This window comes from Eubalaena glacialis, chromosome 1 (genome assembly GCF_028564815.1).
Source record: "Eubalaena glacialis isolate mEubGla1 chromosome 1, mEubGla1.1.hap2.+ XY, whole genome shotgun sequence".
Classification (NCBI taxonomy): domain Eukaryota; kingdom Metazoa; phylum Chordata; class Mammalia; order Artiodactyla; family Balaenidae; genus Eubalaena; species Eubalaena glacialis.
Window position 1 is genome coordinate 119,584,165 of NC_083716.1, and position 72,089 is coordinate 119,656,253.

A 72,089-nucleotide genomic window follows, 5' to 3' on the forward strand; every position below is an offset into this window, starting at 1 on the left:
CCGGGGGCTCTGGAGGGCTGGGGCTGTCCTGGAAGTGTCTGTCTGAAGCCTGCTGGAGGCTCCTCCCCCAGCCAGCCTATCCCGGGCTGGTGGCCGCTCAGTGACACCTGCTGTGTGCCCGAGCCTACGGAGGACCTGTGCGCCACCTTCGGGAGGCAAGGAAAGAACTCACTCAACCCGAGCACTTGGTGTGTACCAGACCTGTGCTAAGGGCTTTCCATGGATGATGTCGTCTAACGTCCACAACGGCCCTATGAAGCGAGTAACTACTATCTCATTTTCCGGGGCACAGAGAAAATCAGGGCAGAGCAGAGTTCAAATGCACGTCTTTCTTTCTCCTCTCCCACAGAAAGGCCTAAGTCCCAGAGGCTGCTGGAGCTGACGGCCGACCCAGAGGCAGGCCCTGGGTGCTCATGTCACGAATCCCGTCTGGGCTGTAGCTGTCACCCTGAGCCACCAGCAAAGGCAGCCAGCTCAGGGAGAAGCACCGACTGCGAGGAGCTTACACCTGGATGGGTGGAAGACGTTGACAGTTTCAGCCAGGACCACAGAGAAACTACTCTGGGTGGGGGGAGAGTGGGAGGCTGGCGAGTGGGGGATCCCAGGGGATAAGGGCAGGTTGCCTGGTGCTGTCACTCACTCTGTGGGGCTGGGAGAAGGGGTTCTGGTCCAGGCCCTGGGTGGGTGGTCTCTAGTTATGGGACAGCTGCTGGGGGTGCAGATGGGGAGCAGCTTTGCTCTGTAACCTCTATAAAGTGAGGGTGGAACTGGGTCAGTGGAAGGTCTCACCCAGTTCTGGCAGCCGAGGTCCTGGGACGCTGAGCCAGCACAGTCGCAGAGCTGAGCCGGGAGCTCCTTGATGGCCGGGCCAGGCCTGTCCAGCTCACCAATGCCTTCACGGGGCCTGGCATCTCAACAGTCGGGGCTCACGGAGAGAATGAATGACTGAAGGAAGCGAGGGTCACCCCACAGGCTGGAGGCTCCACGCTTGGGACAGGAAGCGGGAGAGGTGAGAAGAGCTGTGGGTCACACGTGGGACCTTGGCATCCCTGCCCAGAGGACCAAGGCCAAAGCCAACGCTTGGGGTGATTGAAAGGGAGGAGGAACTGTTTCACCTCTAAGTCTTAATCCTGTAAATTCAGGCAGGGAGGTTTTATTTTATTTTATTTATTTTTTATTTTAAAAAATATTTTTATTTATTTATTTATTTATTTGGCTGCATCGGGCCTTAGTTGCGGCACGCGGGATCTTCGTTGTGGCATGCAGGATCTTTTTTTTTCTTATAAATTCATTTATTTTATTTATTTTTGGCTGTGTTGGGTCTTTGTTGCTGTGCACGGGCTTTCTCTAGTCGCAGCAAGCGGGGGCTACTCTTCGTTGTGGTGGGCGGGCTTCTCATTGTGGTGGCTTCTCTCGTTGCGGAGCACGGGCTCTAGGTGCGCGGGCTTCCATAGTTGTGGCACGCGGGCTCAGTAGATGTGGCTCGTGGACTCTAGAGCGCAGGCTCAGTAGTTGTGGCACACGGGCTTAGTTGCTCCGCGGCATGTGGGATCTTCCCAGACCAGGGCTCGAACCCGTGACCCCTGCATTGGCAGGTGGATTCTTAACCACTGTGCCACCAGGGAAGTCCCCACGCAGGAACTTTTGTTGCAGTGTGCCGGCTCTTCGTTGCAGCACTCAGGCTTCTCTCTAGTTGTGGCGTGCAGGCTCTAGCGCGTGGGCTTAGTTGCCCCGCGGCATGTGGGATCTTAGTTCCCTGACCAGAGATTGAACCCGCGTCCCCTGCATTGGAAGGCAGATTCTTAACCACCGGACCACCCGGGAAGTCCCAGGGAGGTTTTAATTACTTAGCTTTGAGTGGTTTTACTTTTCAGTTAAAGTCATCAAGTAAACATTCAGAAATTAGTGCCCTTGTTAGGAATTAGCAGCATTGTGGACCCTCCTCAAGATGCTGAATTGGAGCTGGCCAGGAAGGGAGGGTGAGAGGGTGATCTGCACCCAGCCCATCACCTCCACCCATAGACTGAGTTGATGCTCCAAGCCCTGGCAGTGGGACAGGAGTTGGGGGCCTCTGGGAGTAGGGTGGGTGTGCCCCGAAGCATCTACCTCCTCTCACTTCCCCAGGAAGAGAGTCTCTCCAGGCTCAGGTGGGGAGGGACATCAGCTCAGACCACGGCCAGGGACCAGGAATGATGGGGCCCATGGCAGGTCTGTGCATACAGCAGGTGCTCAGCCAGCACTTGTTACAGTGGAATGTGGGTGGAGAGGGGCACCCCAGGACTCAGGACCTGGGTTGAGAGCTGTGGTCTAGGCTGTGACCCAGGCAAGAGTGCTCTGGGGGGGGACTCTGGCTTGTCCCATGCTGGCCTTCAGGGACTAAGCTGGGAGGGAAAGCAGTGGGGTAGAAGGGAACTAGGGATGCCAATCTGCTCTATGGCCATGAGGCAACCACTTCTGGGCAAATCTTAGCCAGAGAACTAGAGAACTCAGGAGGCCACTGGCTACCTCTGGAAAAAGATGCTGTCCTCCTGGAGACTGAGGTGTCAGAGGAGTCCTCAGGGTTCTTTCATCAGTGCTATGGACTGAAATGTGACCCCTCAAGATTCACAAATTGAAGCTCTAACCCCAATGTGACGGTATTTGGAGTAGGGCCCATACAGAGGTAACTGAGATTAAATGAAGTCCTAAGGGTGGGGCCCTGATCCTATAAGATTAGTGTCCTTATAAGAAGAGACACAAGAGAACTCACTGTTTTCCCCCTGCCATGTGAGCACGTGGTAAGAAGGTGGCAGTCAGCAAGCCAGGAGGAGAACTCTCATCAGAAACTCAATCGGCTGGCACCCTCTTCTTGGGCTTCTAGCCTCCAAAACTGTGAGAAATGAATTTCTGTTGTTTAAGCCACCTAGCCTGTGGTATTTTGTTCTGGCAGTCTGAGATGACTAATACAATCACTGACATTTTGTACAGTACTCTAGCTTCCAACAGCCCTGGGAGGAGGCTGAGCGATAATGTGAAAGAGGGGCTTCCCTGGTGGCGCAGTGGTTGAGAATCTGCCTGCCAATGCGGGGGACACGGGTTCGAGCCCTGGTCTGGGAAGATCCCACATGCCACGGAGCAACTGGGCGCGTGAGCCACAATTGCTGAGCCTGTGCGTCTGGAGCCTGTGCTCCGCAGCAAGAGAGGCCGTGATAGTGAGAGGCCCGCGCACCGCGATGAAGAGTGGCTCCCGCTTGCCACAACTAGAGAAAGCCCTCGCGCAGAAACGAAGACCCAACACAGCCAAAAATAAAAATAAATAAATTAAAAAAAAATAATAATAATAATGTGAAAGGGTCAAGGGTACAGTCAGGAAGTGGCAGTCAGGGCCAGAGCCAGGCCAGGCCTTGCAGTTTCTAAGGCCAGTGCCTTTAACGACTGTGCTGCTGCTGAAGATGCTGGTGATGTTGACAATGGCAGCAGAATTCACGGGGAACATAATAGAACAAAAAAAATGGAGCTGGCTATCGAATAAGGAGGTAACCAAGGGTCAAAACCAAAACAGGCTCAAAAGGGTTCAGAGGCATTTGAGGATGGCAGTGTCTCAGAGGTTCCCAGGGGGTTGGTTAGTCCACCCTTTCCAACCAGGACTTACCTGGGGACCCACCCTGCTTCCTTACACTCTCTCCAGGGCCTGATTCCAGAGTTTAGAATCAGTGTTTGTGATTGGATACTGGAGGAAGAGGATCCAAATTCAAAGTGGGTACCCCAGGATGCTACGCATTCTGGACTGTGCTTCAGCCGGGGATCTGAGCTGTCCTGGGGACACTTCATCCTACCAATACGTAAAATATACACCCAAGTGGGCCCTGTCCTCCCAGGCTGGCTGCCTTCTTGTGGACAGAGCAGCCCCATGGACTCTTCCATTATTCTACAGATACCCAGCGTGGCCACAGGGTCCTATCTCTATCCCAGAGACAGGCGTCTCACCCTGGCTATGGGAGGGGTGTTTGAGGAGGCCAAGGTGAACGGAAGTATGTCCACATGGTTCTGGGGTTCATGCCAGCATATAAATAGTGCAATGCTAGGATAATTTTTTCAAAGACATCATCTGAAAAAGTTTATATTAATGCAACATGTCATCTTTTCTGGGAGCCATCTTTGAGATCAGAAGCCTTGGCTGGGCACCCGCTCAACACCATGAGAATGATTAAGCAAAATGTCAAACACTGAAATGATGTTATTAGGCCAGCAGGGACTCCAAACTTGGGCTAATGAGGGGAAATTTGGCCATGGGAAGAGGGGGCCCCCTACGGCTTCCAGGCAGTCTGGTGGTAGGCAAGCATCCCTCAGAGGTCTGGCGGCTTGGCTCCAGTGCTAGGTCTGCTACTTGCTTGCTGTGTGGCTTGAATTAAACAATTGCCCTTTCTGAGTCCAATCGCCTCACCTACAAGGGTGGTGGATGTCTCTTAGGTGTCTCCAAGGTTTGTGCTTCTTTGAATAATATTTAACACAATTATGCTGTATGGAGGTTTGTGGCATGCTTTTTCTTAAATTACGTTTTTTGAAGTACATATCTCTGCTTTCCACACACGCTCATGACCAATTATTCGTTGGTCTCTGGGGAGGATTTGGGACTTTCTTCTTGTTCTTTTAATTATCCTACTGACAGCTGGTGATCCATCTATCGAGGGGGGACAGCCCTTGTCTTCCAGGCTGTGTGTACTGACCAGCTACTAGTTAAGGGTCTCAGAATAATCTTTGTAAAGTGAATGGGCTTTGGCCTCACACAGAGCTGGTCTGAATCCAGGTCCCTCTGTGTGGCCATGGGCAGGATACTCAAACTTACTGAGCCCTGATTTCCTCATGTATAAAATAGAATGAATATCAGTTACCTCGTGGGATTGCAAATGACCTGGAGTAAATGACCTGGCACAGGAGAAGCACCTGTCTGAGAGCACCCTAGGTAAGTGGTGACCAGAGTATCGAAGTGCACTTGTCACTTTCGTCATTCGCAGTCTTCTGTTAGTAATTCTTCCTTCATCTTGCCTTCCTAAATAGACTCTCAGCTCCAAGCAGGCAGGCATGGCACGTGGACCTCTTATAGCCTCCCGGAGCCCATCACAACTTGCAGATAGTGTTTACTGGTTCTTTGTTTTAAAAATGGTGCAAGGGGACCCTCTTGGGATACCTGCCTACCTGTGAGCCATCATTCCCATCATTCCCGATCCACGGGACCCCTTCTCAGCAGCCGCCTTTATATCGACAAATACTATATATCCTGAGTTCTAAGACTCATTAAAAAAAAATTAAACAATGTGTGCCTACTTGTACTTTTTCTCCATTATTTGTTTGTTTCTTTGTTTGTTTACGTAATGAGAGTAACGCCAGGCCAATTAAAATAATTCAGATAGAGATGTATATAGAATAAAAGATAAAAGTCCTTCTTTACCCCTTCCAGTACTTTTCTAGCCCCAGAGGTAACCACAGTCAATACAAAGGCTTTAATTTTACCTGACATTTTCTCTCTATATTACAAACTATCTACATAATGTATGTAAACATACACAACATAAAAGTTTTCTAAAAGCATAAATGGGTCATTCTGAGACTTTGTTTTTTACTTAATGAAATGCTTTCTGTGTCAGGCATCTTGCTCTTTTAAAAATTAACCATATTCTTTAAATGATCACACAGTAAAATTGACTTTTGGGTGTACAGTCTGTGAATTTTAGCATATCCACAGATTTGTGTAACCACCACCATCACAATCAGGATATAAAACAGCTCCATTACACCCTAAAATTTCCTGCTGCTGTCCTTTCATAGTCAGCCCCTACCTCTATCCCTAACCTCTGGAAACCACTGACCTTTTTCTCCATCACACACTTCTGTCTTTTCAAAAATGTTACATAAGTGGACTCATACAGTTTGTAATCTTTTGAGACTGGTTTCTTTCACTTAGCATAATGCCTTTGAGAGCCATCTAAGTTGTTGTATCAGTTTTTATTGTTGAACAGCATTTCATTGTGTGGATGGATCACATTTTATTTATCCATTCATCAGCTGATGGACATTTGGGTTTCCAGTTGCTGGTGATTATAAACAAACATTGAACATTATATGGACATTCGTGTACAGATCTTTGTGTGGACATGTTTTCATTTCTTTGGGATACATTCTTTAGTTTAATCAATATGTATTTTTAGTTTGCTGTTATTAACTGAGGCTGAGTCCAGCACTTTGCAGGAATAAGGAACTGAGGTGCTGTTGATCTGTCTTGGCCCTGGGCTGGTCCTTCTCGCACAGATTTTTGCCTCCAGAGCAGGAACTGACGTTTGGCCAACATGAGGACACCACTAACTGAAAGAGAGAGTCTCATGGTAATTAGTTCTCATTCCCGGTTGGGCATATTACAGGGATTCTTGCATATGCTGAGAATTTCCTGCTGCCAATTGTGGTTTAGTTGGGCCTTCTTACTTTCTCATCAATAAGAAAAGAAACAATAAGATAAAAACACAAAAATATTTTCAGTTGTTTGATGTTTGGAAATGGGCTGACCAACATCCAGACACTTGACTCCATGGCTTTACTCCATGTGTCCAATTTGATGTCACTTAGACACAGCTTCAACCACTCAGATCTTTATTTAAGTATTAAGCATAAATGTCATCACAGATGGATAGATTCCTCAACTTGAAATGAGCTTTCAGGGGTCATTCTCCATCCTGATTCAGAAATTGCTTTTCAACTTCCTCTATGAGAGTCATCTATCTGGTTTAGGTGGTGTCAAAATCAGTACAGTCCATCCCTGGGTGACTTAATTGTTAGAGTTTCTTTTTTCATGAGCTGAAAATTACTTCTCCTGACTTCTTTCCATTGGTCTCTGGTTTGTCCCCAGGAGCCAATAGAGTTTCTAAGTTTCCTCCCTCTTCCTTTTCACAACACTGGATATAGTTTAAAAGAGCTCTCACGTCTTCCTTTTGCTCCCTTAGCTTTCTCATCCCCAAGCCAACAGCCCCAGTGTCCTTCCTCGTGTCCCACAGTTTAGAGTTTCCATCCCTGGTCCTCTCCTCTGGGCATGAGTCACTGACCTGCTTGCAGAAGAAGCTCTTCATCCCTGTCACCCCAGCTTGCTCACTTTCCATATATGAGTTAGGGAATGAGAGCTGCTGATGCTAATGGTGGTTCCCTCCCTGCTCCAGGAAGAAGATGGTGGATGCTGTGAAGCCAGGGCTTGAGTTGGAATCCAGCTTTGACCCTTACTAGTTGTGTGACCTTGGGCAAGTTTTAACCTCTCCATGCCTCAGTTTTTGCATCCATCAAAGGGGTGTAACAAGCTGCTAGGAGGCAAGAGGTGGCCACCTACCCAAAGGCACATGATGGTTTGTAGCCCAGGGTGGGGGGCACGTCCTGTGTATACCCTCTACAGAAGGCAGAACCTTCCCTGGAACCGCTGCTCATCGTAAAGGAGAGCCTCAGAAGGACAAACTCAGGGTGGGGGGACAAAGCACTGGCCTGGGCTATCAGGAGGCATGGGTTCCCACCTCGCCCTGACCCTGGACAACTCACAGTGTCTGTAGGTCTCAGCTTCCTCTCATCAGGAAAGTTAGCACTACCCATAGCCCTCGCCTCATTTTTCAGGATGGCCCTGAGTCTCAAATGCTGTGTCATCCTGGTGTGGAGGTCAGAGCCCCTGCTTTGGGGCCATGCAGACCTTGACTTGAATTCTGTCTCTGGCACGTACAAGCTGAGGGACACGGGCAAGTGTCTGACCTCTTTGAGGCTCTGGGTTTTCTCTTGGACAATGGACATGGTATTATGTACCTTGAAGGGCTGTGGGAAGATTAGACATGCCACATGCAAAGTGCTTAGCATGGCACCTGACACACGGTGGGACTTAACATACGGTCGACATCACTGTGAAATCTGAGCAGAGCGTTTGGTGCACAGCAAAAGTTCTTGAAAGAGTAACAACATTGGATAGAGTGGAGGTAGCTGGAGTCCCCGTACAACCTGAGTCCCAGGGATTCTGGGGGCAGAGCCCTGACCAGTGTTTCCCGGAAGCCCCTGCATTCGGCCTCATCCAGTGAGCTCAAGCATGGACCTGAGGCCGAGACCTACAACAGCTGGAGCCAAGGGACCTGGATTGCAGAGACCTTGGTGTCTCTCCTTCTCACCCCCAGGCCATCACCAGGCAGTGTCCCAGGGCTCCGATACGGAAATATGAGGCAACCAGGGCTTTCTGATCACAGCTGACTGCACCCTCTGAGCCAGTCGAGCGGCTGACTTGTTCCGCCTTCTGAGCATCTGGTTGCCTGGATTTGGGGCATGGTGGCAGGTGTCGCCCTCTTAAATATTGAATCGCCCCTCCCTGGCCCCATTCCTACTGATTTTACTGAGGGTTCCAAGCCTTAAGTTTGTTTAATAACCTCCTGACACTAAACAAACAAACTTGCAAAAGGAGTAATTTGCGAGGCAGAAAGAAAACAAATAAGTTGCAAGGACACAGCACAGCCATGGCCAGGCTGATTATATTCCAGGGGCCACCTAAGTCCGACATCAACTGAGAGCATATAGATCTTGGCTCTTTTCCACTCTGGGAAGTCTTCAAAAACATGGGCAGGGGAAACTTTGCATTAGGCCTCTGGTGACGGTGCATCATTAGAATTCTGGGGGCATATTAAATGCCATCTAGTTGCTAACACGATGCATCATTTTCTGTTAAATAATTGATCACGGTGCAGAGATTGTGTTTGTGGAGTTTAAAAAAGTGATTAGAGCAGGGAACATTTCTGGGAGGCAAGTTGCATCTGTAACTCGGAGCCTGCTCTGTATACCTTCCCCGGGGGCCATTGGGCTTTGGGGATTCTTGCCACACGGGAGCTGGGAGCTGGGGTGTAGCATAGGAGCGCTGACACAGCAGGACTAGAGGTGACGGTTGGTGGTGCGGGTGGTGTTATATAAGACTGACAAGGAGGGGGGTGGTAGCAGAGTCCTTGCAAGGGCCTCAGAGACTGTGCCAACCTCTGACCCTGCCCAGGGACAAAGCAATTGCTGCACCCCCTTCCCCCAGATCCACACCCAAATGGCATCGCCCAAGGCCATGAAGGCAGGTGTGGTCCTGAAAAGAGCTTGTCCCAGGACTCCCCAGTGTTTCTTTCCTTTTTCTGCCCTACTCCTCCTCAAAGATAATCTCTTTCTCCTTCCCCTCCTCCTAGGAAAGAGTTTGAGACCCTCCAGTTTCACCTCTGAGTAAGGGGTGAGTTGTCGGACTGAGGATGTGCATGGAAGACTTTGGTCTGGGTAGAGGGGAAGGCATTTCAGAGCCTGTTGGGGGAGAGAGACTGTGGGCTTGTGGGTGTATTTGGGAGGTGAGGTGGTAAGGTTTCAGCGGGTATTAAAATAGCTGGAAAGTAGAAAGATCTGGTACACAGAAAACCACAATGGTATTTTTCAAATGAATGACACAGACCTGAACAAGGAGTCGAGATTTGCACATTCCTGACTGGCTGTGTGCCCTTGGGCAAACCACTGAGCCTCAGTTTCCACATCTGAAAAACACACGTGTGTGGATGTTTGTGTGTGGTGATTTTGAAGGGCCCTCTGACCCTGACATTCTGTGCTTTGAAATCAGCTGTTTTTATCCCTGGCTTCACACTAGAATCTCCTGGGGACCTTTAAAAAAGGCAGACACTGGGGCACAACCCCCAGAGGTTCTGACACAATTGATCCAGGGCAGAATCTGGGCATTTGGACTCTTGGGATCTTCCCCAGTGGCTCTGACGTGCAGCCAGGAATAAGAACTCTTACCTCGGGAGGGGTGGGTGGAATGGGAAAAGTAGGCACAGATCTGGGCCAGCTCACTCTGGCCATGTGTGAAAGTCCCCAACTCTGGAGCAAGAAGGAAAGAGGCCTGGTCGAGGCTCTGGGAAGAAACCATTTTTGTGCCTCAGTCCTGCATGTTCTTAGAATGAGTCTTTCTCTTTCTTAATGGCCTGGGACAGATGCAGAGGCTTTGAGATGGTCCCACAGTCAGGTGTTTGCCCCTGGCTCTGCTCCCTCCTCTCTAGTGACCCCTCCTCTCCCAAGCGGCCCCAGATTGCTCCAGCCCTCCGGTCCCAAATACCCACTGAGCTGAGTCCTCAGTCCAGGGGAGGTGGAGCTGTCCGCAGGTCCCCTCCCCAGCAGCTGGAAAGCTAGTTCCCTGAGAGTCCAGACCAGTTATCCCATCTTCCTGGCAAAGTAAAGTGTTAGATGCTCTTGTTGGTTCATTCAGACTTACATTGCACTGCACAGGCCACCTTCCCTGCTATGTATCCCGGCCGGGTCCACTTTCCTGTTTCCAACCCCCGTTTCCTCACCTGAAAAGAGTGGGTCAGGCCCCTACAGACTGATGGCAGTGGGTTCTGTGGCTCTGAGGGGTAGACAGAGATGACCACTACTCCTTCCATTTTACAGATGGAATAACTGAGGCTCAGAGATGACCTGACTTTACCAAAGTCATTCAGGCAGAAGGAGGGAGAGCCAGAAGCAGAACCCAGTGTCCCTGGTTCCCAGTCCAAGACAGCCGGCCACTGAAGAACACAGTCCAAGGTCATGGGGACTTTCTCAAACCCCCAGTCTGAGGAGAAAACCAGTTTCTCTTAGGAGTCAAGCATCTACTTTGAAATAAACCTTCTCACTTTCTCTCTCTCTCTGGGAAGGACCTCATTCATTTTCTGCCGCCATGTGGATATCTCTGGGCCTTCAGCCTGTCTGCTACCTCGTCCCCCTGAGGGGCGATGGCCTGAGCCACATCTCCAGGCCCGCTTTGCCTTGTCATCTGCTGCCCTTGTCAGCCTGGCTGGGCCACCCACGTAGTGTCTGAGGGAGATTGGTTTTAGCTAAAGGTCACAGGCATATTGCCCAGGGATCCCTGGGGAGGCTTCCTGTGGATGCTCACGCCAGCCCTGGCCAGCAGGGGGCGTGCAAGGTCCTGAGTCCTGGGCCACAAGGTCAGGATGGGAAGCAGAGATTGCAGGCTGGGGGTTGCGGGGGGGAGTCGGGTAGGGGGGAGGCAGGGTCAGAGCTCGAGCCCAGGCTGCCCGCTGAGTGTGCTTCTGATGACTCCCAGCTGCTGTCCTAATTTGCTCCCGTAGGATGGGGTGTTGGATAACCATCAAACACCAGGCCCTCAAGTCCTGCAGAGCACAGCTGGGTGACTTTGGAAATTATCCTCTGAGTTGCTTCAGTTTGAGATGTCGAATTTGGAACTGAATTTCCTCCCTTCTGCCCACAGGAGCTGAAGTGATCTAAACTGGTCTTTTCTATATCTCTTATATTCTAGTCTCTTCCGCAAAGACAATGTGGTCCTGCCCAGCACTCCTCCAACTTCAGGGAGCACCAGAATCATTGGGGACTCGCCGAAACACGGATTCTTGGGTCCCACCCCCAGGGTTTTGGTTCAGGAGCTCGGGGACCACACTTTAAGAACCACGGGTCTAGTCTCCCACCTCAGTTCCCAGACTAGCTGGAGGGTTTCCTGGAAGTAAGGGCATCAGCTATAGATTCAGACAGACTTAGATTCTCGGCTCTGCTGTGGTCTAGCTGTGACCCCGGACAAGTCTCTCACCCTCGCTGAGCCAAGATTTCCAGAAATGTAGGGAAGGCAGTGCCCACCTCACAGGCTCCAGGTGAGCTTGGAACAGGATGACTAAACATTTGTGAGGTCTCTTGTGTATTGCAGGCAGGCACTCTAAAATATTCCTTTCTAGAAGGGGCACTGTGGCAGAGGTGGGGAGGGCAGAGGCCATCCGGTCAACCTTCATCCTTGTGCAAATAGAGAAAGTGAGGGCAGGAGCCCGGCCCAGGTCCTACTTGGGGGGCTGGCAGAGCTGGGCAATTCTTGTTAGCCCTCCCTCCAGCTGAGAGACTGTAGCCCACAGCCCAGAGGGCAGCACTTCTCCTCAGCTGTCTGAGCAAACGTGGGTGTTGAAAGCAGCCCCAGAACCTGTGCAGGCTGTCACTCAGCGAGGCTGCTGAGTCACTACCTCACTGAAAGGCCGCCTCCTCCCCCTGCCTCCAGCCACCTCCCAGCCTCCATGGGCTCTGCCAGCGCCGGGAGCAGGTGAGTGAGCGGGGCTCACTCTCACTTCCTTCAGGGCCACAGGAGCCAGGCAGGGGAGCTCAGCCAGGGTGGGCCACCCCGTGACTCTGCTGCCACAGCTCTACAGCGCTCTCTGGCCCGTGTTGCATTTCCCGCATGTATTAGACCTGGGTCTTTCCCTCCTGCCGCCCTCATCCTCCAACATCTAAAGGAACCCTGTCTGGGATCATCTCAGGGCGCCCCAGGACCAGCCCACCAGCGGCTTCTCTGTCTCTATTTCCCACAGCTCCCCATCAGGCCCTGGGCTCAAGCTGAGTTCTGGTCCCTTGGAGAAGCCATTGTCTGTCTCCTAACCTCAATTTGCTCCTCTGTGAAATGGGAGCCCAGGGCAGCACTTACCTACCTCTCTTCCGCAGAAATCTTGTCCTGATGCTTCCCGCATACGCAGGGACGGGGCTTGGAGCCTAGGACCCCCCCCACTTGGAGAGAAGGGAAGTGGCTTCTTGAAGGGCCATTTTTACATCTCTGGTGCCAGGGCAGGTGCCCTGAACAGGCAGGTAGTGAGTCTGGAGCTGCCTTTTCTCCTTCTAGGGCTGCCGATCTCAAAGATGTGTCAGTGGGGTGTCTATGTATGCTCAGTGGAGTGGGGTCTCTGTCCCAGTGTCCTCTTGCATTTTTACCTCTTGTGTCATTTATTAAGGTGGAGAGAGGTTGGGGGGTCCACAGACCCACAAATCTAACTTTGAGAAATAGGGGCTCCAAGCCAAGGCTGAGAGATGACCTCACCACCCATCCACCCTCCTTCTGCTCCCCCATCCACACACTATATGAGGAGGACTTACTGAGCCCCAGGGCGTCCTCCATTTGTCCCCTTGGGGAAGGAGGCCTCAGGGCCCCGCGTGTGTCTTTGCCAGTCACTGCCATCTCTATTCCAGGCATGCAGGCCTCCTCCAGCTCTTTGAATCCTCCGAAGACCCTCTGGTGTTTAGCTCAAAGGAACCTTTTGATGTCCTAAATGACAAAGCCAGGCATCACGGAGGCTGTGTGGAGACAGCTCCCTGCAGACACGCTGGGAGGGGCGGCTGCCTCGCTGTCAGCACTTTTGGCCGTCTGAAGTATTCTGTTTCAGCTCCATGCGGGCATCTTTGTTGTCAGAGCTGCCCCTGCTTGGCTTCTCTTGGGTTTCCTTGGGGAAGTACAGAGCCACTGGGCCAGCCTAGCCCCGCCGTTCATATGGCGGGACAGGGCCTGGGTCCTCCCCAGGAAGTGGGACCCCTGCTTTGCCCAAGGCTGCCCAGGGCTCCCTGTCACCCCGCCTGAGTCCTTTGCTCCAACCAGGCTACTCAACCTCTGGACACCGAGGGGGTGGGGCTTTTGCGTCCAGGACCTTTACACACTCCGGTTCTAATCCCAGTCTTTGGGCAAGTGTCAGTTTCCTCATCTGTAAAATGGGGATGATAATGATAATACCTACCCCAGAAGATGGGCTGGTACAACATACACACTGGAAAGCCCCTGGCACATACCAGCTCTCAATAGTGCCAGCTCCCATCCCCTTTTCTTTTCCCTCTTCTTCATAACTTAATACTTCACAATCCTGCCTGTTCATTAAAATCCCCTACGGGGCATTTACAATGTACCAGCACCCAGACTCCAGCCAGACTAATCACAGAGGAGCTCAGAGGGTGTGGTTTACTTCTGTGCTATTTTAAAGCTTCCCAGATGATTCTAAGATGCAGCCAAGGGACAGAACTCCTGATCCCACTTGAACTGGGTCCCACCACTCGTAACCTGTGCTGTCCAAAACAGATGCCACTAGCCACGGTGACTATTTAAGATTAAATTCATTTTAAATGACGTAAATTAAAACTTCATTTCTGGGATCACAGTACCACTTTTCAAGTGCTCAATAGCCACATGTGGCTAGTGGCTGCCATATTGGACAGCGCAGGTCTCGAACATTTCCAGTATTTCAGAATGTTCTTTTGGAGAGCACTGCAAAGCCAGAGCTGTGCATTGGAAATATGATGCAAGCCATGTGTGTAATTCATGTAATTAAAATTTTTGTAGGAGCCACGTTAAGTAAAAGGAAACAGGTGAAAGTAATTTGAATAATATATTTTATTTAATCCTATGCAACCAAAACATGTCATTACAGCATGTGATCAGTATGACAGAAAGTAATGAACTATCTTGCACCTTTTGTGTATTTAGTTTTCAAAGTGTGCATTTTACACCTTCAGCACATCTCAGTTCGGACAGGGGCCTTTTAAGGGCTCAGCACAGCGTGCCCTGCACGGTGTGGGAACCGGCAAGTGCCTGGCAATGTGTGAAACTATTTCCCACGGACATCCTCTTCGTGACAGGACGACATTGCTCTAGCGCTTTAGGACTTATGAAGTGCTTTGATACACACATCTTCTGCTGCCCCCAAGAGCCCCCTGCCCGAGTACTGTAATCCTCAGGCTGGCTAGGAGCGCTGCCCAGGGCCACACGGCTGGTACGGCAAGGAGACGACACTAGAATGCAGGTGTGCAGCTTGTGTGCTTCTGTTGTCGTCCCCGCTTTACTGAGTGTCCAGTTCTGGGCAAGTGCCATTTGTGTTGGCCAAATAGACTGGTCCTCCCTTGGGGAGAGAGAGCCTGTCCCCTATTCCGGTTTTGCCCATCCTACCTCTGGTGTTCCCTCTACCAGCCCACGTATCGTTGAGGAAAATGTTACTGGAGTAACTTGAGTAGTGCTGGAAGGTCTCTCTTGCTAGGAGACATGGGGCTCGTGGTTCCCATCATCATTCACTCCTTATTGCTGGAGTATCTATGGTACCACTGCCCATAGAACCCTCCAGGGAGGGTTCATGCAGCCACCTAACAGCATACATTGATAAGTCGTATTGGTTCATAGTAGAGGGTGGCCAGGCACGAATGGGATGCTGTGATAAAAGAATATGGAATGAAAGACCAAAGTACAGAGATTTCCTAGGATAAGAGAAAGAGTCAATGGCACAGCAGGCAAGGAAGTCAGGGGCCATGGGAGGATGTGGGCCCCAAGGCTGGGCTGGAGAAAAGAGGTCTGGCAGTGGCTGAAGGGTAGGGGCAGAAAGCCTTGCCCACCAGAAAGTCACCCCACCTCCTCCTTGGCACGTGGGACCCTGGTGGCTGCTGCTGGAAGGGGATGAATATATGTGATATCAGAGGCTTGAGGAGGAGTCCTGCTCTTTTTAGATTTGATCCCATCGCTTCCTTTAGAAGCCCAGCTGACAATGCAGCCTTCAGGGACTAAGAGTTCAGCTCCTGGCCTTGGGGGCTGGCAGGCTTTCTGGGGCATCTCCTCTTGCCGGGCTCCCGTATGCCATAAGATCACCCCCTTAGGTATACTGTTGGCATCACATATGAGCAGTTCCCTGATACCCTCACACCTGTCCCTATCTTTATTCTGACTTGCTTTCTTGACCACTCTCCCCAGTCTGTCCCTGATCGTTCTAGGCTCTGCGTAACTTATTTCCAAATTACCACCACAGCCAGGGACCCATGGAGAGGTATAGCCTGATATCTCTTTGGTCTCTAGCCTTTGCTCCCTTTGTGACTTACACTCAGTTCTCCCTCCTTCTAAGTACCCCCCCCCCCATCCTGGTGCAGACCTTGGCTCAGCCCACATGGGTGTCAGCCCCTCCAGGTCCTCCCAGACTCCACCTGTGGGACAAGAAGACCTGACTCCAGGTCTCCTCCCTAATTACTTTAGCCAGAGTAATACTGGCAGTGAAAGTGATGTATTGCAGGCATACGACAGCTATTCAAATCCAGAGACTGCTGGCCTGGGCTGAACTGTTCTTTCTTATCCCTCTGACAAATGCTCGCTGAGCACCAAATCTGGACCCCGTCCCACCCCAGGGCCTCTGATCCAACTGGCCGTGCCTGCACGGATTGGTTTTGGATAATAGGCTAATGAATCAGGATCATCCAAATGGCTTTCTCTTGCACTGAAGTGTCCAAATGCCAGGCAGTTCTCTTCATGGGCTTGGCGTATAATGATCCCTCCCAGAAAATCATAATCCTTCAATCTCCCCTTTCAAGACCATCAATCAGTGTTCCAGGATCCACAGCTGCGTTCTCATTCCAGGAGTTTTCAATCTCTTCCCTTTTCCCTCGTGCTTGCCGAACAAAGCAGTGACACTAGGAAATTGTGTTTTGACATGAAATCATTATGTGTTTTAAAACCTCTCCTTCGATGTTGGTCTTCTCCTGCCTTCCGCTCTCCGCTGGCACATCTCCTGCTATGAACTGCGGTGTGAGCCCCACTCCTTTGTGAAACTCTCAGGCACAGGTGAGGGATGCACGGTCCGAAAGGAAGAAATATAGAAAAAATAAGCTGCCCGTTTTATTCCGGTACTATAACCCTCTAATTAATTTGTCTCCTCTAATCGGAGCCCTCCTAGTATACTTCCTGCAGGGATGTTTGAGGGATTGGTGTGTGTGTGGGGTTGGGGAGAGGCGGTGTGCTGGGGCAGGTGTGTACAGTGAAGGAACATCATCATCGGGTGCGTTTAACGTGAAATGTAACTGTACGCCTTCAGCAGTCAATTGGTAGGAAGGTTCAGGGGAAGATTAAGCTAGGTATTCACGGTATGGTGATTATGCCTGTGGGCCCCCTCACACGAGCCCAGAGTGAGGGTGAGATGGGAGGTCAGTGCTGGCTGCTCTCTAGCTATGTCCTGGTCCCTGCACACCTCCGCCGGTTGGAGCATCTCTCTTTGCTGATGCTGATTTTAATGTTTAGAGACAAGTCTTTTGGACACAGTGAGCCCCTAAAGGCACCCCAATTACTGATCCGGTCCTCAGCCAAAGAGGAGTGCTGGGGGAGAAATGGACAGAGTTGGACTTCCAGGAAGGTATGCCGGGTCTATCCTGTGTCTTTCCCAAGGCCTTTTCATGGGAAACTTTGGTTCTAAGCAATTCTCAATAGACCCGCTCCTTCTAGAACTTAAGCCCCCTGAGGATGGGCCTGAGCCATATTTGGGAGGCTCAGCACAGCAGAATCATGGCAGCCTGTCGGGAGGCAGGCTCGGTGTGGGTCCTCCTAGTGGCGTCTTCTTGGGCAAGTCACTTAAACTCTCTGAGCCTCAGTTTCTTCATCTAGAAATGGGGGTAGAAACCCTACCTTCCTTGTAGGGTTTGATGTGAGGGCTAAAGATAAAACATGCTTCTGTGGGCCTTAGTGGGCGTGCAGCAAATGGTGGGTCTTGTTATCATTACGGATAAATGAGTTCTTGCGGAGGAGTGCCGAGCGGCCAATGTCACCGAGGTGCTTCATTTAAAAAAGAAAAGATGCTGTTAAGTTAGTTTCTGCCGAACAACAATAACTTACACTGTAAATAATTGATGCTGTGAGCAGACGCCCAGTGTTCACGTCCAGGTAAGGTTTAGGAATGATGGCTCTACATTCTAAATTGCCTCATCTTTCCTTTCTTGAATAAATGGAGTCTGTGCTGGAGGTCACAGTGAAAGTCACACAAGAGTGACTTCCAAAGAAAGTGCCACTGGGAAGACTGCAGTCCGCTCCCTGGCTGCTGAGGCAGGGGAAGCACCCTCGCTACCCCTCTGTGCAATGAGGAGGCAGGCCCAACTGGCGTCCAGCACCCAAAGCCTCTCCTTTCAGGGACCCTCCCCTCCTTTTGGCATCCATTATTTCAAGGGTGTTCAAACTGCTTCTCAGTTTCACTAAGAGGATCTGTTTTAGCCTGTTATTCCTTGGCAGTGCCCTCCCTTAACTCCTACATGTCCTGTGTTCCAGTGCCATGGGACCTGACTTTGGCTAGGACAATCACAATGGCCTTTCACCAGTCTTTGGAGTAGTTAGTAGTGCATTCCGTTAGAGCTGGAAGGCACCTTCCTGTAGGCTACCTCACCCCCATTTTCCAGCTGAGCAAGATGGGACTCCCCGGTAGGGAAGTGGCTGGCCAGGGCCGTAAAGCAACTTTGACCCTAATTCATGCATACTCAGCTCTGAGACACGCAGGACTTGGTGCCAGGTGGGTGAGCAGCTGGGACTCAGGAACTGGCTATGGGAGTGGCCTATGGATGAACGTGACATAAACCAAGATTCAAATATCTACCGAAAGGGGAGAATGTGGCCTGGTTTCTCCATCCTGGGTGCTGATCTCTCTCTGTAGGGGTCTGATCTGGAGTGCAGGGTGGCAGCAGGAGCCTATGGGTGGAGGTGACAGGTGAAGTCAGATAGGAGGTCTGCCCATGAGCTGGTCACTCAGTGACAAAATAGGTAGGGGTAGGGCTGGTCCCGGCAGGAGCTGGCTGGCTCGAGGGGGAGTTTTAGGGCTTCCCCCTCTACTTACTGAACACCTACGATGTGCCAGGCACTGTTCTAAGGATTTCCCTGCGTTACCTCCTTAGATCCCACCACAGCCCGTGGAGGCTGGTGTTGATGCATATAGATGAGCAACCTGGAGGTGCACTCACTCGTCCAGGATCTCTCATCTAGAAGGGGAGCCAGGACTCCAAGCCGGCCCTGATGCTCTCAAAGCCTGTGTTCTTTGCCCCACTCCTCACAGCCCCCTCAGTGCTCACTGCATGGCTCCAGGTCAACAGGAAGAGAGAGGATGAAGAAACTGAGGCAGAAGCCCCACTGCGAAGATCAGGCCAAGGCTGGGGGGAGGCAGGAGTTGGCCACAGCCCGGCACGGCCCAGGGATCCTGGGTGCAGCCCTCAGGCAGGTGGCAGAGGCTAGCACGCTCCCTCCTGGCCAGGTGAACTCAAGGGCGCTTCCCAGGCCCGGCCCTGGCTTCCCAGCCTGCACTTAAACAGGGGACCTCCTGGAGCACGGGGAGGAGGGTCCCGGAGGTGGGCTTCGGGTGGAGGGAGCGTTTTCCCTGCGGGGTGCCATGAATTGCCCCTCCGAGGTGAACCCTCCCTCTGGCCTTCATGAAAGACCTGCCTGCGGGTGCCTGAAGGAGGCCCTGCCGACTCTGGTATAGGAACTTGCCTGCCCCAGCGTTTTTTGAGTCAAACTGCCAGTAGGGCCACAAGCTTTTTAGTTCAATGAGGCTCCCTGGGGAAGGAACTTTAAAAAGATTTCTGATCATAACAATTCTCTCCTCTGCTCAAATCGACAAATGTTTTCTTCCCCTCCATCACAACAAGGGCACGCACAGAGGAGGGTAGCATTGAGAAAAGGCCATTTCTGGCTGTCAGACCAAGCAGGGACAATTAACCCTTACTCAGTCAATTTCTTCCTGCCAGAGGAGGTGTCTTTTGATAAGAGAGCATTTCTTCCTCCCCAGCAACATCAGGTTCACCATCACAGGGGCCTGTTAATTTTCCACCCAACGTTTCTGTTATATCCATCCCTTGCTTTGTAGTCCGAAGACCATGACCTCGTCTGCCCTCATCTTCCCTGCTGGATTTCCGCAGTGGCCTTGTAACAGTATTTCCCTTCTCCCCTCCACTTCCATGCTTCCGTCCTGTGCGGCCCACTCCGCCACAGAGTGATCTTTCTGACACAGTGCTAGGAAGGCTGTAGGCCTCTGCTGGGCACCCTTTTCACCTGGCAGGGCTGTTAATGACCATGCCCTCCCTTCAGGGTAGGCACTAGGGCCCACCCAGTCATAGCACCCCATTCTTCTAGCCCTGGTGCGGGCTGGTGGGCTGGTCAGAGCCTTCCTTTGGTCATTGCAGCCATGTGCAGGGAGAATCTTCTGAGAAACAGGGTGGCAAAGACATCTGCTCTTTTGGGTGGCTATGGCAGTGCTTCTGGCCTCCTGTCCCAGTGTCATAGGTGCTGAATGATAAGCAGCCACAGGGGTGTGTCCCCAGAACAGTCTTGTGGTGTGGCTGGGTGTTTGCCTGACCCCTCTGTTCTTGCCTGATCAGCATCTAAGTTCCACTCTGAGACTCTCTTGAAGATGCTGAGAGCTACCCGATGGGTTTCAGCGAACTCCTTTACACCTAATCCAGCGAAGGGGGGTCTGTTCACCGCAGCTTAGCATCCTGACCGACCCAGAAGGTGACAAAGAGGAACCCCGATGGCAGCACTTGGTCTCTGGATGCAACTGTGTTTGACACAAGATGTCCCACCATCCTTCCCAGCTATGTGAGCTGATAAGTCCCTTCACTTTCTTCTGTGGTGGAGTAAGGTGTGTTTTTGAAATTTGTAATCAAATGAATCCTGAATAATAATCACAGTTCGGAATTATATCATGTCACATCTCGGCTCATGCATCTTCCATGACTCCCATGGCACCAGGTTCAAGGGCCTTACATAGGCTGCTGTCTTCCTAACTGCCCCCTCCGAGTCCTCACCTGTTCCCACGATGGTCCATCGTCTCCTCACTAACCCCCAACCTCTCATTTCATTCCCTCCTCTTGCTTTGGCTCTCACAGTGCCCCCTGCTGGAAGGCACTTCCTCTTTACTCAGCTCATAGCCAGCTTGCAGGTTATTCCATGTGACTGCAGGGACATCTCTGGTCTCCAAAATCCTAAAGTTTATGCAAGTCAGGTTTGTTCATTCATTTCCTTCTCAGCATTCAGGGAAATATTATGGACAAATTATAAGGGTAGGGGTGGGTATATCATGGGTCCTTCATGCCCGGCACCTCCAAGCTGAGTGCTTTATGTACCTCTTCTCATTGAATTCATACAAATCATGAGGAGGGAGGTAAGTATTGCCATTTGGTGACTGTGGGAACGGGGGTTTTGGACTTTAAGTAACTTCCCCAAGGTCACAGAGCTCTGTAGTATAGAATCAGCTCCTTCAGGGGTTCCTAGATGGCTCTGTCCCTGAGGTGTGGTCCTCATTCTTAAAGGGGCAACATTCACAACTGGGACCCAGGATATTCTCCTAAACAGGGAAACGGCTATCATAGTCAATTTAGCAACATCATTGGGTGTCTATTACATGCAAATTGTTGGGCTACTGTCTCAGGAGCAAAATAATATGATTCAGTCCCTGACCTTAGTGCAGAAGGGACAAAGGGAAGGCATTCAAGGTAACTCAGGTTGGAGAGAGCAAACAAGAGCCAGCGGAGGGAAAGACAATGACTTTGAACTGGAGAGCCCTTGAGCTGGGCCCTGAGACCAAGCAAGGTCAGATAAGTAGTGAAGACAATCCAAGTTACAGGGGCTTAGATGGCAGCTACAATAGCCATGGTCTCAGTAGTCAGGGGGAGCTTCCTGAGGGAGGTGGGCCTTACCCTGAGCCTCCAAGACTGGGGAGGATGGCAGTAATTATGTATGTTGCCTATTTCTTCTCCCTAAGGAGTATAAAAACATCTTAATACGAAATTGATAAACTTGAAAAAATTCTGTATGAAAACTCGCTCGCATTCAGTGAGTTCTTTCCATATGCCAAACACTGTGCCTGGTATTTCTTTCCAAGCCCAAATTTTCTTGTCTGTAAAATGAGAGTGATTATAAGAGCTAGATTGTTGTGGGAGATTAGCAATAAGGTATAGAAACCATTTGGCATCTAAGCAATGCTCAGTAGATGGGAGATGCTGTGTTGATCATTACAATGACCCCATGTGGAGGGAAGGGGGGACTTTTAACTACAAGTGAAAAACCTGGGGATCTAGGAGATTACATGAATTCATGGGGGCCTTTGGCTTCTCACAAGCAGAGAGGGTCATAGGGCCAGAACTCCTCACACTTCTCTCTCCAGACCAGACTTTCTGGCCTCTATAGTCTCTGAGTCAAGAGGGTGTCTGCTGAGGTCAGGGTCCTGGTAATGGACAACATACCTTATTGGCCCTTTCCAGTAAGGTTCTCAGCCCAGCAGCCTGGCAGCCTTGACATGGGCCTAGCTGGCTGTGACTTTGTGGGTGTCATTCATCCAGAAACTCAAGCCTTGAGTCTGATGTCTGAGGCTGGCGCTCTAAGGGTGCAGATGTGGACGGCAGAGATACTGGTATGGGGGGTGAGGAGGCCGGGGACAGTAGTCCTTCATCTCGTCCCTGGACTCATGTTTGACTCCTGTAAGCAGAACGACATGGGCTGGTCTCCACGCTAAAGTCCCACGACAGGAGGGGCGATGGTTGCCCAAAGGTGGCAGTGTTCTTATTAACTCAGAAGTGTCACTTCCCCCTGGGGAGCACGGCATGGCGCCCCAGGGGGCAGGAAACGCCAGCAACAATAAAGGTGACACCAGCAGCAGGGGTGATAGAGCAGAGCTTTCTTTGCCCTTCTTTTTGGACCTCTTGTCCAAAGGAAGCCAGATTGGGAGGAATCTCTGTGACCAGCGATGGGCCACAGGGCAGCTAAGAGGACTTGCTGTGGGGAGAGTCTTGCAAACCCTCTGGTGACTTCCAGAAATAATCAGCGAGATGTGAGGTCCTGGAGTAGTGGCTGAAATCAGTCCAAGAAAAGCCTTATCACAAAGCCTGTGCCAAGCATGACGCTGGGCACACAGCATGTCCCCAACAGCACTTTGCAGTTAAGGCGTTAATTGAGGTTGTCTCATTAGCTGGGATGCACATGCTGACTGCTCTCTGCATCCCGGTCAAATGGAAACCTGCATGGAATGACAATCCTGGTTTCCGAGGAGGCGATGCAGGCGGCGATGGCTCTGAGCTCCTTGGGGAGCCGCACTGCCTGCTTCCCCACCTACCTCGGGGGCCGGGGCAGTTCCCTCCAGTGGCCCCTGGCTTTCTTTGCACTGGGAAGGCTCAGCTTCAGGTGGCTCCTGACTCCTAGAAAGAATGCTTGGGACTCATGGGAAAACCAAGGCTTCTGCAGTGTCTGAGGGCTCTTTTGAGTGAGTCTCTTGTTCGGTCTCCCGGAACAAAAATATAGAGCCATCCTAGCCCAGACTTCCCTTCCCACGCACCTGGTCCATCCGTGGCCTGGAGGCAGAGGAGGGGAGCAGGGCAAGGGACACGGAGGGGCAGTGGGCAGTGACGGGTGGGTGGGCCCTTTCTCCTTGGCTGGGCAGGACTGCCTTTCTATCACTCAATTCCAGTACATTTGATTCTGAGCCACAAGTGGCTCGTTCCTCTCCAAAGAAGCATTTGAATTTTGAAAGAGGACCCTGGAGAGGAAACACTTAACCCAAAGGAATGAATATTTAATGCTGGCATTTCAGGTTCTGTCGGGGAGAGGTCTTAGAGGGGCCTTTCCCAGTGTTCCGCAGAGTACCCCCGGCTGCTTGCCTCTTCGGCTCAGGAGGAAGGCCAGCCTGGCAGGAGACCCTCGGGGAAGGCCGTGGGGAAGAATGAGACACTGGCTGGTCTTGGCTTCCCGCTAACTCTGTGCGTCCCTAAGCAGGCTGCGGGGTGATCGCTGGGCCCCAGTTGGTTCCAGCGTTAGGGCTCTCAAAGAGGCGGCCCAAGGCTCAAATCGGGCCTTGATTTTTTTTTTTTAATTGGGCCTGCAAGGCCCTTGAGGTGAGGCTGCAGTGTGGGTACTACCCTGGGATGTGTGGCATGGCCGGATATGAGCTCCCCAGGGGACAGAGAAGGGAAAGATGGGGGCTCGATTTTTCTTCATCCTCAGTAGAGGATTCCAAGCCCAGCGATGTGTGCTCCAAGGGTTTCTGAGAATTGGGGCTGCCATTCAACGTGCTCCTGGGCTCCTTCCTAATGAGGGGCTTGGAAGAGAAATTCAAGATTATTTGTGCCTCTTTCTGTCTTCTGGGGTGACAGGACCCCTTTACAAATGTCCAGCTTGCTCATACATTGCGGCAGTGGCTGTGGCTACATCAGGATTCCCCCGCTGGCAGGACTGCCCCTCAGGTATAAGCCCACGATCCACCCCCCTACCTCAAGGAAGTGGCAGCCACAAGATCAGTGAGCAGTGGTCCCATGAGGTCTGTTCCTTCTCTCTGTCTGGCCTCAGTTCCCTTGCCCTTCCCTCGGAATCCTGACTCTGGCCTTCAAGCCGACTCCCCCTGCCTCATGCCCTGTTGCCCACAACCCCACCTACTCCCCAGATGGTCTAATCAGATAGAGCTCGTGACCAGCCTGGGCTGAAGAACCGTTGCAGGCGTTGCCACCAGACCTGTGTGGGGTTGAATCCTGGTTCTCTGGTTTACATTGTGAAATCGGGCAGGTTACTTCGTCTTTCTGAGGTGTTTCCTTATCTGTAAAATGGGATAATGATGCTTCACAGGGTGTTTAGGCAGATTAAGTATATATAGAAATATAATTAATTTTTTCCTTGCCTTTCTTTTTTATTGAGATACAATTGACATAACTCCATATTAGCTTCAGATGTACAACATAATGATTTGATGTTTGTATATATAAAGAGATTTTAAATTATTGCTCTACAATTGGCAATTGTTCTGCACCTTGTTTTTTCCTACCTTAATACTGTATCTTGGACTATTCTGTATTAGTACATAAAGAGCCTCATCAACATTTTTATGTTTGCCTGGTGTTCCTTTGTGAGAATGGACCATAATTTATTTAGCAGTCCTTTTCTGATGGACATTTAGGTTGTTTACAGTATTTTGCTATTATAAATACTGCTGGGATAACAGCTTTGTATATTCATCATTTTGTACATATGCCTCTGTGGTTATGAATAAGCTGTCCCTTTTGTTAGGAATTTCCTCTCCTTGTTCTATCTACCTGGTGAGGGCATCCTACTTATTCTTTAGGTGCAGCTTCAATGCTGTGTTCCCAGGAAGTCCTTCCTGACTTTCCTGGGAGAATCACACTGTCCTCTTCCAGTGTCTGGCTGTCCTCTCTTCATATCTCTGATAGATTTCCGTCCTCACACTTCAGTCATTTATTTGCATGTCTTCCCTTCTAAAATGTGAACTTCTGGACGACAAGAACTGTATCTCTCCAACAGCAGAAGCTGCAAACATATCTCCAGTGCCCAGCCCAGTACTTTTCACATAGTAGGAGTTTAATAACTTTTTCTTGCATAAATGAATTAATGAACCACAGTCTATGCATTCAGGGAACTTATGGTCCAATGGAGGAGATAAAGATATGCACAAAGATAATTATAATTACAATACAATGCAAGTCAGAAAGTATTAAATGCCACCAGAGGTACAGATTAACTATTCTATTTAGTGGTTCTCAGCCATGACTGCAATGAGAGCCACCTGGGAGTTTTTAAAAGTACTACTATGCCTGGGCCTGATCCTCAGAGAGACTGATTTATTTAGTCTCATGTGGAGCCCAGCAATTGGTTATTTAGAAAGTTCTCCAAAGGATTCAACTGGCAGCTGGGATGGAGAGCCACTGCCATACTGCTCTAGTCAGTGAATCTGTGGGGAATCTTGTTAAGATGCAAATTCTGATTCAGCAGGTGTGGGTGGGGCCCGAGGCTCTACATTTCTATCAAGAGCCTGGATGATGTCCGTGCTGCTGGTCCTATGACCATACTTTGAGCAACGGTGCTCTAGAGCCGTTGTTGTCAACCCTGGCTGTGCATCAGCATCCTAATTCCCAAGCTGACCCCAGACTAATTAAGTCGAGGTCTCAGTCAGATCTGGATGCTATAACAGCATAGCAGAGACTGCATAGCTTCAACAAACACTTAGTTCTCACAGTTCTGGAGGCTGGAAGTTGGAGATCAGGGTGCCAGCATGGTCAGGTTCTTGTTGAGGACCCTATTCCTGGTTATGTCCTCAGATGGCCTTCCTTGATGCATGCAGAAGTAAAGAGAGAGAGAGAGAGAGAGAGAGAGAGAGGGAGTTCTGGTGTCTCTTCTTATAAAGGCACTAATCCCATCATCAGGGCCTCACCCTTATGACCTCATTTAAACCTAGTTGCCTCCCAAAGGCTCCATCTTCAAATACCATCACTTTCGTGGCCTAGCTGATCAGATAGATGGATACAATGAGGTCTTTCCTTTCTACTTCACAAAGTGTGATGAAAGTCACATGGGACAACGGGTTTGGGGAAGCCATGCAACACTGTATAAGGTCTGAAGGAATGTGACACATGGACGCTCAGAGTGTGTGTTTAATAGGACAAAATGGATCTACTTGACAGTCAGACATACCTACAAGGCCTCAGCCACCAGCACGTGTTTTTCTGGATGGCTTTGGCTTTTTGTCAGAAGACTTGAATTTAACCCCAGTGCTATCCATGCCACCTACACCCACACGGGTACTTAGTAGAGTGTGGTTTTCATTGGGGTTGGTTTTGTATAGAATCTCCATTGATTACAGCCCTGGAGATGACACAGCTCTTCCAGAAGGGATGTGCAGAGTGGTCCTGGCAGAGCAGCAAAGGGAAGGGTGGGCCACCCACCTGCCAGCTATTTGGGACCCTCCAACCACCTTCAGCACTGCCTCTGAGGCAGCTGGCGCTGCAGAGCCCGGGATTTACAGCTGAAATCACAGGTAGTCCTGGACCCAAGCTGCCTGTGTGAGATGACATGCAGATGAGTGCATTAATGTGCAGGTGAAAGGGTAAGCACTTTCGTTTCACTTCATCTTTCTAAGCCTCTGTCATTGCTCACAGCTGGAATGTCCCACTGGAGACCACAGAGCACTGTGGGAAATGGGTTGAGGAGAATGCAGCACTCCTCAGGGGGCCTGTGGCTGCTTGTTCTTTGTTGTTTCCAGTTTGCCCCTATTTAACTGGACTATGGCATCTAGCTGCCCACGGTGGACGTTTCCTGTCTCTTCTCTGCTGCCACCTTCTGTAGCTCAGACCCTACCCCCTCGACTCTGACTCCTATGGTAGCCTTCTGACTTGTGTATCTGCCCCAGGACCGGCCCTCTCATTAACCCTATGTGCTGCTGACAGAGTGCTGACAATACTCTGATCCCGACACTCTCTAACTCCAAGCATCTTTGTAGTTCTCTATTTCCCATCATGTCAAGTCCGAACTGCTATGCCTGCTTCCAAAACCCTCCACTATCTCTCTGCTCCAAATACCTGACAAAATATATCCCCATTTCAGACTGTCAGTGCTCTCATTTCTTCCCTCCACCCTCTCCACCTCAACCATACATGAACACACACACACACGCACACAATCATACACACAATCTCACACACACCAAGTGCACACTTGGAAGTGGAGGATATTGTTGCCTCACCTGGAGTGTTTTATATTCCCATCTCCTTGTCTAAATCCTCTTCATTTTTCAAGGCTCACTCTCCTCTCCCCACAACACACATTGACTGTGCTTGTGCTGCCCTTACAGTTTGGCATCACTTGCTCACTATCCATGTTACATGAGCTAATTATGTTTTCCCAGCAGACAGCACATGCCTTGAATGCAGGAACCATGCTAGTCATATTTGGATCTGCTTCCATTAGCATAGAGCTGGGCATACAGGATGCTTAGTGAATTGATTGATTAGTAAATCTCTATTAACAGACACATGAAATCAGTCAGAGGGGCCAGTGCTCCAAGTGGCATGCAAGATGACAGAGACCCAGATGAGGGAAAGGGAACCTCTACAGACGTCTGGCAATAGCAGGATGAGAAAAGCTCCTAGAATGTTATTAAAAGGAGAAGAGAAATTAATCCACTTAACAGGCATTTAATGAGCACCTACTATATCATCAGCATAAATTATAACTATCCCCCACCCCAAAGGAATTCAAGGGTTAGCTAGAGAGGGAAATCCACATGAAGCCAACTAAAACACACTGTGATACTCCGATAATATGACCTAGGGCTATAGGAGCATCAAACAACAAACACACAGTAATGGTCTGTGCTGGCCGGCTTTGGTTGTTGATTGGGTCAGACAGGTCTAGTGACAGTAGCAGGTGGCTGATATCAGGAATTAAAAAGTAAGAAGTGGGATGAGGACACAAGAAACAGCATGACATTGCAAGAGACAGCACAGTGTCATAGAAAGAGCATGGAAATCGGCAGAACTTGGGTTTAAAATTCAGCTCCGACTCAGCAAGCAACATTTTCCTTATATATACAATGAAGATAATAATATTTATCTTTCAGTTAGTAAGGAAAGGTGAGATAATGTAAGCAATGCACTTAGCACAGTCCTTGACACACAGTGAGAGCTTGTGAATTTGATCTCCTTTTTCGAAGAAGAGAAAGCCTGACTCCTGGGCCAGAGTCCATCCCAGGCCTTCAGCACTATGGACAGCTCCAAGGAGGGAAAAGTAGGCTGTTGGTAAATTTGAGCTTTTAGTTTCTGGGTCAGAAAAATAATAGAAGCTAACAGTTATATAGCATTCCTGTGCCAGAAACCTTACATACATTAATCCCATTAATCCTCACAACAAATCTAGGACAAAAATACTGCTTTAGTCTCCATTTTAACGTGCGAAGAAACCAAGGCACAGAAGTTAATTGATTGTCTAAAATCACACAGGTAGTAAATGGTGGAGGCAAGATTGGACCCCAGACAGATTGGCCCCATAGCTCATGCTCTTTGACACTAGACTACGCTGTGTCAGGCCTTCAGGATGCCTGTGTTTTCTGAGTTGGGGCAGGGGGAGTGGGAGACTGGCAGGACTGTCCTTTCATCACCTCACAGTTCACTGTTCAGGGCTCCCCTTTATTTTGGGTTGGTCCTGGAGGCAGGACCTCAACCAACTGGTATTGTTTCTGTCACCACCATCCCAGCATATTTGTGCCTAGTTCTCTTGTCCCTCACATATCTCCCTCCTCTCCTGCGTAGTTGAAGGTGAGGGAGGAAAAGAAAGAAAAGAGAGATGAGTAGAGGAGAAAGAAGGGTTAAGTTTAGAAGAGGTAGAAGAGAGGAATAGAAGAGAGATGGGGGGGAGAGAGAGAGAGAGAGAGAAAGAGTCTGAGTGAGATGGTGAGGGTTCAGGTGATGGGGGAAAACAATATACTAAGAGGGAGTGGGAGAGAGGAGGCAGAAATGAGTTGGAAGGAAGAAAACACAGGAGGTGGGAGGAAAAGAAAGGAGGAGAGGGACCAGTGGAAAGGAGTAAAATGGAAAGAATACATGAGTAGAAGAAGAGAATGTGAAAACTTGGGAAGAGATGTGTGATGATGGGGAGAAAGGTAGGGAGAGGAAGGTAAGCTGGAGAAATGGGCAGGAAGGTATCAAAGAAGGTTCAAGTTCTGTGAAGCAGTGACTGACAATATTCCTCTTCCAAATGGAGCTGAGACATTGCCCCATCTTGCTCCATCCTTCCCTGACTTCTTGAGGTCCAGCAAGGTCAGGGGGAAAGGTGGGACACGACGTCAGCCTATTACAGAATTATGAATTCCCACAAGTACAAAGGAGCCCCCAGTTCTCCTTTCCATGGTCAGACACCCTCTTTCTCCGCTCAGCTACACCCACACTTTTCTGTCCTCCATTTGGTCAGGTCATAACTTGGTATAGACAAGGCTGTCCTACGGAGGAGGGAAAGATAAAACACCGATGCCTCTTTACCTGAAGTTTATCCTTGCAGGTCATGAGACGAGAAGTGTGCATGATATCACTCAACTCTTCAATTCTTTTAAACCAGCTGCCGCTAATTTCGCTGCTATCAAGGATCAGGAAGCATTTATTAAGAATTTATACATGGTCGACATTGTACCAAGGGCTTTTACATACAGTGTCTTATTTAATCCTCACAAAGACCCTGAGAGGTAGGCATTATTAATCCCCAACTTTGTGGATAAGAAGCTGTGGCCAGGAGAGATTAAATAACGTATAAAAGGCCATGCAGCTAGTAAGTGGTAGAGCAGGGAACCCGTGTATTCAGTCTCCAAGTCCTTCATTCTTTCTATAATGAGGTAAAATCATGTCATAATATTGTCTTCAGAGGGAAGACACTTCTGCCATGAAACTGGGAAGCTTGAATGCAAAGTGGCTGAGATCAGGAAAGCCTTGTCTATAAGCAATGCCTCATTGCCTCAATAGAGGCAGAAATATCCCTGGGTCTCATTTCTCATCTGGCCTTTTGGGGTCCTGGACAAGTCTCCTTGTTCTGTGCCCTGGTCCTCTCCCCACGCCCCACCCTCGATCAGTAAAACAAGTTCAAAACGTTTACAGAACACAGATGTCTAATCTATGCAGAGCTCAGCGAAGGTTCAAGTTTCACAGGCTAAGCTTTTAGCTTTGCTCCTAGCTTCAGGTTCTCTTTCATAACTTATTCTTTGGGGACCTCCCTAAACCTCCAGAATAATATTTCCAATTTGGCAAAGTCACACGCACTATACATTCATAACTTACAAATAACAATGGTCTGTCGCAAAGAAAAAAAGTCAGAGTGAAGTGTTCTTTTGTAGACTACTTGCCTTGGGCAAAGCACCATAGTCAGAAATGTTCTTCTCCCCAGGGCTGCTGACTACTCTTGTATAGGTTATGAACTACACAAAAGTACTAGAGCCAGAAGGACTGAATGAGTGCTGAAAACCGTCCTGGACTCCCTTTACCAATCCATGTATTCTGGCATGAGGTGTCAGTCCAGAAAAGGAGGAACCTATGGTTAATTGCCCTGCCCAGAGGAAGATCCCTTTTATTTCTCTCTAGGCAGGGAAGAACCTTCTAATTTTCACAGAGGCACAAGAAGAAATGCAACCCTGTTCTTTGTCTTCATTTTCAAAATTCATTTCCCAGACTTTGCTTCCAGAAATTGTTCTAGTCATAATGAAGTAACTGGCTTTAGATTTACCTACCCACAAAAAGCAAGAAACTATAAAACAGGATAAAATATATAAAACAACTGCTTTCAGACATTGGACAGCAGGAAGCATAGGATTTTGATTCCTGAGAGAAGGAAAACACATGAATGTGCCCCAAGGTTTGCCTTGATTTTCTTCCTGGGATCATGTTTCTGATTTTGATACAGGGAGGTGGAGCCCATAAAGAGTGAAAGTGGTGATCTCAATGAGTTGAGAAGGCAGAGATGGAAGCATCTGAAATTTGCAAGGAAGGGTATCAGAGGGGAGGAAGCTGCATGGGATAATACATGCGCAGAAGTCTCCATGAGAGTTTACCTCAGGTTCTTTTTTTTTTTTTTTTTTTTTTTCAGGTTCTTTTTTTAAAAAATTTTTTAAATTGAATTATAGTAGATTTACAATGTTGTGTTAATTTCTGGTGTAGAGCCAAGTGATTCAGTTATACATACATACATATATATGTATATGTATATTTTTTCAGATTCTTTTCCATTATAGTTTATTACAAGATATTGAATATAGTTCCCTGTGCTATACAGTAGGTCCTTGTTGTTTATCTATTTTATACCTAGTAGTGTATATCTGTTAATCCCAAACTTTTAATTTATCCCTCCCTCCCTTCCCCTTTTGGTAACTGTAAGTTTGCTTTCTGTGTCTGTGAGTCTGTTACTGTTTTATAAATAAGTTTGTTTGTATCTTTTTTTTAGATTCCACAAATAAGTGATATCATATGATATCTCCATCCATCCAACCATGTTGCTGCAAATGGCATTATTTCATTCTTTTTTATGAGTGAGTAATATTCCACTGTATTTATGTATGTGTGTGTGTATATATATGTGTATATATATATATATGTATGTATCATATCTTCTTTATCCATTTATCTGTTGATGGACATTTAGGTTGCTTCCATGTCTTGGCTATTGAGAATAGTGCTGCTATGAACGTTGGGGGTGCATGTATCTTTTCGAATTAGAGTTTTTGTCTTTTCCAGGAGTGACATTGCTGGATCATATGGTAACTCTATAAAATAAAATATTTAAAAAAATTTGATTAGCATGAAAGACAAGAAAATAGTAGCAGAGGAATAAAAAATTATAAAATGAAGAAAACAAATAGGGAGATAGTAGACTTAAACTCAAGTATATAAGTAATTACATTAAATGTAAATAGTTTTACCTCCAATAGAAATGCAGAGATTTTTAGACCAGACTAAAAAAGACCCGACTATATGATAGCTACAAAAACCTCTACACTTTAAATGTAAAGACACAGATATATTGAAAGCAAAAGGATGTAAAAATGTACAATGGAAATGGTAAGTGTAAGAAGGCTGTTGTATGCCTATTTTAATATCAGACAAAGTAAATTACAAGATAAGCATTGTTAGCTAGAGATGAAGAGACTTTGCTAATGATGAAAACAAAAAGGCTAGTTCAGCAGTCAAATGTTGTCTCTGCACTGAATAATGGGGTTTTAATACACATGAAACAAAAACTGATAGAAATAAAAGGAAAAATATTCAAATCAACAATAATATTAGGAGATTTTAACACTCTCCTCTCAGTAATTGGTAGAACATGTAGACAAATCAGCAAGGATACAGGAGATTTGAACAACACTAGCTACAAATTTGACCTAATTAACATTTACAGACCACTGCCCCTAACAACTGCAACATACACTTTCTTTTCATGTGCATAGAAAACACTGACCTAGAACTCATACTGGCCATAAAATTAAGTATCAATAACAGTGAAACTTTATATATATGTTTTCTTATACTGAAAAGGAATTAAATTTGAATTCACTAAAAACAAATATCTAGAAATATTCCAAATATTTGGAAATTATACAACATATTTCTAAATAATCCATGGGTGAAAGAGGAAATTACAAGAAAAATTAGAAAATATTTCCAATGGAATGATAACAAAGAACACAGCATTTCAAAATGTGTATGATACAGCTAAAGAGCTGCTTAGAGAGAAATTTATATCTTTAAATACTTATACTAGAAAAGAAGAAACTTTTAAAAAAATATACAAGTGTTTTAATTTGTTGCCATGACAAGGTAGACTATTTCTCTCTCCTCCTCATTAGTCTTTTAACATGTGATCTTTAGTCAACATGCAATGGTTATTGAAGCGAACATTTTGCTCCATGCTGGCGATCTATTTTACATTTGGTAGTGTATATATGTCCATGCCACTCTCTCACTTCATCCCAGCTTACCGTTCCCCCTCCCCATGTCCTCAAGTCCATTCTCTACATCTGCGTCTTTATTCCTGTCCTGCCCCTAGGTTCTTCAGAACAATTTTTATTTATTTTTTTTAGATTCCATATATATGTGTTAGCATACGGTATTTGTTTTTCTCTTTCTGACTTACTTCACTCTGTATGACAGACTCTAGGTCCATCCACCTCACTACAAATAACTCAATTTTGAATCTTTTTATGGCTGACTAATATTCCATTGTATATATGTGACACATCTTCTTTATCCATTCATCTGTCAATGGACACTTAGGTTGTTTCCATGTCCTGGTTATTGTAAATAGAGCTGCAGTGAAGATTGTGGTACACGACTCTTTTTGAATTATGGTTTTCTCAGGGTATATGCCCAGTAGTGGGATTGCTGGGTCGTATGGTAGTTCTATTTTTAGTTTTTTAAGGAACCTCCATACTGTTCTCCATAGTGGCTGTATCAATTTACATTCCCACCAACAGTGCAAGAGGGTTCCTTTTTCTCCACACCCTCTCCAGCATTTACTGTTTGTAGATTTTTTGATGATGGCCATTCTGACTGGTGTGAGGTGACACCTCATTGTAGCTTTGATTTCCATTTCTCTAATGATTAGTGACGTTGAGCATCCTTTCATGTGTTTGTTGGCAATCTGTAAATCTTCTTTTGAGAAATGTCTATTTAGGTCTTCTGCCCATTTTTGGATTGGGTGGTTTGTTTTTTTGATATTGAACTGCATGAGCTGCTTGTATATTTTGGAGATTAATCCTTTGTCAGTTGCTTCATTTGCAAATATTTTCTCCCATTCTGAGGGCTGTCTTTTCATCTTGTTTATGGTTTCCTTTGCTGTGCAAACGCTTTTAAGTTTCATTAGATCCCATTTGTTTATATTTGTTTTCATTTCCATTTCTCTAGGAGGTGGGTCAAAAAGGATCTTGCTGTGATTTATGTCATAGAGTGTTCTGCCTATGTTTTCCTCTAAGAGTTTTATAGCATCTGGCCTTACATTTAGGTCTTTAATCTATCTGGAGTTTATTTTTGTGTAGGGTGTTAGGGAGTATTCTAATTTCATTCTTTTACATGTAGCTGTCCAGTTTTCCCAGCACCACTTCTTGAAGAGGCTGTCTTTTCTCCATTGTATATTCTTGCTTCCTTTATCAAAGATAAGGTGACCATATGTGCGTGGCTTTATCTCTGGGCTCTCTATCCTGTTCCATTGATCTATATTTCTGTTTTTGTGCCAGTATCATACTGTCTTGATGACTGTAGCTTTGTAGTATAGTCTGAAGTCAGGGAGCCTGATTCCTCCAGCTCCATTTTTCTTTCTCAAAATTGCTTTGGCTATTCGGGGTCTTTTGTGTTTCCATATAAATTGTGCAATTTTTTGTTCTAGTCCTGTGAAAAATGCCATTGGTAGTTTGATAGGGATTGCACTGAATCTGTAGATTGCTTTGGGTAGTATTGTCATTTTCACAATGTTGATTCTTCAAATCCAAGAACATGGTATATCTTTCCATCTGTTTGTATCATCTTTAATTTCTTTCACCAGTGTCCTATAATTTTCTGCATACAGGTCTTTTGTCTCCTTAGGTATGTTTATTCCTAGGTATTTTATTCTTTTTGTTGCAATGGTAAATGGGAGTGTTTCCTTAATTTCTCTTTCAGATTTTTCATCATTAGTGTATAGGAATGCAAGAGATTTCTGTGCATTAATTTTGTATCCTGCTACTTTACCAAATTTATTGATTAGCTCTAGTAGTTTTCTGGTAGCATCTTTAGGATTCTCTATGTATAGAATCATGTCATCTGTGAACAGTGACAGTTTTATTTCTTCTTTTCTGATTTGGATTCCTTTTATTTCTTTTTCTTCTCTGATTGTTGTAGCTAAAACTTCCAAAACTATGTAGAATAATAGTGGTGAGATTGGGCAATCTTGTCTTGTTCCTGGTCTTAGTGGAAATGGTTTCAGTTTTTCACCATTGAGAACAATGTTGGCTGTGGGTTTGTCATATATGGCCTTTATTATGTTGAGGTAAGTTCCCTCTATGCCTACTTTCTGGAGGGTTTTTTATCCTTAATGGGTGTTGAATTTTGTCAAAAGCTTTTTCTGCATCTATTGAGGTGATCATATGGTTTTTCTCCTTCAATTTGATAATATGGTGTATCACGTTGATTGATTTGCGTATATTGAAGAATCCTTGCATTCCTGGAATAAACCCCACTTGATCATGGTGTATGATCCTTTTAATGTGCTGTTGGATTCTGTTTGCTAGTATTTTGTTGAGGATTTTTGCATCTATGTTCATCAGTGATATTGGCCTGTAATTTTCTTTTTTTGTGACATCTTTGTCTGGTTTTGGTATCAGGGTGATGGTGGCCTTGTAGAATGAGTTTGGAAGTGTTCCTCCCTCTCCTATATTTTGGAAGAGTTTGAGAAGGATAGGTGTTAGCTCTTCCCTAATGTTTGATAGAATTCACCTGTGAGGCCATCTGGTCCTGGGCTTTTGTCTGTTGGAAGACTTTAAATCACAGTTTCAATTTCCATGCTTGTGATTGGTCTTTTTATAAAAAAGAAGAAAAATTTTAAGTCAAGAATAAAATTTCCACCTTAAGAAGAAAAAAGACATAAAGGAAAGTGAATAAACATTGAAGCAAAAAACAATGAAATATACAACAAAAAATAGAGAATATTAATAAAGCCAAACATTGGTTCTTTGAAAAGATTAATAAAATTGATAAACCCTCAGAGATGCTGATCAAGAAAAATGAGAAAAACTATTGAATATAATGGAAAAGAAGCAGACTCACAGATATAGAGAACAAACTAGTGGTTAGCAGTGGGAAGAGGGAAGGGGGAGGGGCAAGTTAGGGATAGGGAAGTAAGAGTTACAAACTATTAGGTATAAAATAAGCTACAAGGATATATTGTACAACATGGGGAAATTTGCCAATATTTTATTATAACTATAAGTGGAATATAACCTTTAAAAATTGTGAATCACTCTATTGTACACCTGTAAATTATATAATATTGTACATCACCTATACTTCAATAAATAAATATGAAAAAGGAGAAAATACAAGTTACCAATATCGGGACTGCAAAAGGAGATATCACTACAGATCTTACAGACATTAGAAGACTATTAGCAACTTTATGCCAATAAATTCAAGAACATACATAAAAAAAGACAAAGCTTTAAAAAGACAACTAAAAAAATGGACACAAGATGAAACAGCATATCTGAATAAGCCTCTACTTATCAAATAAGTGGAGTTTGTTTTCAAAATCTTTTTCAAGGAAAGAACTTCAGGCCCTGGTAAGTTCATAAGTCAATTCAATCAAACACTTAAGAAATAGTACCAATCTTACACAAACTCTTTCAGAATATAGAGGAATAGACTTTACTCCCCAATTCACTTTATGAGGCCAACATTACTCTGCATTACCAAAACCAGACAAAGATATTAGGAAAAAAAAACAAAAACAAAAACCCTGCAGATCGGCATCTCTCATGAGGTAGATAATAGAATAAAACATCAAAACTAACATTAAAAATTTCTAGGAAAAAAAAAACTTAGCCAAAACAAAACTTTGACACCTTAAGAGTAGGCAGAGATTTCTTAGATAGGACATAAGAAGTACTGTTAATAAAAGAAAAAAGTTGATGAAATAGGTTTCATCAAAATTAATAACTTCTGCTGATCAAAAAATACTGTTAAGAAAAAGTAGAGCAAACTATAGGCTGGGAGAGCAATAATAACAATACATACACATGGCAAATATATCCAGAATATGTAAAGAATGCCTACACATCCAGAATAAAACCCAAAAGCATTTCAAATAAAAATGGAGAAATAGGTGGATAAACACTTTACAAAAGTGTAGGATGCGCAGGGTTCAAATCCAGGTTGTTGTTTTTTTTTTTCTTACCCCAAAGCACATTTCTTAAACATTTCCTTCTAGTTTGGGGACTGGGCTGAGATTTGAACAAAGTCTGGTACTCATCATTCCATCCATCCATTCTCCTACCCACATCATATTCAATCAACATTCTAGTACCATTAGTGAGGTCCATTTCCTGCCTCAAGTAGCTCACAGTCTGAAGCAGGAGTGGAGAGATGAGCAGGTAGAATCCCACATGATGCCTTCTAGCATAAAGGAAGGCCCAGGGGGCTCTGAGGGCACAGAGGAGGGGTCCCAAACTAGTTAGTCATTCCAGGGAGGATTTCAGAGGAAGGAAGAAAGGCATATCCCTTGAGATTGTCCCCCTCCACTCCTGGGCTCCTTGGGTCCCCATCACTTCAGGGTGGGGCACAGCAATCTCTCCAGAGCAGGGAACTGTTATACAATTCCTGGTTGGTAAGATGGACCAGACAGGACAAAATCTTGGCTGCTACCCTACTCCTTCTCCCTCTATCTATCTCCCATTCCCTTATCTTGGAGCAGCCAGTGTGCACCCATAAAAGGACATTGCCCTTCCCTTCCACTGAGCTATGAGGGGAAGAACTGAGAAAAATATCTCAGATAGATACCCTTGGAAAAATCCATCCTCCCCTCTACCTCTCCTGCCTACTCTGTCCTCAGCTAGGCTGTATGGGAGGTACAGAGGGCAGGGGCCCACCCTCAGATATCCTCTGCTCCAGCACAGGAGCTAAGGCATATGCCCCAGGAGGAGCAATGTTGGACGAGAATCAGTGAAAGCAAACAGGAAGGAAGGTCGAGGAAGGCAGATGCAGATTGGAGGGCTTCCTGGAGGAGGTGGGGCTTGTAAAGAAGAGTAGAAAAGATTTTTTTTTTTTTTTGCTTTTCTCCTGATTATTTATTTGTTGTGTAATGGTAGGCGTAATTGTAAAGACCACAAACATTTACTTGCAGTAGATAACATTTAAAAAAGAGAAATTCTTACAATCTCACTGTAGTAAAACATGTTGAATCAAGATTGGGAAGGATTTGAGGGCTTCCCTGGTGGCGCAGTGGTTGAGAGTCTGCCTGCCAATGCAGGGGACGCGGGTTCGAGCCCTGGTCTGGGAGGATCCCGCGTGCCGCGGAGCAACTGGCCCGTGAGCCACAATTACTGAGCCTGCGCGTCTGGAGCCTGTGCTCCGCAACAGGAGAGGCCGCGATGGTGAGATGCCCGCGCACCGCGATGAGGAGTGGCCCCCACTTGCCACAACTGGAGAAAGCCCTCGCACAGAAACGAAGACCCAACACAGCCATAAATAAATAAATAAATAAATATTTAAAAAAAAAAAAGAGTGGGAAGGATTTGGATGGGAGGAGGGTCATGGGGGGGCTTTCTGGGTAGTAATAATTATGCAACAAATTATTACAAATAATCCCTATTATCAAATTATTATTCACATTTGTGGAGTATTTTCTTTTTTTCCAAGTCATTGACCAAGGTAAGTGCTTTATATGAATGAGTACTTTCGTTTCAGGAGGGGTAGTGGAATCAAGATGAGCAAAGGCATTTTCCTCTCTGCGGTAGCCCAGGGGAGTCCCCAGCATGCCCCCCCCCCCCCCCCCCACCTCATGCATGGACACATGCAGGCGTGCACACAGAATCCAGCCTGAGATGCTCTGGGGCAGAGCTCAGAAGCCAAGTCTCACACATTTCCTTAGCACTGATCTTGTTCACTGATGTAAGTTGGTATAAGCACATTGGCCTTTGGGCAGCATATATTTGTTTGAACATCCAAAGGAAAGGGCGCAGGGCGGGCAAGCTGGTTGACAGTGACTGACAGCTCTCTGGCGGTAGCCTGAGGAGGGCCATGGACGTCTAGCCTAGAACTCTCCATCAGTCAGATGACCCGCTCTCACCTGGTGTCCGCCGGGGCCCGGCACTGCACTGGCCGTCAACCTGCGAGGCCTGATCTATGACCCATCGCCTTGCTGGGCGGCAGCACTCACACAGATAAACCAATTGAACAGCTGACACAGATCGCGATAGCACGTGCATGTGATGCCACGCTGAACGCTCAGGCTGCATGCCGGGACCCGAGGGCAATGTGGTGGGAGAGCCCCCTTCCCTGCTTCCGCCTGACCTGTTTCACATATACTGGACTTCAGGTGAGATTTCATTCAAACCTGTTCTGCTTTCTGAGAAAACCTTGCTAGTGGAGTCCGTTGGAGGTGCTGGCGTGGGCTGATGTTACTGGCTGCAGGGGGGCTCCAGCAGGTGCTGGAGGAATTGGGAAACTGCACACATGGCACTGGGGAGGGGGCACGTGTCACTGCACAAGGTGTCCCAGAGTAGGGGGCTTGAGCTAAGCGAGCCCTCAACTCCCCCCGCGCCCAGCGTAGGGAGTTCCATTTCCCACCGAGAAGGCTGCCCGCTCCGCCCCCTAATAAAACTCTTAATTCGCCCTTGGGGGGCCTCCACTGTGCTGGTCCTGGGGGCTGGGAGCCGATGCTTTGGGCGAAGTCTGGAAATGTTCACAGAGCCGAGGGGGGGGTCTCACCTTTTTCTCAAGAGGGAACCGAGACAACAAGGGCCTGGACCAAGGGTCAGCTTTCATCAAGACAGAAATCTCCCCGCTCTGGGTGGTGAGGCCCCAGAGACACCCCGCCCCCTGCCCCTTCTAGCCCCCAGGGGAGCTGTCTAAAGCATCTGCTGCCTCACTGCCTGTCACTTGTCAACTTCGGAGCAATCAGTCTGCTACTTAACAATGAAACAGGCAAAGCCCTCCAGCGGCTGCCTCCGATTGGTCTTTGTTAGCGCTCACGGGAGATGGGCGTGGAGGTCTCCCGTGCCGCCTCCCTGCCGCTCTGCGCCTGGGCCCGCAGCGCCATCACTCAGGCCTCCGCAGTCACCGGCAGGGCACGAGGCAGATTCTCACCTGGCCGCTAAGTCGGTTCCACGGGGCCCAGGGGGCGTGGCCGGCGTGCCAGGGAAACACTGGGGAGGGGCCCCCGGGCAGAAACCCACCCCGCTGTCTGTCTCCGCGTGTGCAGACTCGTGGGCACACGTGTAGTGTAGTGAGTTCACTTAATAAACACGGGCTGTGCTAAGGGCTGAGCGCACCGAGACCCTCCCCTCAGAGCTCACAGCCTGGGAGATGAGGCAGGCCCACCCACAGGTGCTCTCCAGCGATGCGGTCAGTGCCAGAACAGAGGTGGGTACTCAGCCTTGTTACAGAGGAGGTCTCCTTTCACGCTGCCAGGTGAGGTCAGAAAAGGCCTCTGGGACTGGGATATGTGGGAGAAACCTCGGCCGTCAAAGGGCAGGCAGGACACGAGGCTGCAGAAGGGACACGAGCTAAGGAAGCAGCCTGTGCAAAGGCCCAGGGATGAGAAAGAGAAGAGTGAGCTGGGGGAATTGCAGGCGGATTGGCCTGGCTGGAGTATTACTGAACCGTCATGTATCTATTATTCAGCTGTCAGCAATCCATCCCTACCTACTTCTCCTGTTCTCTCTTTGTGGATCTACCTACACTTTCATTGCCATCCACCCAGTTAGCTGTTATTAATCTATCTTCCATCCATGCATCCGTCCATCCTTCTCTAGAAGTCTTCATGTCATGTTCCAAAGCAGATCTGTCTCCAAAGAACTGTCTCAGCCAACACAGTGCCTGACACTTCATGATTAAGGATGGATTTCTGCCTTAAGTACTAATGTCTCTCAGCGCTTTTTTTTTTTTTTGTAGAAATATAGCTATCTATTTATTCATAGGTGAATGTGGACTTTACAATGGACAGCATAACTATAATGGGATAAGGAGACTTCCAAGTCGAAGGTGAGTTGAGTTTTGGAAATTTAGGTCCTTGATTCCTATTGTAGTCCCTAACCCTTGGCTGATTGTTTTATAAAAAATCTCAGCGCTTGTAACAAGTACATGACCCAGGGAGAGGCAACAGAAATCACAAACACTGCAGCCTGTGTGATGTTGATTAATCACAGTCAGGTCCCGGGACCTGAGGATAAGCATCGAATAGCCTGCGGTGTTTGGGGGAGGCACTGGCGCAGATAGCCAGGCCCACTGTTGAGGATTTGCTGTTGATATGACCATGTCCCTGGGACCAGCCTTCCCCTAACTGTAAGCTCCATGGAGGCAAGAGGGTGGGTCTACATGTCCATCTATTACAGTGATGGTACATAGTACAGACTCAACGAATACTTGGAACGAATGACACAAGGAACCCTTGGGCAAGCTATTGCGTACCTTGTGCCAGGACTGCCACCACCCTGGCACACTGGTGCTGCCCTTAGAAACGATGCAGGGCCCAGATCTCAAGCTGTATGACCTGGGTTCATAAATGTCTGGCCTTGAATGAGAATTTAGCCACTTACCAGCTGTGTGATTTGAACAGGATACATAACCTCTCTGGGGTTCAGTTTCTTCAGCTGTAAAACAGGACCAATAGTACGTATTTGTGGGATCAAATGATATTGTGGTTCTCTGGGAACTACAAAGCGTTGTACTAACAATAGTGGTTGTTAGTCTACTTCAGATGTGGGTAGAAGGTGAGACCAATTGGAGGACATTTGGCTTCTCCCAAAGGAGGAGGAAAATTTTCAGAAAATATCAGACACTTCTAGGTTTGTGATCTACCTCTTTTCAGAGTTGTGCCTTTATAGTACTGGGAAAGTCTGTGTTCTTTATTTAAAGAGAAATTCCTTCATAACCCTCAGTGCAAAACATTTCCAGTGCAGTGCCTGGAATTGCATCATTAAAGATTCAAAATTTTAGGCAAGACCTTTAAGAAAGGTTTTGTTAGTCTGACACAAGGGCTTGGAGGGCTGTATCTTTGGGTTTATAAGTGAACACCTGGGAATGTGTATGTGTTGTAAGAGAGAAGGAGAAGGTGGGAGGGAAAGGTAGCCACTGTCAGCTATAAAACCAATGTCCTGTGAGGACAGGTCTGTTCCAACACTAAAATGCATTGTTTCGGTGAGCAAAGCAGATTATGTAGTTTAAATGCCTTCATACAGTGTGTTCTTCACAGCCTTTTCCCCCTGTCCCACTCTGGGATCTAAAGAATTCCAGAAGGAAACTAAGGTAGTTAGAGTCTTCCAAGGAGCTGGCATGGGAGTGTTTCCAGGCACGAACACCTGGACTGAATCAGGCAGGATATGGCTGCGGCCACTGTTCCTTGCATTTGGGGAGAAGAGGCAGGAATGGAATGAATAGAGTGGCCCTCATGCCTGGTGTGGGAGGAGCCCATGCAAATTTTAGGATCCCCATTGAAGGCCAGACCTTTGTGTCCGATGCCATCTGAACCCCTTACTCACGGGTGTCTTCCTAGACAGTCTGGTGTCCCCAAGTACAAATCAAAAGTGTCCCCTCTCCAGGCTCTCAGAAGCTGTCTTTCAGCTCTGGCTCCTCTCTGATGCCCTGGCCCCTCCCGTCTCAGTGGTACAGGGAATGACATTGTTGGTACCTGTCAATGATGGGGCCACGCCTACTTCCAACACGAGAGTCATTGTCTCAATAAAACCCAGTGACAGCAACCTTCTTAAACAAATGGGACAAACCATATTCTCTTTTTACTCCTTATTCAATTAGTCTGGTGGTCTGAAATCCAATCTGCTTGTTAGAATCAAGGTGAAGGGAGAATAAGAATTATGATTCCTGAAGCAATACCCCATCCTCCACACAAGCCCCCAACCAAGAGATTCTGATTTAATGGCCAGAGCGTGGCCAGAAAGCTTCAAAAAGCTTCCCAGATGATTCTTCTGTGCAGCCCAGGCTGAGAACCACTGAGGCAGCCCAACATCTAATTTGACTGTCTTATTTCCCTCCCTAACACACACACACACACACACACACACACACACACTCTCTCTCTCTCTCTCTCCTGCTTACAAACAAAGCTTCAGACACACATGGTGTTTGGCTGGAATTTCTGTTTCTCTCTATAGACTCCCTAAATCTGGAAAGTGCTTGATTTTTACATCTGTTGTCTTATTTGGCCCTCGCAGGTGAGCTAGGTTGTACTGATAGATGCATTTTAGTGGCAGAATGGGCCCATCCTCGCAGGACCTTGCTCTTCCAGGATCATCTTTTAGGATGATCCCCTCTTGGCTCCCCTTGGCCCTGGTGAATGCAGGGGAAACCCGGGAGGCTCGTGCCCCTCCACCTTGCCCTGAGCCCCACCACTGACAGTTCCAATTGGGCGACTCAAGCCACTGCCAAACTTCAAGGTATCTTTGTACTAAGCTCATCAAAAAGCAAACACTCAGGCACTTGAATAAGATAAGCAATTTGTGGCTTTGTAAAAAGTCAATGCAATTCAATTTAGACCTCTTAAGGAGTGCTGCTGCCTCTCAACATTTATTGTTTCCTTGTATAACCTGCTCCAGCGAAGGGACTGCAGATTTGTCTTCTGTTTGCGAAGTGGGATGAAGTCCCTGGAATGAGTGACCTTCAAAAGAAGCACAAAACTTACAAATGAAGCTGTCGCCGAGAAACCTCAGTCTTGCCTCAGCTCACGGCTTTCTTTCTTTATATAGATTTGATTTTCCAAATGGCAGATTACAAAACTAGCTATATTTTCCTCCCAAACACAACTGCTTTAATTTCTTCTCTTTCCCCCCCTTTTAACCAAGAAAGATGTTTTTAAAATGCAATCCTCACTCTAATCTTTACCACTCCTGAAAGCCTCCATTTGTTTTCCACCCAAGAAGGCATCTTTGGTGCCAGGTGGGGTCCCTGAAACTCACGCCTTTGTCCTCTTGCCCTTCTCACTGGGGGTGGATTCTTTTTTTCTGGTTTTTGTTTTTCCTTTTGGTCACAGAACAAATTGCTCTTGGCTTCTCTTTATTTGAGTCTTTGTTGATTTATTTAGGGAATAGGACCAGTTTAGCCCCACCTTGTCAAATAAATCCAAGTCACATGACAATAATAGTAATAATAATAATAGTAATAATAATACTGCTAATGATGATCTCTGGGCCAGGCACTACACTTGGTGTTTTACATGTGCTTTTTTGTTTAATTCTGGCAACAACCCATGAGGTAGGTATCACCACCCTCACTTGATGAGGCTCAGAGAGATTATGGAACTTTCCCAAGGTCACACAGCTAGTAAATGCCAAAGCTAGAACCCAAGGTCACACAGCTAGTAAATGCCAAAGCTAGAAGTCAAACCCGTGCCTGGCTGACTCCTAAGCATGACTCCCAGACCCCTAGTGTTTCACAGATACTGCTTCCTGTTTCCATTCCTCATGCCTCAATTACAAGAGCTTCTCAGTGGACATTTTCTCATAAAGTCTTTTTTTTTTATTGAAGTATGGTTGATTTACAATGTTGTGTTAGTTTCTGGTGTACAGCAAAGTGATTCAGTTATACATATGTTCTTTTTCAGATTCTTTTCCCCTATAGGTTATTACAAAATATTGAGTATATTTCTCTGTGCTATGCAATAGGTCCTTGTTGGTTATCTATTTTATATATTATAGTGTGTATATACTAATCCCAAACTCCTAATTTATCCCTCCCTGCTCTTTCCCCTTTGGTTACCATAAGTTTGTTTTCTATGTCTGTGGGTCTATTTCTGTTTTGAATGTAAATTCATTTGTATTTTTTTTTTTTAGGTTCCACGTATAAGCGATATGTGATATTTGTCTCTGTCTGGCTTACTTCACTTAGTATGATAATCTCTAGGTCCATCCACGTTGCTGCAAATGGCATTATTTCATTCTTTCTTATGGCTGAGGAATATTCCATTGTATATATGCACCACATCCTCTTTATCCATTCATCTGTCAGTGGACACTTAGGTTGCTCCCAGGTCTTGGCTATTGTAAATAGTGCTGCAGTGAACATTGGGGTGCATGTATCTTTTCAAATTATTGTTTTCTCTGGACATATGCCCCTGAGTGGGATTGCAGGATCATATGGTAGCCCTATTTTAGTTTTTTAAGGAACCTCCATACTGTTCTCTATAGTGACTGTATCAATTTACATTCACACCAACGGTGAGGGAGGGTTCCCTTTTCTCCACACCCTCTCCAGCATTTATCATTTGTACACTTTTTGCTGATGGCCATTCTGATCGGTGTGAGGTGATACCTCATTGTAGTTTTGATTTGCATTTGTCTAATAATTAGCAATTTTGAGCATTTTTTCATGTGCCTGTCTTCTTTGGACAAATGTCTGGTTAGATCTTCTGCCCGTTTTCGGATTGGGTTATTATTATTTTTTTTTTTTTGATATTGAGCTGTATGAATTGTTTGTATATTTTGGAGATTAATCGCTTGTCAGTTGCATCATTTGCATCATGTAGCGTTTCTTCCTGGCCCATATACCTGGGCATCGAAAGCCACCCTGCCTTGAAGGACTCAAATGAGCAAAAGGTGACAGTTACGAAACTTTCTTTGATTTCTTTGTCATTTCTCTCTTAATGGTAGGCTTCTGCATCATTCTTAGTGTTAGAACTGTTGCTGACATGTTTTCATCTACGTTAGAAGCTTCCTTTCCTCCCTTTTATCACCTTTGTGGAAAACCCCATCAACTGCCCTCTCTCCCGCAGCCATGCCTGGCCCCCCCTTGGCCTTGGGAAAACCATGGGGCTTGCAGTCATACCCAAATACATGGGTGCAGCCCCTGGGAAAAGAATGCTGTGGCCATAATTTTGGCCCAAGAATCCTGACTCCAAGTTGAACAGGGAAAAGCAGTTCTTCCTGCCTGGGTACAAAAGGTCCCCTATTCTCATCCCCTACCTTCCCAGAACACCAGGAAATTCCAAGACTGAAGTACCAGGCATCATGAGGTGTCCAATACGTTAGAGCAGAACACCAGCCAGAGGGGAAACAGAAAATACTGGATTGTCAACTTTGATCCCTTTTCTGGCTATCTTTCATTTCGGTCAAACACAGACCAAGGCACCTCTGACTGAGCTGAATAACCGAATCTCGATCTTTCCCCTGATCTTCACTCACGGGTGCCACCACTTGACGCCCTGTCAGGGGCTGATAACTCTTCCTATGGTCCTAATAATCTGCTGCTTTCCCACTTTTCTACTCAAATACTGTGTATCATGCAGCATCAGGTTGCCATTGTTTTGTTTTCACTGCATTTATTTTTACAGTTACTTTCTATTTAGGGGAGATAATGTTTGTTTTCCGTGAAGGACAGTGACCTAAAGTTTTATGTTTTTTAATGTATTTAAGTGAGAATGGACAGTCCGTTTAAAAATATGACGGTACTATTATACAGGTGTTAGGAGGAAATGAAAAAAGTAGCGCAGATGACATAGAACTGACCAAAAAGGTGGGGACATTGACCTGTGTAATTCCAAGGGGTAAAATTGAAGACAGCAGAATCAATTTGAAACAAAATGCTACACAGTTACAGAATTAAGGTGGTGGCAGTGGAGGCTTTTGGGGCGTGCTTGGGTCAGATGAGCAGCGAATTGTAGGGAGGTATCTTGGAAATAAATTCTCTCTCCAGAAGCCTGGCTGGCTGGCATGTGGTTGGAGCCCAGCCCTGGGCACATATGTGGGAAACTTTAATGTAGGAGGCACCCCTGAACTCTGGAACAAGAACCAGGAGGTCTCCTGACCATGTGGGCAGCTTCTCCTCATGATGGTCATCAGCCTCGGTCCCTTACCTGGTGGTTACAGCTGGGGCCCTGAGTAGGAGTTGTACGGGGCTCTAGGAAGCCTCGGCAATCTGTGTCCAGTTATCTTTCATGGCTGGACCGTTATGGACACTGTGTTGACTGTCACACAGGGGGACAGGCCTGTGGGAAGAAGGAAAGCAAGGCCAGGCTGTCTTCCTGGATCTCACACTTGAAGGATCTACACGTTCAGCTGATGGACCGAAAGGAGAATTTTTAAGAAGGAAATAAATGTCAGAAGAGCATTTGAAGCAGAGCTAGGCAGGATAAAAGTAGAGGGCCACACGGAGGCTGTGTTTATCACATGTGGGTCTATAACAACTTGTCAGTTTTTGATCAATCAAAATACTAGTCACAGCACGAAAATCAGTTTGACTGATGTTGATAAAGCAGTTGTTTTCTACACAAGCCAAGGGGAAGGAAAAGGCAGCAGTGTCTACAAGTGGGTGAGAGGAGCCTTTGAGCAGAAAAAGTAGAGGAGGTGAGAGGGAGCAGGGCGGGGGGATGAGAGAATCCCATGGAATGTGGGTATTTGTAGGGGCCTTGTCCCACTCCCTGGGTCAGACACAGTTGATTGTCTTCCTAAAGGCTGTCGCTCTCTCTTCCCAGCTAACAGAATTCTAATTTAATTCTGGGCAGCAATTTGCTCAGGCAATGGAGCATGATTGGTCTAAGCCAGTCATGACAATTCTGTTTGCCACTTCCCAGATGTTCCTCTAGCTGCGTGGGGGACACAGCCAATGAAACATAAGGTGTCTCTTCAGAAGACTCTGAAGGAGCTTCACTTTCCTTGTAAAAAGTTCAGGTGAAGCTGGTGCTGTCTTTCAAGCTCCTGCCTGTTTCCTGCCTTGAGCACAGATGTGGCTCCCAGAACGACATTATGTGACCCCAGGGTGGCAAGACGACACATCCACGATGGCAAAGCAGAGCAATAGAAGAGATTGGAACTTCTGATGATATCGCTGGGATGCTGCACCAACGCAGCCTACCTCTGGATTTCTCCTTGTGTGAGATAATGAGCATCTTTATGGCTTAAGCCACTGCTTGTCAAGTATTTTATTACTTGCAGCTAAAACACCCCTAACAGATGCACACTGGATTTTACAGAAGATACTAAGTTCCATCAAGGGGTCAGAACTTTCCCAAAGTCACACGGTTTGTTATAAATCTCCCTCAGGAGACCTCAGACTGTTTCTTAAAATCCCCCATCCCTCACTGCAACCATCTTGGTCTAGCCCCTTCTACCAGCCCCACCTCTCAATTTCAGTGCTCTCCCCCAGTTGATTCTGTATTTGGTGTTCAACAAATCTTTTTCAAATGGAATTTTCTTCACATCATCTCCCCATCCCTGCTCTATTCTGGACCTCAGTGGATGCAGGTTTAAATGCAAGGTCCTCTGCTTGGCTAAGCACACTACTGTGTGTGAATGCATTAAATCCTTGAAGTCCTGCAAAGTGATACTATCTTGCTTCAGGACCAGGAGGCTAAAACATCTTCCAGGACCATCCTGGGCATAGAGTTCTCTCATCATCAAGATAAAGCAAAGCTCTCAATTTATTCCTGAGGAGGCTGGTAGAACACCTCACTCAGTTCCCTACTCTTCGGCCAAGGGTGTTGTTCTCTGTCTCCCTGGAAACCTTCCAAGACCTGGTGTAGCCAACAAGTGCTGTCATCCTCCAGTGGTTTGTGAACAACTGGAAAGCAGAGCCTTGATCACAGCAGGCCAGCAGTGGTTCTTGAGTAACACACGCTGGTATAACCAAATGATCTTGATCCATTTTGGAGATTACAACCTGCATGCAGTTCCAAGGGAATGCTGTTGACCTGTGGTTCTTGAAATTTTGTGTCATCAGTCCTTTCAAGAACCTGAAGAAATCTATGGATCCTATCCTGAAAAAAAATCAGTGAGGTAGTATGCACATGTGTATGTACACACACACGTATTTGCATACAATAACAGCCTCCCTAAAGCCCAGGGACATGAACCCAGAGTTAAACACCCTTTCTACAGGTAAAGCTGGATTTCATCTGGTCATGCCACAAAGTCTCTAATTTCATTTTTGAGTGCAGGACCTGGATGGGTTCAGATCTGGTGGAAAAAACACTATCGAAGAGACTTGATTAACAAATGGCCGTTATTCTGGAGGGAAGTCTAAGTGGGACACCTGAGGGTCTGCTCTTGGCCCTGTCCTATGAGACATAGTTTTTAAATCAGTGATTTAATATAAGGAAGCCCCAAATTGACACAGTATTTATAGGGATAGCCAATATTCTGTATGACAAGATCAAGATTCAAAAATATGTCAGCAGATTAAATGACAGGAAATTCAAACAAAGTGAAAATTATAGCACATAATAGTAACAGAATATATTTAAGTTATCAGTCAGTTGCCCAAGTACAAATTGGGGGGACCTTGTTGTCAGGAATGCCCCACAGCTCCAGGGACCTCAGGAGGTGTGGGTGGTTGGAGAGTGTCTGAATCATCTTATGGGGAGCACAGCCGCAGGCGTTGAGCAAGAGTTGGCCTTAGGTCTAGAAGCTACATTTGGCAGAGGGGGTTGAGGAATGGGATTATATCCAGAGAAAGGAAACTAGGAGGCCCAAGGGTACAGATGCATGTGATGTGAGGGGAACTGGGAAGAACCAAGACTCTCTACCCTGGAGGAGAGAGGACTTGCCTGGAGAGAAGGGTGGGCCTGATAATGGCCATCAGATATCTGCTAAGCTTCATACGGAAGAATGACTAGACCAGTTGGTGGTGCTAAGAACTTTTTGACACTGAGTTGCTCACCAACAGCATGGGCTATCTCATGGAGAAGTGGGCCCCCCATCTCTGGAAATGTTTGAGCAAAGGCTTCTAGATCATCTGTTGGGGTGATGTAACTCAGAAGACAGTCACCACTACCCAGAGTTGCGGTTGAACTTGGTCTGGGAAGGCAGCTCTAGTAGACCGGCTCTCTGGAGAGTGGTGATGAGAAAGCTTAGGCGGCCACCTCTGGGTTCAGCAGGGCAGTGAATGACGTCTGGGTGCAGGGGTGGGAAGCAAAGGTGCTCATGCTGTTAATTGGCCAAGACTCCTTATTCCCCGAAGACCCTGAAATTCCCATTTTGCCCCTGGGAAAACCTCTTCTGGCAACTGTCTGTGCGTCCACACACAGTCTGTGTGCCACTGATGTCTATCTAGCGTGTGTGTGTGTGTGCTCATGTGTGTGTGTCTTTCTCGTGGTGACTTGGTCAGCCGTTAACGTAGGAACAGAGCCCACAGCAAGCCCTCCACGGTCGGGTCTCTCCATCTAACCGCACCCTGAGCGCTGGATCACCGGACTCCACTCCTCCTCCTTGTGGGCTCCACACGGTCCTGAGCACAGGCCACACTCATTCCTACCTCTGCAATTGTGCCCCAGGTCCTGTCTCCTGAAATGGGCCTCCTCCCCCTCCCCCCGGCCTGGTCCTCCCTACACAGCAAGGCCCAGGCAAGCGCCTCTCCCTCCATGGGCTTGGGGACTGTCCCAGACCTGCTGCTCAGAGACCCACCACTTAGCTATGAGTTGCGCCTCTAAAGGAACAAGGACAGACTTTTAGAATGGCTTATGGAAATGAGCTTGTTTAGGTGTCTAGGTTGGTTGTCCCAAAATGATAGCCTAAAACTTGGATGCAGGAAATTTATTTGGGAGGTGATTCCATAGGAAACAAGAGTAAGGCGGATGGGAAAGGGGGATGAAGGAAAAATCCACAGAAACGTGACTTATTGAGGTTCCAGGGACTTGGTTTGCTGGGACCTCTGTGAGCTGTGCAGAGCGCCTCTGGGAACTGTCTGTCAGGATGGAGACTGGGGCACTTATGCACTTGCTCCCTCCCAAGTGGGTCAGGTTGCCTGCATTTTGGGGCTACGCTTGCTTGCAGGCTGAGTGGACTCTCTTCAGAGCAGGCCCCGAGGCAGGAAGAAGGAGAGCAGAGCCGCTCGTGCCTCCAGCCTGTGAGCTCTGTCAGTCCCCTGTGACCGTCCCCCGTGCAGCGCAGATCAGAGGGGACCAGAGGGGACGTTGAAACCACGTGCTGCAGTAGGTCCAGCTGGTCCTGTGCCACCTTGTATTTTCCACTCTCGTCCCACTCTATGTTTATTTCAGCAAACATTTATTGAGCGCCACTGCACACCCAGTTTTAGGCACCAGGATACAGAAAGTTCCAAGTCTGTTTCTTATCTCCTGCCATTTAGATTGAAAGCTGTTTGGTGCAGGGAACACAATATTTTGGCCATACTGTGGGCACCCAAACAGATTGGTTGATTGATGAATTAATTGATTGAATGATTTACTAAACTAAGCTTTCATGGCTTCTATATTAAAAGTCATTCCTTATCGTAGGAAAAAATGTTTACTTTCAGGCCTCTGGGGTATTCTAACCTGTAGTGTATGCAGTACACATTTCAATGATAAAGTCCTTAATAACTACAGGATGAGTTGGCAGAATGGTTTAGATCTAAAGTCCAGAGCAAGGCAATTACATCTGGCTCCCGGCTTTAAAAATTGAAATAATCTTTATCTGAGTTTTTAAAAGTATGTTAAAATGATAACATCAAATGTCAAATGGGGCAATGACTTATCCTGCCCATGTGACAGGGCACCGAGGAGGTAGAGCCTTTATATGCATGTTGCTACCGCCTAAAGGTTAAAAACATCTGATGCGATCTGGGGCGTTAATTGTACTTTTATCGACCACATTGGGCATCTGAATAGCATCAGGGAAATGAAATTCTTGTGGCCAGCCTTTCTGCCATAGACTTTCCTCATCTCCTTTGGACAAATGAGACGTTTGGAGAAGGAATTCATCTCCAGGGGCTTGCTGTCCTGCTAAATTATTTTCTATTTCTCATTAATTCTTGTCTTTCTCTTGCTCATGCCACCCACCCCTCGTGCCCTCCCTGGCCCATCCGAGTCACATCAAGTTGTCAGATTCACCTCGTCCAGGCCCTTCCTCACTGCTCCCCTGAGCTCCCCTCCCTCCGAACCAAGGCTCTGGGACCGGGCAATCAGGGCTTAATTATGTCCTTCTTGTGTTACTTGTTAATTGTCACTTCTATGACTCTCTTGGCTCCCTGGGAGATGCTGCCTTTTGATGTAAAAGGCATGTTTTAAGTAACTGTAAGACAATGTAAGCTGATACCTGCGAGAACGGCTTTGAAATTGCCAAAGGAACATCAACAAGGTAAATTCAAAACCTGGAGCCAAAGTGGTAAAACTTGGCTTCTTTCTCCGAGGGCAGCCGGGACAGGCATTAACGTGGATGCTCCAGGTGGCGGCCAGGGTGCAGGAGAGCAGAGCTGGGAAAGTCATCGAAACAAAATCACAACCTACATAGGGGACCCCTGGGTCACACAGACACGGTGTGAGCAAAAGAAGCGAGACGCAAAATACATACTGAGTGATTCCATCAACGTGAAGTTCAAGAACAGGCAAAACTAAGCGCTGGAGGTTAGGAAAGGACTTACTTCTCAGTGTGTGAGTGGAGGGAATGGTCTACACCTTGATGTGGGTGGTGCCTACGGAGGTAAGAACACATCAAATTGTACACTTTACTGTACGTACATAATACCTCAATTAAAAAGTAACAACTACAACAACAAATGTAATAGTACAACTGTGGATGTTTGTGGAGCCTCTCCTATGCCCCATGTGCCCGGCCCTGTGCTGCTACTTCCCGTGAGTCCTATTTGACTCCTCACAAGCGCTCTTCAAGGCAGGCGTCTCCAGCTTCGTTTGCCACGTGGGGAAACAAAGGCTCAGAGAGGGTAAGAAACTCGTCCAAGAACACGTGTGTTACAAACCCCTCCACTTGTGAACTGGAAAAAAGTGGCAGAATTCTGAAAAGTCAAAGAGTCTACCCTGCAGTCCATCCCAGGACTGGACCATGGTTGGTCATCTCCAAGCTATGAACACGATTCCCCCAATGCCCACCGGTTGTCCATTTGGAGGTCTGGGAAAATGACAGGACTGGGAGAGGACGGGGTCAGAGGTCACGGTGCAGAGGCACCTAAGGGGGTGGCAGTGAGCAGGGGAGAAACCACTGCCCAGGGGGGAAGGCTGGGTGCCCAGAGCTCAGACCCCTCAGACTCTGAACTTGTTATATCCCAGCTGGATGCGGAAGGGTCTGCTCACACCAAGGGTGCCTGCTGAATAGTTCTTGGGAGCAGGGTGGCTGCCCTCACACTTGATATAGAAGGAGAGCCTTTCTTTCTCCCTCCCTCCTTCCTTCCTTTCTTCCTTTGCATATTCACAGAGCACTGACGATGTTTCAGGCACCAGGGATGCTGCAGTGAACACGACAGGGAGTCCCTGCCATCAGGGAGCTTGCAGTCTATACAGGAGACAGACAATGAGAAACCTAACACATACGCAAGCAAGCAGTATACGCTATGTCACACGATGTCAAGTTCAAGGGAGGAAAACACAGCCCCTAAGAGAGGTGGATGCAGGGCCAAGGGTGCTACAGAGAGAGGGATGTGGATTGATCTTTCTGAGGAGGGCTGAAGTGAGCAGGCTGTTCATAGATGAGGGGAACAGTGTGCCAGGCAGGGGCCCAGCAGGTGCAAAGGCCCTGAGGTGGGAAGGAAGCCCTAATGTTTGAGGAGCAGCAAAAGGCCCTTTCGGTTGAGTGAGGGAAAGAGAGCAGTGGTTGAATCAGAGGAGACGGGCCCCAGTGGTAAGGAGTTTCATTTCTATTCTGAATATAATGGGACCTTTCATAAGTTTCTGAATAGGGGTGAGGCCCAATCTGAATTTCTCAGAAAGATCGTTCTGGCTGCAACCGCGGAACTGCCTTGTCCAGGCAAGATGGCAGCAGGGCGGCCAGGAGGAACCTCCTGCAAAGTCAAGGCAGGAGATGGGCCCCGGGGAGTGTGTGCCAGGCCTGTCTGCGAAGGCACCACCCGGTGAGAAGTTACACACAAAGTGCCCCCTAAGACGCTGTGTATGGGCCTGACTCAGGCCCTCCAGGCCCCTGCCTAAGGGCCCCACTGGTGAAATGACAGTTGGTCCAGGAACAGGACATTCACAAGCAGTGAGTCCAATACAGAATTTTTCCTTTTTCAATTCTACTTTTATCCTTTTGTTTCCCTTGAGGGCACGGAATTTCCCAAGGTTTACAACAAGGGTCCCCAAAGTGGGATGCATTAGTCCCACGGCCGTGCAAGAGAGTCTCTGGGGGCAAGAGATGAAAGTGTTGGAACGGATATTTATAGCTTGTTCTTATCGTATAGTTGGGAGATGCTATTAAAATACTTGGGGATGGAACGGGCAACAAAAATATATTTGGAGTTCATTGACCTACGGGATAAATCTCAAACTCCACGACATGGCTTATGACTGCCCCATCATGGTCTCCTGCTTCCCTCCCTTCCCTTATTCCCACATCCTCTGTGTCACAGAAGTGTCTCCCCATCGCCTATCTGGTTCACCGCGGGGAGGGGCTGTGGAGATTGTTGGGAAATTGTCAACAGGCTTTCAGAACTCAGCCTTTCCTGAACCACTTCCCTCACCGCACTGCCCCACCCCTGCTACCATCATGCCCAGAACATATTCCTAGCACACCACCTGAAATACTTCGTTGTTCCTATTTATCCCCAGCTCATCTGTCTGCTCTGGTTGTGAGCACCTTGGGACAAGGGTGGTGATTTATTGGTCTTTGGATCTCAGGGTTGCCAGAATTAGCAAATAAAAATAGAGGGTGCCTAATTAATATATTTATGTATATATCGATATACATAATAAGTATGTCCCAGGGGACATACTTATTTGGGACACACTTATACTATAAAATTATTTGTTGTTTATGTGAAATTCACATTTAACTGGGATCCTGTATTTTAACTGGCAACCGTATTGCACCCCCAGGGGCTGGCTCAGGGGCTGTCATGGTGGAGATGTTTGATAATTACCGTCTGAATGAATAAGCCAGGTAGCAGCTATAAAGATTCCCTCTCTGCCCCCTCTAAAACAGAGAGATGTGAGGATTTATCTTCTATCTATTTAATAATTCAATTTTTAAGGGGAAACTTGACACCATTAAGAGTGTGTGTGTGTGTGTGTGTGTGTTGTGTGTATATTTTCAGCTCTGTCCACTGACTGGGCCTGGAAGCAATAAGCCGTGACCCCCTAGTAACCATGAACACATCTAGTGCCCATATCTTGATTTCTGAATGTCATTCCTCTCTAAAAGTTACATGAAGAAGTGGCTGGAAATCTCAAGGCCTGCCTGGAACACCTTTCTTTGTCAGAAAAACAAGGGTGAACTTAAAGTTTAATTGGGTCGAGTATAAAAGGCACAGGACCCACTGGAAGAGGTTTCAATGCACCAATCTGTGGCAATTTGAGCATCAAAAAGGATAATGTCTATAATGAATATTAACACATTGAAAAAATTAATGCATTCATAGTGATGAGAGAGAGATGGGTGGGTGTGTGGAAGAGAGAGAGAGGAGAGAGAGAGGGAGAGAGAAAGGAAAGAAGAGTGAGAAAATGAGAGAGAGAGAATAAAAAGGTGAAAATATCCTTCTTTCCAGGAGAATGCTAGCTAATAAATATGGAAGGAACAATAGAATTAGAAAATCACCATTTTGTAACCAGCAATGTAATAACTGACTCAGGTGAATACAATCAAGGGTGATAAAAGAATTTGATAAGTGGTTATTCAAGAACAGGACATTCACATGGACTTAAATCTTCCCCCACAGATTATTTATAATTATCAAGGGGGAAGTGAATGGGACCACAGCAAGATCCGGCAGCCCTGCCCTAACCATGCAATCAAACATCACCCACGAGGATGCTGGGATTGTGTCTTCTGATGTGAATCAATGAGAAGTAACAACAATATCTATATAATATTCTTGGCCCAAATGCTTAACCAGAATCTACATGAGGAAACAATCGTCAAATCCAGAATGTGGAAAATTTTACAGGACAACTGGCTTGAAATCTTTATAAGTATCAAGGTCATAAAAGACAAAGAACAGTGAGAGAGTCGTTCTAGGGTAAAAGACACTAAAGGGACACGGCAACAAAATGTCATAGATAAACCTTGATTAGGTCCTGGATTGATGGAGTGGAACAAAAAACTACAAAAGACATTTGGGGGACAATTGAGAAAATTCAAATGATATTGAATTACTGTTAATTTTCTTACGTGTGAGTGCTATTTGGTAGTCCTGTAGAAGAATATTCTTATCCCAGGAGATGCCTGCTTAAGGATTAGGGTTGAAGTGTGGTGATGTCTGCAACTTAATTTCAAATGGTTCAGAGAGAGAAAATGAATCTAGGTGAAGGGTTTTAAAACATTAAAAATAAAAGAGGTCAAAAAAAAAAGAACATGAGCATATTCAGAGGAGAAAAGATCCAGAAATTGGCGAAAGGCAGGGACAGAGGGAGGAAGGGCAGAGCACTTGTGAACTGCCAAACAGGCTATGGGAATGGTGTTGTCTGAGACCCTCCCTCCCCTTTTCATCTCCTTCCAGAACATTCCCCCTACCCAGTCCCAGCCAAGCCTCCACACTATATGATACTCCTGCCAGGGCAGAGGTGAACAAGTGATGAAGAAACTTAAAGCTCCTGTGACACATTTGGTCCTTCCAATCAGAGCTCAATATTTCCAAACACCATATTGCCCTTAATATCTTTATTATACCACGCGTGCCCCCACACACACTCACAGAAATGTACAAGAACAATCCAACATCTACCTGCAGCCCCCCTCCCTCCTGGCCCCTCTGAGATGACAGAATGCACTGTCTGAGCAATGATTCCTTTCAAGACAATAATTACAAAACACTTAGTGGTATTTCCAAATGATTATATATTTTACTTAAATATTTATCTTTCTCAAATTTGACTTAAAATCTATAAGTAATTAGTTATAAGCCCAGCTACCAGGCTGATGGGCGGTTTCCTTCATTTTCTATGCAGTCGACAGGTTTTAGCTCTGAAATTATTCTAGTCACAGCATACTTCAAAGGTCTAAATGAAAAAAAAAAGTTAAACGCCTTAATATCTTTGAGATTTGCAAAGATATTTGAGGATTTGCTGAGGGATTCAGTGTAGGGATGAAGAAAGTGTTTTGTTAGTAGGCAGATGAACTTGCATCTCCAATTTGAAAGAAAATATGAAATCCAAAAGCACAAAGACTATTTAGACGAGCGAGCACTGAACAATCGTTGTTATACCTCTGCAGCCAGTGCCTCTGAGTCCTAGTTTACACTGGTTTGGAGGAAATATGGGAGGATATTCTCCCCTCCTCTTCCAAGGGTAACCATGCTTTCACAAGTATAACATGCAAACGGGCACACCCTAGTTATAAGGTGTCTAAACTAAACTGAAGCTCAAACCCTCTCCTGGACAAACGCACACCCTCCGGCTACATTTGCAAGCCTGCAGTGTCACTCTCTGTGCAGCCTGAGTGTGGGCCTCAGCAGGGTGTCTTCGAGATGCTCTGGTGTCCTGGCTGGGTCACCCTCATAGACCTTCCTGTTTGGCCTGGCACTGGCCTGTCCCCTGCAAGGTTTCCAGGCTTCCAGTGGTCTGTTCCCACTCCCACGTCCCCAGGATCTCTCCTGCCACATCCTTGCATCATCTGTCTCCTCTCTGCCTCACAGCCTCACAGCTCAGCTCCTGAAATCACGAAGTTCACGTTCGTCACCGGATAGGCCGGTCCCAGAAAGCCTAGCCCAAGGCTGAGGCTCGGGAGTTCCTGAATAAAGATCTAACTTGTCAACTGAATTCGACTTGGCTGACGGTCTTTGGAAATTACCTTTTGACCAATATCAAATTGTTTGCTGCCATTTGTCACCATACCAAGATAGCCAAATGCTGAACAGTGGTGCTGGGTAATTTGAAATTATGGTCAATCAACAAGCAACAATGGTTCCTTTACTCTGCCCAAGGGTTAAACTAACCTGGAAAAGACAATTTCACTGACCCACATACTCTGGGTTACGCTATTTAGTTTCTCTTCATTTTATTAATTTTCTATTTCTATTTACACATCAATTGCCCTCTAGACCAGGGGTCAGCGAACTCTCTGTAAAAGGCCAGATAGTAAATATTTTCGGCTGTGAAGCCATATGTCCTCCGTCACACAACTCCTCAGCATTGTCACTGGAAGCACGGATGTGTCCACACACAGCAGGTAACGGGGGTATGGCTGTGGCCCAGTGGAATTTGATTTACAAACACAGGCTGCAGGCTGGATATGGCCTGCTGGCTGTAGGTGGCCGACCGCTGTCTAGACTAGCCCGTAACCTTCCTGAGGACAGGGAATGCATATTATCATCTGTGCCTCTTCAAGGCTTAGTACAGTGTGTGACACACACTGAGACATGCTTGATCCATGACCATTGATGGAATAACTAAATAAATGACCCCAGAGAGGCTTGAGCATTCTCTTCTTGGGGTCTCCCATAGCACCTGGCAAAGGCAGGCACACAGTAGGTCCTCAGGAAGTCCCAGGGTTGAGGGATAGACTACTGAGATGAGAGGGCTCTTCTCAACGGGGGGAGGGCTCCAGCTTGGGCATGCTTCACGTCAGCATGGCCGGGGCCTGCCCTTGACCTTGCCCCCGACCTTGCCCTCTGACTGGTCACTCTCTGCACTTGCTTTGCAGCTGGTCCTCAAAGAGGGGCAGGAAGGACCTGACCCCCCTTCCTCCATCCCTTCCTGCCCTTGCTCTCCCACTCCCTTCCACAGCCTAGTGAGTGCGGTACAGAAAAGCTCACCATGATTCTCGTTATGTAAACCCTTCCAAGCTCCTCATTTCTGTGTCTGGGGCTGGGACTGAGCTGTGCTCCACGCATCAATGAGCACAAAAGAAGAAATGGTTACGGGTGTAACTCCAGCGATTATACAATACAAACCCCTCTATAGAGTGTCTTATAGACATATGCATTGCAGGAGTTTCTTAATCCACAGGAACATATATGTATGTGTGTATACATATGTGCATATGCACATATACGTATCTATGTACTAGGAGATATTATTTATGTATTATATGTCCATGAGTATGTATCTAAGTACATGTATACAAAATCCCACTTTCCTCAATGGCTATAGGGCCTGAAAATTAGAGATGAAAAATAGGTGACTTTTCAGCATCCCAGGAGTCTGCTCCCTGGGCCTTCCCCCTCCCTCCCTGCCATGTCTGTCCCGCTCTGCTCAGCACTGTTACAGGAGCTTCTGCTCCCGGGGGGCCCATCCTGCCTTTGCTACTTGCTGCTCTTGGGCCAGTTGAGAAGCTCTCCTAAAGCAGAAACTAACACACCATTGTAAAGTAATTCTACTCCAATAAAGATGTTAAAAAAAAAAAAAAAAGAGAAATGAATGTGAAATAAAGAAATTTCCAGACCAAAAAAAAAAAAAAGAGACAGCATGAAGAAGACATTGAGGTCAGTCCTAGATTAGGGCCCACATTTTCTTTGTGTTTGCTATAGGACAGAGTCATCTGGTCTTCAAATCCCACACGTTTGGTGTGGCAGAAGCCCAGTTCCTGCCAGTTGGTCCCTGAAATGGATTTGGATGCTTTAGGTGTGCATGTGTGTATACATGTGTATATATGTGTGTGTTTGTATATCTACACATGTACTTGCATGTGCCTATGCTTGTATATGCCTATGTTTGTGTGCATGCCTTGTGTGTGCCGCATGTGTGTGTTTGTATGTACATGCCTGTATTTGTGTGCACATGTTTTGTGTGTGCTAGTGTATGTGTGTGAGAATGCATGTGTACTCATATACATATCATATACAATTAATGAAATGCTGTCTGTGAAGCCCCTTACCACCTGCTGAGGGACAGTGGGTCCTGCTGAGTTGATTGTCTAGTGCAATCAGTTAAGGAGCTTTAGGGCTTTGGAGGTGGGGCTGGAAGAGGTAGGACAGAGGCAGGACTCAGGAGGAAGGAGAACTGTTAATACCAACACAAGCTGATGGAGCCCTTCGTGTGTTCCGCATCATTCCCAGTTCTTCACTCGATGAACTCACTGGTCCTCACAACATCCCTAATAAACTAGGCACTAGTATTGTTCCCCTTTTCTAGATGAGGAAACTGAGGCACAGAGAGACTGAATGACCTAAGGTCACATGTTTGTAAGTGTGAGCTAGGATTTGGACTCGGGTAGTCTGGCTCCAAAGCCTACATTCTAGCAACCGTATAGCACAGGGAGATCAGCTCTGTGCTTTGTGACCACCTAGAGGTGTGGGATAGGGAGGGCGGGAGGGAGGGAGATTCAAGAGGGCAGAGATATGGGAACATATGTATATGTATAACTGATTCACTTTGTTATAAAGCAGAAAGTAACACACCATTGTAAAGCAATTATACTCCAATAAAGATGTTAAAAAAAAAAAAAAGTCTACATTCTAAACTCTGAACCAGTGCGGCTGTGAGCTGATTGGTTGGTGGATGGGGAGCCCTGTTGGCAGCCTGCAGAGGGAAAGGGGGACAGACTAGAGTTTGGGCCTCATTCAAAGCAGGTAGATGCTGCTTACGAACAATCAGTGACAGACATGCAAGAAGTCAGACCCACTGCTGCCAGGTCTTCTGATTAAAAAAAAATCAGAAATACAGATTTGTAGGTGAAATTCCCATATCTTAAAAGTGTTTTGCAGGCCAAATAAAATATGTCCACCAGCCAAAATGGGCCACGGGCTACCATTTTGCTACTCCTAAGGATGGGGAGGATGAGGGCCAGGGTGGGAAGTGATTTGCCCCAGGCCACCTGTGCTGGATACACACCGATCCCAGGATCCTGGCCATCCTCCCAAGAACCTGACTCAGCACCTGGCTTCGGGGGACTCTACTGTCTCTTCCCCGACAAACAGGGACCTGGGAGATGGGGGCCTCACGTGAGCTGGTGCTCCCGGTCAGCCCCAGTATGTGCTCTGTAATAAGGACACAGGAGTAGGGTCTTCTGGCTGTTAGCCTGCAGCACCTCCATCACAGCTCTAACAGGCTCTCATGAGAAAGTTTCAGAGGGGTTTCCTACGAATCCAGAATCATCATGAAAGGATTCCTTAGCCCCAGTTCACACGGGAGCAGGAAGCAGCTTTACAGACCCGAGACTCAGTGCCTTTCTGCAACCTACTTGCCCTAGGATTACTCCCCCTACCCACCCACAGCGCTTCCTCCATCACCCTACCAAGAGGACAGGTGGAGATGTCTCTGAGAAATGGACCTTGTTTTCTATTATTTCAGTCAGGAACCTGTGCCTTTGGATGTCAGCGGGCAGGAGGAAATTGCCTTGCGTGGTTTGGGCTCCATGAATCAGAGGGGCACAAAGGGTCCCCCAGATCGGGGCAGAGAAAGATTGAAACCCCATATGTCCCACTCTTGATCTCTTGAGCCACCTAGTAAGCTGTCTCCAGGCCGACCCAGGGACACAGAGGCAGGGGTTCTGGTCCCCTGAGCCCTTTTTGTCACCTGGTCCTGTGACCTGAGTCCTGGAAACCGAGAAGCTTGGGCTTGAACCACAGGTCTAGCCCGCAGCAGGGGTGAGCATTGAACACGCCTCTATCCCCTCTTCCGTTGATGTGGGCCTGCTGACAGCCGCCCCAGAATATCCGCTCCCCACCCTTAGCCTCCCGACCTCTCCCTCCTGCTAACCCCCGCTGGTAACTCTCAGCTTGCAGCATCCGCTCTCTCTGAAACTGGCTTCACCGTTTAATTTCAGTCTCTATGGACCTAGTCACTGTTCCTCAGGATGTGTTTTCTAATCTGAGTTTTCCTAACTTTGCAGGATGAGCACTTGATACTTTGGAATGGTCCAGGCCTCAACAAAGCTATGACCCCAGAGGTGGGTGTCTTCCCTGCATCAGCCTCTCCCTCCTCTGCCTGGAGCCCCCCCACCACCCTCTTCTGCTGTCTTTTCCGAATTAATGCAATCCCTCCTTTGTATCCACTCCCACCAAACCTGCTCTCCAGAGAGATTTGGTTTCCCCTCATTTATACCCTGTTATGAGCCAGTGGCACCTGTCCCAGGGACTGACTCTAACTCTGGTCCCTGGACACAAAATGAACTTCAAGTCCCAGGGAGTGGGAGGGGGCTGGCAGTGGTGTGGCTGATCACCTTCTGGCTGGGTGGGCCTCAGGCCATTAGAGTAGGAGTGAAATAAAAAGCTCTAAACAGCTAAGTGAAAGCTTGGTCCTCCTGAGAATCAGCAGGCAGCCTGGGAGGCAGGGCTCGTCAGCGTTTAGCATCAGCTGTCTGATTTGCAAGGTTGGCAGAGCTATGGCATTTGTTAGTTCATTTAACACATATTTGTTAGTTCATTTAACAAATATTTGTTGAGAACCAGCTATGTGCTGGCTTGGGGAATGCAGCAGAGAACAGGCTCACAAAGTCCCTGCCCTCATGGAGCTTCTATCCTAGTGGGGGAGACAGTCAATAAACAAGGCAAACAAGTAAAAATATGATTCATTAGAAGGTGATAAGTGGTCCTGTGGAATGTACGTGGCACAGGAGGAGGCCAGCAGCCAGCACAAAAGTGAGAGAGGGGAGAGCAACAGGGGCTGTCCCTGAGATCAGAGGCTGGATGGCAAGGAGGCCAGATAGGGACTTGGCTTTTATTCTGAGAAGGGAGCTATGGGAGGATTCTGAGCAGGGAGAGACTTGATCTGACTGATATTTTAACAGGGTCACTTTAGATGCTATAGAGAAGATATGGCAGAAGTGTAAAGATGGTTAGGAGGCTACTCCAACAATCCAAGTGGAAGATGATGGTACCTTGGACCAGGCTGGACAGTGGGGAAGGTGGAAGGGCTCAGGTTGTTGAGGGAGGGAGGAAGGGAAGAAAGAAAGAAAGAAAGAAAGAAAGAAAGAAAGAAAGAAAGAAAGAAAGAAAGAAAGAAAGAAAGAAAGAAAGAAAGAAAGAAAGAAAGAAAGAAAGAAAGAAAGAAAGAAAGAAAGAAAGGAAGGAAGGAAGGAAGGAAGGAAGGAAGGAAGGAAGGAAGGAAGGAAGGAAGGAAGGAAGGAAGGAAGGAAGGAAGGAAGAAAGGAAGAAAGGAAGAAAGAAAGAAGGAAGGAAGGAAGGGAGGGAGGGAGGAAGGAAGGAAGGAAAGAGAGAGAGAGAGAGAGGGAGGGAGCGAGGGAGGGAGGGAGGGAGGAAGGAAGAAAGAAAGAAAGGGCGAGAGAGAGAGAGAGAGGGAGGGACGGAGGAAGGATGGGAGGAAGGGAGGAAGGAAGAAGGGAGGGAGGGAAGGAGGATGGAAGGAGGGAAAGAAATGATAACTTATTATTCATAAGTATGCTACTGTTTATTGGAGCACTTTAGCACCTTGATTTACAGCCTACTTGTATCAGTTAGCTATTGCGATAATAATGCTACATAACAAACTACTCTGGAATTCAGTGGCTAAAACAACAATCATTTACTCTCGCTCTTGCTGCTGCTGTGGGTTAGCTGAGATTCTGTTGATGCAGGTTGGGCTTGACAGAGTGGCTCTAGGATGCCCTTGGCTCCAGATCTGCCCCATAGGGCTTGGGCATGTTATTCTCATTGCAGATGCAGAAGCACAAGAGGACAAGCCCAAATGTGCAAGCATATTTCAAGTCTTTGCCGACATCATGCTCACTCTTGTCTCTTTGGAGAAGCAAGTCACATGACCAACCCCAAATTCCGGGAGTAGAGAAATCAACACCAGGAGTAGAGACATCAACAATCTAGTGGGAGCAAAACCACACAACAAAGGGTATGAATGTAGGGAAGGTGAAGAATTAAGGCCAATTACTCAGACTTTCATATCACTCTTCATTGCCTCCTACCTTTCCATGAAGAATCATTTGGGATCATCAAGGGATAGGAAAGTGGATGTTGGGACCCGAGTTCCTTTTCCACTCTAGTTTCTTCCATCTCTTTCCCTCTCTTGGTTGTTCTTTTTCAGGGCTGTGACTTTGTGTTTCCTGAAGAAGCATCAGTCAGCCCTCTTTGGTTGCAAGCCACAAAAAAACTCCAGTAGATTTCATCAAAAAGGGAATTGGATGAAGGGCTATTAAGCAGCTCACAAAAACTGACAGGTAGCTAGAGAACCAGGCTGGGAAAAGAACAGATTACAGGACAGCTCTGGGGATCCAGGGAAGCTGATCGCTTCTCTCTTCCAGGCACTGATGCTGGAGGGATGGCGCTCCAGTGGGGTTTCCCATCATGGTGTCTTTGTGCTCAGAATTCAAAGTCTTGGCCCAGAGAGTCCCAGTGGTGTAATGCCCACCTCTTGGTTAGGGTAGGGCAGGGCACCACAGTTTATTGCTTGCCAAGATTGCCCACAATGAGGAAGAATAGTTTCCCAAAAGGAAGTCAGGAGGCAATTAGGAGGAAGAATTGAACGGGATGACGGAAAAAAAAAAATCAGTGTTCTCTATGTCAGACTTCTTGGCCAATAGCAGAAAGAGGCTTGGAGTGCAGACAAGAGGCCAGATTCTCTTCCCTGCTCTGCCACCAACTTGCTTAGAATATCGAATTCGAGGTGGATTTATTCTTTTTTAACAAACATTTGAATGGCACTTACAATGTTCCAGGCACTGTTCTAAGAACTTGACAAATATTAACTCAGAAGTCCCTGATACCAAGGAGTTGTTAGGGAACGCGATGACATATCTGACCTCACAGATTGGTTGTAAGGATTAAATGAACGGCATGTGTAAAACATCTAGGACAACTCTGGCATGCAGAAAATACTCAATAAATGTGTTACCTTCTCTCAACCGTCTCCTACTTCCATCCTTACAGAGAGCTCCATGAGAGAGGGGGATGCCTGAGGTTTCAGGGACCACCCTAAGCTTCTGATATTGATATTAGGGACAACTTCCCCTCCAATAGCACCTCCAGACTGCCCACCAGAGCCCAAGAGGAGGTATGGTGTCTTGTAAGACATGCTAGGGCATCTTCAGAGTGGACCGATAGGAGACCTCAGGCTATCTTGTTACCACCATCTTTGGTATTTCTGATGCCAGGGAAACTCTGGGTCTCATTTTCTAGGCTGTATGCACACCAGTGTGATGGCAGAAACGTTCTCTATCTATGCTGTCCAGTGTGGTAGCTAGTAGTCATATGCGGCTACGGAGCACCTGAAAAGTGGCTAGTTGTATTGAGGAACTAAATTTATATTTAATTTTAATCATTTAAATTTAAATAGCCATTTGTGGCCAGTGGCTACCAAATGGACAGCGCAGCTAGAGTTTTTGATGCTATGGAACCACCTACGGGACCCTGGCACCTGGAATGAGAGTGGCAGGATGGAGCCTTTAGAGAAGGACCAAGCAGCTCACTTTCCATCCTAGGAGGCAGCTCCGAAGGGCTCCTGCCTGACCATCTCTGAGTCCTACCTCCTGCTCCACCCGTCCCACTCTGCTCTCCTCACTCCCCAGCAATAACCCCTGGCAGCCGACAGATGCCTTGGGCAGGAGTCATCCTACTTCAATTGTACACTCAGGTTTCTCACAGCAAACAGACCCAGAGGTTAATGGAGGTGAGATAAATGGGAAACACTTGGAGAAAAATTAATCTGGGGTTTCTGTTCCCCCAGTGTGACTCATCCCTCCAGAGCCACCTGTCTACTGGCTGGCTTCACAGGTTGCATTTTACAAAAGAGCAAAAATTCTGTATACACCAATACTAATATTTAGAACCACCAAATGTCAAAGCTGGAGGGAACCTTTAAGAATAGCTGGGTCAGCATCCTTATTTTGTGGATGGGGAAACTGAGGTCTAGGATGGGCAACCTGAGAGGCTAGCTCCAGTCCTGCAGGATGGGGTGTAGAAAAGGAGGCTGTTTTTCCCTCCTGCAACTGCGCTGATGGAGCCAGAGGGTGAGCCCACAGTATCCCAAGAGACTGAGCCACAGAAGTGTGTCCAAAGTGGGTCATCTGAGCAACGTATGGGGAACAGAGGTGGGAGGCTCAGGGAAACAGAGATCTGGGGATGCTGAGGTCAGCCACAGAGATATGGACCCACATTTTGGACAATTAGCAGAGGCATCTCAAGGGCTGTCCTTGTCTGTTCTGGCTGCCATAACAAAAATACCATAGACTGGGTGGCTTGAACAACAAACAAACATTTATTTCTCATAGTTCCAGAGGCTGGGATGTCCAAGATCAAGGCACCAGCAGATTTGGTGTCTGGTGAGAACCCACTTCCTTATTCCTGCTTTGTCCTCACATGGAGGAAGGGATGAGGGAGCTCTGCGGCGTAGCTTTTATCAAGTACTAATCCCACTACTGAGGGCTCTACTTTCATGACCTAATTACCCCAAAGGCCCCACCTGCTAATACGATCACATTGGGAATTGGGTTTCTACAAATGAATTTTGGGGGACACACAATCTATAACAAGGGCCCACAGCAAGACTTTTCTGGGTTGCTGGGGACCCATTTCTTTCTTCTTTTTTTTAATAAATTTATTTATTTATTTATTTTTGGCTGCGTTGGGTCTTTGTTGCTGCACGCGGGCTTTGTCTAGTTGCGGCGAGTGGGGGCTACTCTTCGTTGCAGTGTGCGGGCTTCTCGTTGTGGTGGCTTCTCTTGTTGTGGAGCACGGGGTCTAGGCATGCGGGCTTCAGTAGTTGTAACATGCGGGCTCAGTAGTTGTGGCTTGCGGGCTCTAGAGCTCAGGCTCAGTAGTTGTGGCGCACGGGCTTAGTTGCTCTGCGGCATGTGGGATCTTCCCTGACTAGGGCTCGAACCCGTGTCCCCTGCATTGGCAGGTGGATTCTTAACCACTGCGCCACCAGGGAAGCCCCAAGGGACCCATTTCTTGAGTAGCTGAGACCCATTTTATGAACCTAAGACGGGACACAGGATAAAAAACAGTGGAACTTTGCCCGACTACCAGTGGCAGCCCCAGAACCCATTCCCAAGTCTTCTGCCTAGCCCTGCAGTACAACCTTGACCTAGTGAAATAGGCCACATATTTTGAAACTGCTTTCCCATCTAGAGCTCTGTTTATTATTAATTATAATGTATAATTATATGCCTAATTATAATAATAACTGTCACTTATTGAGCACATCTTACTAAGGGCCAGGTACAGTGCTAATGTTTTCACAGGCTACCTATGTCCCTTGATTCCCATGACAACCCTATCAAGTAGACTTTCTTCTATCCATTTCACAGATGAGCAAACGGGCTTAGGAAAACCAAGCAGCTGTTCCCAGGTTGCACAGCAAGTGGGCGGCAGAGCTGAAATTTGAACCTGGGTCTGTGTGACTTCACAGCCTGTGCCCTTTCAAGCCTTGGGAGTGTAGCAGGACCGGCTCACTAGCTCCGTTTGACAGACTAGAAAATTGAAAGGTTGAGTGACAATCTGGGGATACAGTGCTGGGGAGTGACATAGAGGCTGGAACCGGGACTCCTCTCTCTCAGTTCTGTGCTTCCTCCAGAGCCCATGTTTCCCCTGTCTCATATGTCCCGGGCTGGAGGTTGGTTTTTTTTGGACTAGGTGACTTCACAATTTATTTTATGTGGCAGGTAGGGAGGGGTGTTTCCTTCCATGGTCTCCAGAGCCGCCTAGACAGTGAGTATTGATCTGGGGAGTCAGGAGCACGGCCTCATTTCTGAAGGCAAACCAGTTCTTGAGCAGCGTCGCCAGCGAAATTATGGTGCCTTGTCCTTTTGGCCGGCTGGCTGTGTGTGAAGGGAGGTAGGGCTCCCGGCAGACGGCGGGGAAAAGTTAGGAACCCCACACAGCATCCTGGATGAAGGCTGAGGCCGGAGCCCCATGCAACATCCTGGATGAAGGCTGAGGCCCGCCCTGCACAGCCGAATGCCTCAGCAAAGAGCACTCCTGCCTGATGAATAGGCACACACTTTGCCTTGATGGGGCCTGGGCCCAAGCAGCTGTTAATCATCTCACCTCACACCTTACACAGGAGCTCGAGTTCCCAGGGCAGGGGTTGCTGTGGCTCGAACCCTCAGAGATGCAAAGCCACCAGCCTCCTGTCCTTGCTGCTCCCCAGTGCCCCTGTGAGGACTCAGAAGGCCTTACCCGGTGGTGTGTCCCCTGCCTCCCCCACCGTATGGCTCTCACCAAGAACTCCCCCGCCCCTCCTGAGAGAGCAGCTCAGGGGTGACCCCTGGGGGGTGTCCTCTGCCCTTGGGGTTGGGGGAGAAGTGGCAAGAGGCTGAACATGCCTGGGGTGGGGGGAGGCGGGCATTCCACCGAGGCCAGAAGACTTCACTCCCTTTTCCAAAAGAATAAAGAGGTAATCTTGCCTTTTGTTTGTTTCCATTTTGTTTTGCTTTATTGTGATAAAATACACATACACAACAAAATTTACCATTTGACATTTAGTACATTCACAATGTTGTGTAGTTATGACCTATAGTTCCACGATATATTCATCATCTCGAAAGGAAATATCATACACATTAAGCTGTTGCTACCCATTTCCTCCTCCCCCAGCCCCTGGCAACCACCAGTTCGCTTTCTGTCTCTGCGGATTTGCCTATTCTAGACATTTCCTATAAACGGAATCACAAAATATGTGACCTTTTGTGTCTGGTTTCTTTGACTTAGCTTAATGTTTTCCAGGTTCATACACATAGCATGTGTCAGTACTTTATTCCTTTTTTATGACCAAATATTATTCCATTATGTAGATAAAGTAAATTTTATTTATCCATTCAGCTGTTGATGGACATCAGGTTATTTCCATCTTTTGACCATTATAAATAATGCTGCTGTGAACACTCACATATGAGTTTTTATTAGAACCTCTGTTTTCAGTAAAAGAGACAACATTGTTTTATATGTTTGAAACAAATGCATTCAGTCCTCTGCTATTCCAATATGGTAGCCACTAGCCACATATGGATATTTAAATTTAAGTTAATTCAAATAAAATAAAAACTTCAGGTCTCCAGTTGCAATGGTAAAATCCCGAGTGCTCAATAGCCACATGTGGCTAGCAGCCACCATATTGAATGCCAGTGTAGATATAGAACATTTCCGCCATCCCAGAAAATTCTATTGGTAAGCTCTTGTCTAAAATGTACCACTAATGGAAATCCTGCCAGCCCTTCAACAGCCATTCCAACTCCTACAGTTCTTCAATAACTCGAGCCTTCTTGATCTCGCCTTTTCCTTGGGCTGCCCTCTGAGAGCAAGGCTATTTCCCTGCCACTGTCCTTTGCGGAGGAGGGAGGAGTATTTTCTCTATTTGTCTTTTTTTTCTTTCTTCATTCCAAGACAGTGGAAGCTAGCGCTCTTGTTTTGTCCCCTAACTTGCATACACTGATGGAGCACACTCCAGCCCTCAGCACTGCAGCCACTTTGCACCCACAGCCCGGCCCTTTAACAGCAACCCTCTCAACCCTGATAGGGCCTTGGCATTGCCAATGGAACCCAGTGTGGGCAGACATCCCAGTCTGCGAAGGCTAATGCTGTCGTGTCAGCATCAAATTCTCTAAGGTCCTGTTTTTTGCGCCTTCCTGCGTTGGCCCCCCTTGTCAAATCATCTCCAACAGGGCGTTTCATATGCATCTGCATCTGCATGTTGGTGTCAGCTGTAGTTACCAAGCAGGGTCCCCGGTGTCCCTCTACTCTTCTGGCAGCCCGTGTGGATACCTATGTATTGCTTTTTCAGGTCCTCAGGGGAGCCCTCTGTCAACAGCGGCCTCTAGTAGAATGCCACTGTCCACTGAGGGTAAGGAAGGCTGGCTGGGGGTGGGCTTCTGGGTCTCAGCCTCTGTCCTCAGCGCCAGGATGGCTGGGGTTCAGTATGTGCTATGGACCACTGGACTCCTGAAACAACCCAGGGTCACACCTGAGAAGGTAGTGTCTACAGGCTGGATGAGGATGCTCACACGTTGCTGATCAAGAGCTGAGAATAGTGAAGAGCTAGCTGACCCATCGGCACGTTGGCCCGTCCTGCCTGGGCAGAAGGCATCCACCCGGATAAGCTCGCTTTAGGAGCCAGTAAGGCACAAACTAGCAGGTCATCTAGTCTGCTTACCCTACCTGATAGATGAAGAGACAAAGACCCAGCTTGGATTGGGAGTAAGAGCCGAGGGTGAGGCCCGGAGAGCCTCGAGCAGCCCCACTGCTGCCTGATGACCACCCCTAATCATGTCACACCTTGGAGGTGCTGCTGTCACAAGCAGTCCCCACCAGTGTCACCATGAGCTGAGGTCTAGAAGCCTACCGTCACCCACCCTGCCCCCAAAAGCCATGGCTACCAGGCCCAGCCAGCCCCCAGAAAGTGGTTGGAAGAGACGCATGTCATCAGCACAGCCAGCGGGGACAAGAAGGTCATCGTAAGGAAAGACAGAGACCAGAAACATGGCTCAAGACTCATTTATACACCTGGCTAACATGATGAGGACCCGAGGCGGTGCCTTTGCCATGCAGGAGAGGCTAAGAAGCTAAATCTGGCCCAGGAGCAGGGTGACAGGCCCAGGTGGGGAGTTTACTGGTACCAGCAGGTAGAATGGACATTACTATGTTAAAAGGATTCTCCACTTCACACTAACAGAACGACAGGAGGAATGAGAGTGAGTCAGGCAAGAGGGGATGGGGGGGGCTCCAGGCAGGCATGCTCAACAGCACCTTCCCAGCCTGGTCCAGGCAGCAGTCCCTACCTCCCAAACATGGATGCCCAGAGCGTGCCGAGCCCAGGATCCTGGCCCTCCCGAGGTGACCAGTCTGTAGCAGAACCAAGCAGACAACCAGGAGACACATGATGTGTACGTGTCCAGGCTGTAGACTACTATTCCACAGGTCTCCTGGCCAAAGGCTGCCCAGCCAGGCAGCGGTGACTTGGATAAAGACAAGGGAGATACAAGCCCCAGCAGGCAGCCTCCTCAACATCACCAGCATAGTCATCCTGTAGATGTCCCTAAAACCCCAAATCACAAGAGGAACAAGAGACAAATGCCCCACTACCTGAGAATAAGTCCCCTCCGAAGACTGACCAGGGCAGGGCTGAGACAGTGATAGCTATTTCTACCATCAGCCACTGGTGGCAGCCAGCAAGGAATAACAAATAGTGAGACTCCAGCCATAGGATGTGAATAACAGAGGTCGGTACTGAGTACAAAACTGCCTGTTGACAAAAATAACTAGCACTATCCATGCAGCACAGGACGTTTATTTTGTTCGTAGCCACAGACTTCTCTTTTTAGTAATGACAAACATGATGTTTAAAAAGGCTTTAATTGTTTCACATCTTGTCAAGTGGAGATTTTAAAGAGTTTTAAGTCAGAAAATCTTTCCAGACTGGGAAACTCCCCTTTGGAGCTGTGGACTGCCATATAAGAAATCTAACTACCTCAGACTGCCATGCTGTGAGGAAGCCCAGACCATATGGGGAGGCTGTGTGCAGGCGCTCTGGTTGATAGTCCTGCCTGAGCTCCCAGCAGATTACCAGCATCAACTGCCAGCCTTTTGAATGTGCCAGCTTGAAAGTCCAGTGCAGTCAAGCCTTCAGGTGACTGCAGCCCCAGCCAATCTCTGACTTTTGCAACCCCACTTAAGTCTCCAAGCCTGAACTGTCCAGTGGAGCGCTTTCTGAAATCCTGACCCACAAAATAGTGAGCAAACAAAATGGGTATGTTAAGCATCCTAAAAGAACCAACTAAACAAAACCAATCAAAACCTACCTTGATACAACTAGAGGTATTTTCAAGTTCACAAACTACATGCACTTGCTAATAAGGGTCTTCAATTTTACGATCAAGAAAGATACTGAGGCCCCAGAAGGGGGAGTGACTTGCTCAAAGACACCCTGCTCTGGACCCCAGGCTGCCTGTCCCCTGGGCTGTGAGGTTCTACTCCTGTCACCCTTTGTCCCCATTTGCTGGCCAGCTCATCAGACAGAGGCATCCACCACTGGACCACAGTGCACCCTCTGGCCTGTGTCATTTATTTACAGAAGAACAACTCTCTTCCCTGATGGAAATATCAGTGAGCGGACCCCTCAAATCAAACCTGCCACCCCAGACCTGTGTCTGACGCGGTCCAGTTCCAGAAGAGCAGGGAGGCAGTGCAGTGGTTGATACAGGGCGGGTGATGTTTCCCTGTGGCCTGAGGGATGGAGCCTGGCTGGGTCACGGGGCCGGGCTCCTGTCAGGAGGGGACGTGGAGGAGCAGCGCTTCACCAGCACTGCTTAGTCAAGCAAACACAAGTGGCAAACCAACCAAGCAGCAACTTGCCGGCTTCCTAGTATGGGGCAGTCCCAGGCACCCCCTGGGGGGACCCAAATGGGCTTTTAGGCATCCGGGGGTAGCACTGCCTTCTGAAAAAAGCAGATGCACTCAGGAAAGATTGACAGACCCCAAAAGGTTTGTCAAGCCCCTGGCTTTTACCAGAGGAGGGACAGGAAAAGCAGCCTTGTGGGTACGTGGGAGTGAGGGATTGGTCAAGTCTGTGCCCATGACAGGAGAGACAGAGGCCCTGTGGGCCTTTCTATGTGAAAGCAACTCCCCCAGGAAAGCTCCAGGCCTGGGGTCACAGGCCACAGGAGAAACCCAGGCTGCTGTTGGTCTGGGGCCAGGCTTGACTGGGCCTTGTGAATCCAATCAATTCACTCTCTCCTCAGAATCCCCTTTTTCTCATTATATAATAGAGACCAAGCCAGAGATGAATGAGATGATTGGTTTTCAGCTCTCTTTTTTCAACCAGGGAATTCTTTATTCAA